The 63,199-nt window shown below is 39.8% G+C and overlaps 2 protein-coding genes across 2 annotated transcripts; both read right to left on the bottom strand.

The window, feature by feature from the left end:
• Nucleotides 1-2,646: 2,646 nt before the first annotated feature.
• LOC135324634 (molybdopterin synthase catalytic subunit) lies at nucleotides 2,647-6,863 on the bottom strand. Its single transcript, XM_064501279.1, has 5 exons — nucleotides 6,727-6,863; nucleotides 6,479-6,614; nucleotides 5,539-5,692; nucleotides 4,011-4,134; nucleotides 2,647-2,756 (listed from the first exon to the last, which is right to left on the bottom strand). The coding sequence occupies exons 2-5, from the start codon at nucleotides 6,597-6,599 to the stop codon at nucleotides 2,688-2,690; spliced, it is 468 nt and encodes a 155-aa protein (XP_064357349.1). The 5' UTR covers nucleotides 6,600-6,614; nucleotides 6,727-6,863; the 3' UTR covers nucleotides 2,647-2,687.
• LOC135324635 (molybdopterin synthase sulfur carrier subunit-like) lies at nucleotides 6,840-10,983 on the bottom strand. The gene is made up of 5 exons (XM_064501280.1): nucleotides 10,743-10,983; nucleotides 10,256-10,377; nucleotides 7,720-7,867; nucleotides 7,463-7,628; nucleotides 6,840-6,976 (listed from the first exon to the last, which is right to left on the bottom strand). The coding sequence occupies exons 1-3, from the start codon at nucleotides 10,752-10,754 to the stop codon at nucleotides 7,741-7,743; spliced, it is 261 nt and encodes an 86-aa protein (XP_064357350.1). The 5' UTR covers nucleotides 10,755-10,983; the 3' UTR covers nucleotides 6,840-6,976; nucleotides 7,463-7,628; nucleotides 7,720-7,740.
• Between the last annotated feature and the right edge of the window lie 52,216 nt (nucleotides 10,984-63,199).

Below are 63,199 nucleotides of genomic sequence, written 5' to 3'. Positions count from 1 at the left end.
AACACAAGATATTTTTTGACCAGCAGCCTGGTTTTGTGTGTGTGAAAACCAGGACATGTGCAACCACATCCTTCCCTGACACATAGTCAGAAGCAGCTGGGGTTCATCCCCCAGCCTGGAAATTTGGAAGCACTTCTGGGTCACTCCAGACGTAGCCTTAGGCAGCTATCATAGGACAGAGTAACTTGCCTTCTTAAGATAGTATCGGCCCAGCTGAGCAGGGAGCCCTATGGAAGGAGCCTCGACAACTAGCTCAGAGTATGTACTTACTTAAATTTCAGTGAGATACGTTTTACCTCTGATTATGCTCATCATCCCTCCTAGGGGGGCTTTTCTATTCCTCTTTTAGATGCCAGCTGAAGAACCCAAAGTTACACAATCCTGATACATCATTGTTCCAGAACAAAGCAGTACTTGCCTCATGCACAGCTAGGGACACAAAATGACATTTCATTGTTTTGACCATGGCAGCGTACACACATTGTAACACTCAGTTGTGACTCAGTACAACATCTCTTCCATTCATTGTTCCTGGGCACTGTGGGGAAGTACACTATTATTCTCCCTCTTCCTTTCTGCACCCTCCTTCCCAGCTGCATTGCTGCTGGGGAAGGTGCATTTAAGGTCACCCTGGATACATTGGCAAGACTGCAGCACTAGAGAAGCATTAGTGAAACACAGGAATTGCCCCTGAATCTGGAGTCCCAGGCATGATTTAGCTGTTCTAAACACCACTGTTTTTCTGTATTAAAGCACAGCACTAGTTTACAAGCACTGTACAGGTTTTACTTCATTCATAAACCATCCACCACAAGGCAAATTAGCCATATATTTGTTTGAAATTAACACACTGATTAGTTGCATGGTAACAGTAAACAAGTTCATGTGGAAAAATGAATGCCAAAAAACAGGGAACAGTCTGTATTAGTTACATTAGCAAAAAGAATTACTGGTCTGAGGAAGTGATTTGTAGTCAGGGTTCTGTACAATTCCCAGAAAAAATGACATTCAAATAGCAGAGGGCTTCTCTCCAACACCCAAAGCAAAGGAGAATTCAACCTTCAACTTGCTCAGCTCTGCCTAGATAATAAGGCCCACATGGTTTGGAGGCTGGGTATGTGCATGCACGCAAGGAGCAGCTGCTGTCCTGCAGAGGAGCTCTCTCACTTCCACTGAGGGAAAGTACACAACATAACAAGCACAGTTTAACCATGCCTGAAGTTTTATATTTCACTAGGGTTTCATTAATCCAGATAAAACAAGTATCGCTTAGTATTAAAACTGAGATATCACTGAGGAGGGCAGATACCATTGCCTATTTTTCAGGTTTTATTTTGTGCAGCAAACTGCTGTTCATAGATTTTCACTGCAGACACAATGAAATGGATTATACAGCTGAGGCCCAAGTGTTGTGCGATGCAACAATATATGAGCTTGAGCAAATCATTTTATTTCTCCTTACCTCTTTCATTTGCCATCCTTTATGCCTATCTTGTCTACATTGATAATAATAAAAAGATAGAAACTGCCTCTCAGCATTAGTAAAAATGCCACACACAACGAGACTGTGAGCATCCATACACTATCATGGCACAGAATAATAATATGAAGAAATGATCTTACTTTGGTGAGCAGCTGATTGTTTTCAGTGGAAGCCCATGCATACTGTGTCAGTCTTTTTCCTCTTTAGGTAGATTTCATAACAGTAACAAAACTGTACTAGAAATTTAAATGTGAATATAAATATAAATTGTAAGTAGTACACTAGATTTCACTGTCCTTTGAACATCCAATACATTTTGATGACTTTGAATCCTGACCCATCTAAAGTCAAACTACCAAAGCCAATTATTCTTAGAGTTACCTCTTTGTAAAAGAAGTTGGCTTTTTTTCTGCGGCACCATAAAATTACACAGTTACAAAAACTCCTTCAAAATTAATCATGTCTACACATCACTAAGATGTAGTTAAGGGTTTGCGTGTTAATGCTAATGCAAGTCTGTTGCTGGTAGAGTATCAGATCTAACTTTGAATCAAGTTTTGTCCATATTTTTTTAATGTTATGGACTTGTAATATCAGCTGCATGGTAAAAATATTTCTGTGAGACACAGCTACCAGAAAGTAACCACTACTAAAAAATTAATAACTCTGGGGTATAGTTTATATTTTTTCCTCTGTCTGTATTAAAATGTTTAATCTACTTCAAGTAGCTTTCATGTTACAACAATGTCAAAATAGTGTAAAGCTTGCAAACTGACTCTGCATTCATATAAAATTAAACTCAGGATTTTTTTAGGTAAAAAAAAAAAAAAGAAAAAAGAAAAAAAGGAAATTGTCCTGTTATGACCTCCCATGCAGACAATGAACACACATTACCAACATAAAGGCACTGAAGCAATATATAACACAGATGAACCAAACTCTTGCAACCAAGAATTTTAGGGAAGATTGTTTAAAAAAATGACTCCAGATGAAAAAGTATAAAGAGATGATTTCAAAGGAAAATCAAGACCACTTAAAAACCCTAATTATTAGTCATTCATTTAATTCAGTCCTAAGTAAATTGTTCAGATTGAAATATCTATTACAACTGCCTAAAAACATATAGATTCTCCATGAAAACAACTCAAAGCTAAATCAGCATGCTCATTAGGAACAGTAAGACTTTATTTTTAAAAGAGTACAGTTATTTTTCTGAATTTGCCCAAAAGCATTCCTTGTTTTCTTTCCAAGAATATTCGTCCTCATAAATCTCCTGCAAATATAAACAAAGAATGGGAAATATTGTGAGAGTCTGCTACATACATAGCCGCAAGCCAAGCAAACAACTCAACAGCCACCCGACTATTATTTACTGATCACATCAGGAATACACAGCAATTAGCTGGCAAACAGCAAGCAGAAAGGGCAGCATCCTCAGAACATACGGCCTTCCATGTGGGTAGCCACTGAACCTCAGCCTGAACGCAACCTGAACCCCAATAACTTCAGGAGGGCCCACCTATGTAGAAGGCACTTCAGGAAAGATCTAGAAGAAAGGATGCAAAAGCCACGGAGCATACAGCATTCATGTTTGAAACTAACATTTTACATGATGCCATGCTACTCCACCATCATTTGTAGGAATAAGAATATTCAAGTGTACATAAAATGTTGATGTTAAAAAAAAAAAATGACATCAATGCCCAAAATACAATACATACGACACATTTGGGACAGCTTAGTTACTGCCCAGCAACAGACAACTCCAAATCCAGCAGGGCTCTGAACCCCCGGATTATTCTTTCTGAGACCACAGAACCCCATTCTCCTGAAATACGTGTCAGAAAAGCAGAGATGTCTAAGAAAGCGTTTTGCACTGAGCAGTAACTCAGAGAACATCCCCGTTACCATACACCAAGTTTCTCTAGAGAAGGCAGAGGTAATGCTCATTACTTGCACGCAACACTGGGCTTATGCAATAAGGCAGTATTTCCAGTCCCAGGCTGGTCTCTCCACACAGTGCTGTGTGCCCATACTAGCTTTGGGACCTCTGCACATTCCTTCACTGTGTGCTGTCACTGTGCTTATGTGCACTGCTGCTTAATGCTCTGTGTTTACTCAAGGCCACAGGGATAAGGGGAAAAAGGAGAGACCAGAAATGCCACTTTTACTTGCAAACTGTAACACCATCCATAGCAAAGCTGACTCCAGGCTTTTTCAGAAGCCTATGCAGAGCTGAACTTTGCCACTCAAGGGAGGAGTGCTCAGGCTCCATGACTCCCATCACAGGAAAGAGTTAAGAGGAGCTGGGACATACACGCAAGGGAGGGCCTTCCTCATGTCCTCCTGCCACCAATGGGCCTGACAGCAGTAAGAGAAACAACCACTGGTACTAGAAAGAGGTGTCCCCTCAACAGCAACTGCTGCCCATCATGCTTCAGCAACTTCCCTAAGAGCAATAGCAGCCTCCAGCCCAGCTGTTTAAGACTCTGGCACAATCCTAGAACCAAACTTGGCTCAAATGTACCTTTTTCCATATTGGGACGGATGCTTTTAAGGTGTTGATGCAGTACCTCACAGCTTCAAGGGATTCCACTCTGTGTGGAGAGGAGACCGCAATAATTACACTTGCTTCAGTTATTGGAACCAAGCTAAGGAGAGAAAGAAACAACAGCACTTTTAGCTAATGCTTACCATCAAGAGCAACCAAAAGTTGTGGCCATGTCACGTCAGTATTCTGGCCACGCACTCTCCTGACTCATTCATACTGAGCAAGTGTCAGGCCATGTCCAAAAGATTATACACTTCCAAAAGGAAAGAAAATCACAACCAAAATTAGTACCAGATGGGAGAATTCCATGCTTTAGAATAAATAAACCCACCAGGCAGAGCCTTTTTTCTTTTCTTTCTCTCAATAAAGTTTATGGAATTAAAGGGGAAAATTGCTAACTTACAACAATGCATAGGATACTCACTGGAAGCTGGCTGATTAATAGTAACAAGTCAGGAATGACCAGTTCTTACTTGAAAGCCTGAGAAATCATCTCAGTTTGGAAACAAGTATGTGAAAAAAAAGAAAGAAAGCACCTCAGACTATTAGGATTTTGCACTAAAATTTAATTTTTGACAAATTCTGATTTCAAATTATGAAGTTTTTCATTTGGTGTGCTATATGTACCAAACTGAGTTAAGAGAGGTAGCAGAGGGTTTTGTCTCACTGCTCACAAGGGCAATATTCCCAAAAGCTGCTTCCCAAGTCTCCCTCTATAGTAAGACTCCTCTGGCAAACATCTCAGAGGGAAAATTTAAGTTTCAGTGCTTTGAGCTGCCCTTGAGAGAAATCATTCTCTGCTGACTACAGAGAAAGTCTAAAGAAACTACATTCCAGAGCTAATACTAGCCTTTGTGATCACCTCCTAAGTTACTCCTGCTGAGAAAAAGAAGCAGGCATTTGAGACACACTCCTCAAGCCCTGATAATTTCACTGAGAAATCTGATGAACAGGAAAAGCCCAGCAGCATGTCAGAGACTAGCATTCTGTGTTTTAAACCCAACAAAAGATGGATCTCCGAGATTCAGGGACTGGAGTTTTTCCTCCCAGCATGGCTGGCAATTCCCATTCCCACTCCCCTATTCTAAGCTTTTGGGCTTCCTCTGACATAATTTGACTTACATCTGACAAAAAGAAATTGACATTCTAAAGTACAAGAGAAAAGAGAAGAAATAAAGATGTGCCTTAAAAAAAAACAACCCTGCCCTTCCCTGCAAGAAAATCGCCAGCCCTTCTCCCCACTTTCAAACTAACAACACCAGTATCAAAGTTCATGCAAGCTAAATGCAGATTCCAGCAAACATTACCAGTATACACTTTTCGAAAAGCAAAAGACTAGATTTCTGAAACTTAGTTATGCAGCGAGAAGTTGATCCTGCAGCAAGCTCTGTTGCATTACAGAATATATAGACTCTTGCACATCCTGCAGGTACATAAGCACAGCCAAGCACCAGTCAAGGATTAATATTCAACTTTTGGAAGGATGGGGTCTGACCATACATACCCAAGTCTATGGTGCACTGCAACGTGTTTGACTGATGGCCATTTCTGTCTAACATCTCTGCAGATTTTCTTTATTTCAGTCTCTGCCATTGAAGTATATGCTTCATACTCTAGGTGAATCACCTTTTTCCCTTCGAAATTATTTCTTGTAGTACCTAAACACAATAAGTTATCAACTCGAAGCACCAATATATACCTAGTAAAATTTAACATCTCCCATCATGGTCAAGATCAGCACTGTGCAAACACACTGCCCTCCCCTCATTTTGGCTGCGTAAAGAGATTCTTCACACAAGAGAAATCTTTAACATTCCAGCCAAAATTTAGTCCACAGATTGTGCAAGTCTGCAGTCAGCAACGCCCAAGGTTCGGATATCTTTTGTGGTAACTGATAAGGTGCTATTACTGTATCTGCCCATGCAACATTTAAGTGCTCAGTATTTGGGAGCACAGTGGCACTCAGGTTTGAGCACAAAGGGGTGTGAAGATCTATACCATGTACATTAAGCAAGAGGATGGAGCCATTGGCTTTGACCTTCCCCAGAGCATTGGTTTACTTTCAACCAAGATCTGAACAGCAGCAGCTTCCATACAGGTGAGCACATGTGGTTTGCACAGCCACAGCTACCCACTTCCCACCTTGAATGAGGGTGGGAAGCAGAAGGGGGAGTAACTCCAAGCAGTTCTGTGTACCAGAGCTGCTGTTCTGCTGAGCCAGGACAGCAACAGCAGCAAGGAAGCTCCTCATCACTCCACCCCAGCCCAACTGTGCAAGAGTTGCCACAGTCTTGTTCTAAATAATTCAGAACGAATTTTCTAAATGTCCTCCGGAAATGCACTTATTTGAGAAGCACAAGTTTGGGGTGTGGAACCACAATTTGGGTTGCATTTATTAGACTATTAACACACCCAGGGATCCAGCTTAAAGACATTAAACTCACCAATGAACAGAGACACTGCCCCACAGTATGGCGAAATGACCAGCTCTGACACTTCCTCTACAGAGAGTTTTTCAGACTTGAGCTTGATAAAATCTTTTGGCACGTCTTCGCTTTCATCCATAGCTCACTAGAAGAGCTGAAACCAAACAGATTCTGATGTTTTTGGTGATACTAGCATTTGCCAGTTGCTTTTATCCAGTACTGATACCCCAATTTATTCAGAAAACATGCACCATCTACTCACTCACCACAAGAGACCATTCTCCATGTCAAATTCACTTCCCAGAAGACTTGCTGAGAGAGTACTAACTGTAAATCTCAAGGGATATCCTTTTATTTTTTAATGTATGTGCGTTCCTTTCCGGCAGGAAAGTCTGGTCCGGTAGGACTAAACTAGAACTAGAACTAATCCAACACCCAATTTAACAGTACAATCAACTAGTATGGACCATCTTGCTGGCAGATCTGTAAGACTGTCAACCCCTTCTGCATTTTATCCTGAAATCAAACACAGTTTACAACAGAGGTTTCTAATAAAGAGAACTCTTGGATTCTAATCCTAAGGTTTAATATGCTTTCCGGGACTTTCAAACGCCCATCCTATCAACCTGTTTTAGGGACGCAGGAGCCACTTCTAGTTTCTCTGTGCAGAAACCAGTTATCAATTCAACTAAGAATGAAAAGCAAACGAAGCATGCTGAGCAGCAGCAATGGAACAAACTGTAACAAATACATGGACTGGCACTTCAAAGCATGCAGACAAAAATATTCTAAAGACACCTCTCTTTGACAACAACAAACAAAAAATCTTTTTTTTTTTTTAAGTAGCAGACAGTTCTTTTTCTTTAATATCTTTTCTCTTAAAAAGTAGCAGCAGGTTTTTCACTATTATCTTACTTAGGCAAGCTGGATGTCTATAGACAGCCAGAAACAACTACTAAAGCATAACAAGACCTAAAAACCAAAATCAAAACAATGCCTGACCTCTCTGGCAATTTTCTGCTATTTACTGCATATGTGTTAATCATTTATTTGTGCAGCAGCTTATAGTTTCTGGTCAACACTATGGTTCTCTCCAGCAGGAAGCACAAGTTAAACTCTCTCAAAAGAGTGGGGGCGAGAGGGGGAAATGCACTTCACATCTCTGGACCTAAACAAAAAAGGAAGATTATACAGAATCCATGAGATATTTCAACACAGGATGATCCTCCATAGCAAAATAAGCAAGAAGTGATACCTACAAAAAAAGAATTTGGACTGATTCAGCCTCCGCTAATTGGTGGGATGATGGCAACCTCGTCTCCTGGGTGCAGGACCAGGAGCTGATCTCCAAGAAGCACGTACTCCTGCTGAACAGCAAAAACCACTTGATCCCGGATGACAGCAAGCCTGAGGGGGATTGGCAAGAGCACAAATAGGTTTCTAAATAGAGCATTTGCAGTTGACCATTACATTTCTTTAAACAACAAACTGGTGCACAGCCTAGGGCAGCTGAGGTCAATACTTCTAAGACTTACACAACTCTGCTCCCAATATACTTCTAAAACATCATACATAACAAACACGCACCTCCTACTCTTGGATTTTACTGTTGCAGGCAAGAAGGAACCAACTCGGCAAAACTTTTAAAAGTCAGGAATTGAGTTTGTCACAGGCATTTATAAGCAACAACAAAACCAACTGCGGTATACAAGATCCACTTCAGAAGCTTCTAACAAATCAGTAAGTAACTCAAGAGGATACCAACTATCTGATTTGAGATTAGAATGAAACGTGTCCCCTGATTCAGTCTGGCAGAACAGAACAGTCATTTTCTTCCACAGCAAGAAGTTATATGGCATGCTGTTCCTAAGATCTCATGGAGATTCAGTGGCCTAGGAGTTGCTCTTCTCGTGCAACCTCACAGTTCATGAGGCTTTTGGTCTTTTGTACTTACAGATCTGAAATCTGTTATTGATAAGGAGTGGTAAAACAGATCAGAGAGGAGATATATGGCATATGTAAAGGAGGCATATGGCATATGTAAAGCAGATCTTCTGTATATTTGCTTGGTCCTCACATCTTTGAGATCTTCATGTAACAGGCCACAGCTCTGGACACAGAGTGAGTCTCTTTCACAACTAAGTTCAGTCATACTGTGAGTATGAGGGCAACAACAGTAAGACATAAATGAATGCCAACACTTTACTTTAAAAGATGCAAGCATCCAATTACATTATTTGAGAGCACAGAGTGTAGCACAGACTGCAGAGAACTGTACTGCCTAGAAACGAGCACGCATGCCAGAAGGGCCTGAGTAAAAATCATCTTATTTCCTACCAGCCAGATAGACAAAGCAGGCATGGCACAGGCCAAGAGAAACACAGTAGCACTGATTCAGAGGACAGCCTGAATGGAGGGACTGTAAGAAAATAAAGTAAGTCACTGAAGAACTTAGCACAACTACATATGCAAAATGTACTGCTCCAAGTCCTCATTCATAAAAGGATGAATCTGGCAAACCACAGCAAGCTGAACAAAGGTGCTATGCCTTTTGATACCAACCGTAGTAGTAATGTAGGCTGTAAGGTAGGCTGCAAAGTAAAATACACTCATTCCTTACTGCCTCTTCTCCCCAAACACACCTGGTCTGATTGTGTGTGAAGAAAAGGCCCCTGGCCTAACATTTGTTTAGAACTCCACACTAGGAAACAGCTACCATTGCTAAACAGTTTTTTTTTTTCCATAGCCATTGAGAGTACATCCAATGAAGAAGGGTGGTGCCAAAAGGAGTAAGTACTTTGGCGCCTAAATCCAAAGTTAAAGAAACTCGGGTACATTCAACACTTAACCCTGAGGGCCTTAACCTCTGCTCTAACTTTTTTTCTTTTTTCTTTTTTTTTAACCAGGCTGTGCAGAGAGGTTGTGGAGTCTCTATCCTTGGAGATATTCAAAAGCTGAATGGACATGGTCCTGGGCAACCTGCTCTAGGTGCTCTGCTTTAGTGGGGGGGGGGGGGGGGGGTTGGACCAGATGATCTCCAAAGTTCCCTTCCAACCTCAACTGTTCTGTGATTCTGTACATCAAACTCACTACTGACAGGATTGAGTACATTACCTCAGCCTTAACCTGAGATGGAAATTCCTCAGTTGACATGCCCCAAAAGTACTGGTACAGAAAGCAATCTTACAGCACACCTAATACTCTTTTAGGACCTGACTCCCTGTGAAATGCAATGAAGACTTCTTTCTTTCGAGGCAGTGGAGGTTGAAAGTGGCTGTGCCTATTTCTTATGTAAGAGTTGAGCAGATGGAAGTCTGTGGCAGAGCTTGAGTTCCCTTCTTTACCTGCTTTCCAGAGACTGCCATAAGCTCAGACGAAGGGCTGAGTAGACAGAGAGAAAAGTGATCAAAAACACCTGCTCTTTATGAAAAATTTCTTCTTCATTGCACTGGCTGTGCTGGATCCCTTTTGGAGACATTTCACTTTCACCACAGGTATCAAGCACAGATTAGCTACTTTACTGTCACCTGCAGAATTGCTTCCAGAGTGGTCCTCCTGGATGATAGGTCACATATCTTACTTACTTATGCCCAGCTTTTGGGAACATTTATTGGATCTAGGCTTTTCTAGTGTAAAGCTATAGAATTTGCAATTTGTCAAAAAGCATGCAGGTTACAAGAACAAGGCAAATCTCTGTTTTTATGATACCAAAATACTGACGCAAGTTCCAGCTCTGTATTCCTTTACATAAACTGTTAAACTCTGCTGCACGCCGGCAGTGATCTTCCCAAATACCTTGGATGAATCTTAACAATTTCCTCCCAGAGCTGCAGCGAGGTTATCTGCCGTGGCACAGAAACGGTCTCGGAGCGCAGCCCCGCCAGCTCGGCACTCCTAGCAAAATACAGCACCACTACCTGTTCAAGAGAAACAAATGCCCTGCAGACTCCGCGCCTGCCGACACGGGGGAAGGAGGCGCTCTTGTGCGTTAACTTCTCCTAATACGTATACGCATAGACACACACACACAAAAGCACGAAGCTTTCTTATGTTTCTTCTGCTTTAGCTGTCAGGAGGAAACGAAAGGAGGAAAAAAAAAGACGGATTTTTCGAAAATAATCGCGACCCCGTGCCTGTGTCCGGCCCTCGCACGCTGCCGCCGTGCGGCTCCGCCCGGCGCTGCCGCCCGCCCGGGGCTGGGGGTCCCCGCCGCCGCCGCCGCACCCCGGGAGCCGGCCCCCCGCCCGCGGCCCTGCCACCGCGCCGGGGCAGCGGCACCTACCTGGCAGCGCATGGAGCCGCCGTCCCCGGGCGGGCGTGCCGGCAGCGGCGGCGCCTGCGCCTGGCCGAGCGGCGCAGGGCATGGCCCGCCCCTGTGGCCTGGGCCGGGGAGGGGCGCGGGCCCGCTGTAGGGCGCTAGGCCGCGACGGGCCGGGCCGGGGGGCGGCGGCGCGGGTCCGGGCCGGGGCACTAGGCCGCGCCGGGCCGAGCAGAAGGGCGGAGCGGGCCCGCCTGGGGCGTTAGGCCGCGCCGGGGGCGGTGCGGCGCGGCCCCGCTGTGGCAGAGAGGGCTTTCCTCCGCGGTGTTTAGCACGAGCGGGAGCCGAAGGCGGACACAGTGCTAGGGCGCCCCTGAAGAGGGGGGCAGCGGGGGAAGCATCGGGTAGGAGGCCGTGGTCTCGGCTTCACCCCGAAACATGGCCTGTAAATTTGGGGGACAGCACCCTAAGAGGCAGATTTTCAAATAGGATCCATCCAGTCTGTGTTGCCTACAGTATGCATCCATTGCACACGTTATAAATCTATAACACATAATGCATGTGTAACATATATGAACCAAAGATCCATTCAGATGTGTTGCTAAGAGATTTCTTGGGTAAGCCCCTTTTTGGTACGGGGACTGCCTTGGCAGGATGTCACCTGCCTCTCTATGGACAACTGTACGCCTTCAGCAATCGCTTGCATGGAAAAATAGCCCTGTGAAAGAATGCTAGTTAACTTCATGCAGTTTGGCACCAGGGAAAAGGGGAGAGCAGTATGGGGTATGTGACAGGTGCTGCAGAGAGACCCGCAGCAATTGTTCTACAGGCCACAACTGTGCCCCGAAACTCTGTCGTTGTGGGTGGCCAGAGTTATTTCTGTGCTGTTTACCAGGCAACACTTGTAACCTCACAACAGTCAAACAGTACCTCCTTCTATCACGCGAACCGGAGGGAAATCTGTAATTGTTATTAGTGACACGGAGTTTGTAATACATAAATGAGCATTTGGGATTCCAGCCAGGTAGTCAAGTGGAAAACATCCACCCTAGCTCAACTGCAGCAAAAAAGTGCCCTTAACGTAAGAGCTGCTATTCATGATTTTGAAAGATTATGTTGAGAGCAAAGCAGACTGTTCTGCACAATAGTTCTTGTGTCTGAAGTACAAAGGCAAGGAAAGCATCACAATTTTCTACTGTGGAATGAAAAAGTGCTAAAAAAGTTTTCCAGAGAACATGCAAAAGAAAATTACTTTCATAGAGTATTTCGTACCAGTTATCCAGTACACTGTGTCTTAATCCTCTGCTGCGAGGAACAAACAAGGTATTTTTTAAAACTCTATTCTTTTGTTTGTGAATGATTAACTACGGTTACAAATTGAGCTCTCCTCAAGACAGCATGTGTCAAGTGAATAAAATGTCTGCTTTCTTTTTTGTCAGGGCTGTGTAATTTTGGATCTATACATCTTAAATGAAATAGATCACTTTGACAAGATGCACATGACCCAGTCAGTAGCTAGCAAGTGGCTGGCACATTTTTCCAGTGCAAAAGATGTGCCACAGGTGTCTGTCCTTAGAGTCAAGAGGGTGAGTAGCTAGGCTCAGCTGGAGCAAATTAGTCTCTCAGTCCACAAAACAGTGAGCTTTGAAAGGTTTATCCCTGGATTTGGCATTGGATTTAGAATTAGGTCTGCTGTGGAGTAAGGAGAGAGTAGTTGCAGGCAGCAAGTTTGTGGATTTTCTTTGTTTGCTCTCCAGCTAATGACTCACCTACTCCTGTACCTGGCTGCATGTTTCAAAGGATGGGTCAGTCTTCATCCCTGTGTTGCATGACTTGTGTTAAAGGCAGAATTTGGCCTCAAAAGACCAAAAGGAATGGAATAGGATTGCTGACTCTTATCATGTATTAATTGTGTTCTAGAACCAATAAAGATAGGTTAAAAGATCCTAAGAAACAGAATGGGATTTAAACTGAGGTGTCGTGCATGTCCAAAACAAAACCTCTCTTTAATTACCTCCTAATTCTGGAGATTTTTTCTTCTTCCATCTTAAAGTTTCCTAGATATTTATGATTCTACTTTTGAAGATGCCCAGAACTGCCACAATCTAAGATGCGCTAGGACATACACACTAGCTCATACCAGAAACATCATCCACCTCAGAAAATAGAGCTGTGACCAATACATTTCTTAGTTTGCAAAAATGAGTTGTATTCAGATTGCTATTTTTTCATTTTGTTTGTTTTGTGTTTTTTGGGGGGAGGGCAGGTACCTATGCTTGGGAGTTATAAAGTGAAATGAGAGGAGAGACCTTTCTTCAGTTCTGATGGAGGTACGTTAGCTCCACAGAGACTGGGATTTCAAAAACATCTCTTTCCTAATTATTCCTATAGGTTATCTCCATATGCTTTCTCCCTTAACATACTATCTGTTTTGGATCCTTCTTTGAAGCACTTATTTGTCTTGCAGCTTTTGATTTGAAGTGTAATTGCAAGTAGCTGCAGCATGTAATGTTTAGTTCTAAGTGTTCTTTATTGGGTCTAAAATTTTTGGTTAGATCTTTTCCTAAACTGTTACCTTTGCTTTAACAAACAGATGTGTATGCATTCTCCCACACACATTTATATAGTAGCCTCAAAGATGATACTTCTTTTGGATGTCTTTGAATTTTATAGGTTGTAATTAAGCCTTCCAAAGCTGACGTTTCCTATTCTGCTTTGCAGCCTTTCTTCATTTTAATAATGTTTAGTATTGAAAAAGAGCAAATCTTACTGTAAAGGATTCCCCATCGCCATCAAAATAGAATGTGGCTTAAGAGGAATTCAACTCTAATAATGCCAAGGAGAGAGAATGGCAAGGGACTGTTATTAATTTATTTCTTTTTTGCCAGCAACATACCTTAAACTTGAATATCCAGTCTGAACATACCCAAGGACTAAGAAGTTTACAGTCTGAGGCACTGATTCTGCAGTGTGCTGTTCAAGAGATAGAATCACAGCAGAGTCAGTGAAAATTAGGTAGGTATACTAGTCTACTATTACTAAGCTATTTTTGTAATAGCATATTATAAAAATTGGCACAAAACATGACTAGACACCTTGGGAAAACCAAAGAGGAAAGAACTGGAGACATGTTAATAATCTCTTTCTTTTTACTGAATATTTGTCTATGGTCACTGCAGCAAAAGTGAGTCTGTAGGACTGCACACAATTCTCTCTCTTATAGTAGATTTTCTGTTTCTTTTCATTTCCATTTTGGATCTTTTCTCAGGACTGTTTGGTATAAATCTTTAATTACTGCTCTGAAATCCAGATTTATACTTAGGAATTCTGCAGAGAACATCTCTTACTCCTGTTTTACTGTTGTGATCAATTTTGCTATATTGGTGCTAGATCCGAATGCATCTGTAATACACATCAGAGACCTAGATATTGATGCATGACACTGTATTTAGAAGAACTGACACAAGGCCCTCACTTCATGGTTCCTAAAATTACTAGGAAAAATAAATAATCATTCTCTGGAATAACCTTTCATTACCCATTGCACCCTTCATTTTTCTTGGGTGATCAGCCAGATCTAAAGTCAGTTTAGCATTAACCCCCTGCTAGTTAGTTCATTTAAAACAAAACAAAGCTGTTTGTTTGGAATAGCCTAAAAATGGGGCAGATATAAGAGATATGTCATCATGAATTCCATTCATTCCACTGAATTCAGGTCTGAATTTGGCCTCATACACATTAGCACTGGTAATAATCTGGAAAACATTTCCTTCCTATTTGGGGAGGAGAAAGAGCTGTTCCTTGAGTTTCCGTGGTGGAAGAGTGGGGAAAAAAGTGAAAATATGAATCTGTCTGAGGCACTATGACCTCCAGAATTCCTGTGTGTGAGGTATATATGGCCATTTGACCAATGTCTTTAACATTCCCCTTGGCACTCTTTGAAATTGTCTATTACAAAACAGATGGTGCAGTAGTTACTTTTTGAAGGGCTAGAAGAGCATGACCACATCTGGAATTAATCTTTAGCTCCCTAAACCAATAGATCACCCAGTTTTAAGGGGGCCTTCCAATATAAATGCATTGCACAAGTACAGAGAGAGAGTACACAGCTTTAAAGCAGAGTATAAGCAGCCTGGAACTATAATTCATAAGCACACAACTCTTTCTGTTCAACTGTCTCATTTGTAGGCAAGTTCTTTTTACAAGCATTTCTTTTTATTTTCATTGAGCAACAGCAGTAAGTGAAATATGTAACATTTAAAATATGATTTTAAAAATCCATAAATTTTCAGGTTTTGTATAAAATATTTCCTTTTTTTGTTGATGGCTACAGTATTCCTAAAGAAATTCCTCTTCATTTTCATACTATCCTTTGCCTTAAAGCATAGCAGAACATTGTATAAAACAAGTGTGCACATAGCACCATGCAAATAGAACTGGCTCTGGCATTTTGGGTGACCATTAAGCAGTAAAACATGTGCTGTATAGAAGGATAGGAAAAGGGCATTAGGGCATTCAGCTGATGAGGCTATGGTAAAAACTGTTTCTACAATCTTTGATGCCTGTGCAAACCGCAAGTTTTATCCCAAAGAAGCTCACATTTTGAAGTGCATGATACTGAACTGCATGTACCTGGCTACCATTTGATCTGGAGAATCTACATATTTGAAAAATCTGATTTCTTATCCATCATTGTGGAAAAAAAGTAGTAACGTCACAAATGCATTACTTGCTGCAAGGCCCCAAACTCCTGTAACAAAGCTGTGGTTAAGAGCAAAGAACTTTGAATGCCACAAAATCTGCAAGTCATATCTCTAGTGTCATGTTTAAAAGGATAAAACTTCTCTCCTGCCTCTAGTCTTTCTGTTGGCTTGTGTGCTCTTTTGTCCTTCCTTTACATAGCATCTAGCACCTAGCTCAAAGAGAAAAGGAATATCAGATAGATAACTACATTGTTACTTTGTATTATCAAATTAATTTTTGGCCCTCTAATGATCATAGTGTGTAAGAATTTGGAACACTAACCAAGGTAAAACATGTTTCACAATGTGGATTTGCTGAAGCCAGTCAGTTTTCACAGAAGTTTTGCTGGTCTGTGCGTGGCTGATGAAAATAAAATCAAATTCTTTAGGCACCAGTTCAGAATTTGAGTTCAGAGGTAGACACTTGCCATATCAGATTGCAGGTTGCAGCTATTCGACCTATCAATTCTTTACAGTGACTGTAGCTGCTTTGCTCAGCTTGAAAAATGCAGTTTGGCTCAAATTTTTACAATATTCCATATCAGTATTTATCACCTTTACTTACCTCTGGAAGTTCATACAGCACAATCATGATAGATATTCTGCAAATGACAATCGAGCTTAATTTTAGATTCTGATTGTATCAAGTTATGAATCCTTTCAATACCAGTTAAATTATTCCAGTTGTTTTGCTTTCAATTTTTTCTTTACACCTGAAATGTAAGGGTTATTTAGCTGAAACTGTAAAATGCTGGGCTTGCATTGAAATCTGCTGATTAATTCTATATCTAAAGTTTAGCATTTTTGAGAAATAGGGCAAAAGTACATAAACCTTTGAATCATTTCACAATAAGCACTCCCAAGATGAAAGGGTAGAAGATGCTCTTCACAGACAACGCCTGTTGCAGACAAGTAGACACACTGTGGGTATAGCTGCACTGACCTTAGCATGGGGTGTTGGCAGCAGCTTGGAACAGGCCATGTTCCCTTAGCCACTCATCTACATAGGAGCCTTGCTGATAGTCTTCAGATATTGATCCTAGTACATACAATATATTCATAGTGGAAGTATCATATGCTTTTCACTCACCTGTTTTGCATATTTCCAGAGATAGGTGGCTAGATTCTGAGTGATAATGTCATTATTCTGCTGAGGCTGATCAAACTGGAATAATGTCCACCTGACAATATGCACTGTGCATACTCAGCTCTTCCCTGGGTTGGCTGACAGCTGGAATGCTTTCTTTGTAAATAAGAAATGTATTTTTCCAGGAAAGATTATATTCTGTTGAAATTTTTGCAAACCATGGAAAACAGTTGTGTGATTAGTTCTGAAAGCTAATTATTGATAAGTTCTACTTTTTAATATGAATCCGTAGTTTTTGTGAGGGAGAGAGGCTGTGGCTCTGTGGTTAAGAATGAGTTGAGTTTTGTACTTCAAATCTACCTTGGGAGCCATGCTATATTCTGGCATCCAACTAGGAGATTCTGCTTGTGACTAAGTAGTATGGAATTGCACACACTGCAAGTAAGTGATAAAAGGCCATCGTAAGTAAAGTATCAAAATTTGTGTGCAAAACCAAGACTTTAAAGTTCCTATAACTTTGCTCTGACTAAAAGGTTAATTTTCTGTATATAACAGAACTCGCATCCACATGAGGGCACCAGCAGACATCTTTTTCTCAGACCGATGCGTAATCTGCTGCTGAAATGAACATGTCAGTCAATGATCATATCAATCCATTTTTATACATTGCTAGAGAAAAGATCGATCTGTTAAATGTTAAAATTTGCAAAGTTTACTTTATTGTTTTTTGATTCTTTGAGCGAAAATATTTTAGCTTTTCCTATGGTCTGCTATTAGCAGGAATCTTAAATAAAAAGTATAAGCACATAGAGATTGGGGGGTTGCATTTTTTAAATATATAAAATTGAAGTACTTTTTAATCCAGCTGCATAAGGGCATGCATGTGAATTCTCATTAAAATTTGTAAAGTTTATTATGTCTTAGCTTTGAAAAGAGAATAAAAATCAGAATTTTAACCTCATTTTTATTAAATCCACAGAAATATGCAGACAACACCCACTCCATTTGTAGAAATTATACCTTGTTTAAAAAAAGCAAAGAGTTATTATTGTTGCTGTACTCAGGGTTAGACCAAGGATTCAGAACCAAGATTATCCACTCCCTTTTCCCACTGAACTTCAAGAACAAATTCACCAACGAGTACTGTACAAGAATGATCATGTTTCGTCTCTCCTCTCTCAAAGTGCTAGACAGTCAGAACTGAAAGAAGCATGACTTTCTTCAGTGCATGCTGCAGCAAGGATTTAACAATATATTAAATAGGGAATGTACACCAAGTAGGCTGCAGGGTTATTTGATAGACATGACTGCATACAACGTGAAGTAATGCAGAGGATGTTCTTCTAAATCAACTGGATAGCGTTCTAAAGGATAGAAAAACTTGACAGGAACTTCCAAACACTTAGGAGAGTATTCACAAAAGCTGGCTTAGCCTAGTGAGACTAATCTCTGTAGACTCTATACAGCGGAAACCCATAGGCTTTTCCAAAGAGTGGTTCAGAAGAACTAAATTAACTTCTTCTCTTGCTTGCCTCTGGCTAAAGCCTGTTTCTCCACTGACTATTGGGGTAGTCTGGAGAAATTAGCCTCTCTGGGCTGAACTTGATCTTAGTGAACACCATCTCCTGATGACAGAGCAATAAAACAGCATTATTTATAAAGATTATACATACTATGGTATAGTATAGTTCTCTGTAATGGGGGAAGAATCTTAGAAGATTTTTGCATCCTCAACAGGAACCTGAAGAGTTGGAGAAGTCAGCAAAGTTCTTGAGCAGAGGACTATCCTCACTCCTTACGGCAAGGCAGATATGTAGAAAGAAGCATATTTCTTGGCAGGAGAACACACCTGAACATTGGAGTGGGCATTAAAAGATTGTGAAGATGTGAAACTACTGGAAATCCTGATGGAAAATGGTGACTTTAAAGAATCTTTAGGATTAGTTTTGCTAAGACAGAAAAAAGGTAATCTGGGAGGACAGTATCCTCCCTTTAGCACAGGAATTTAGTCTTGCAAAATTTACAAATGTACGCTAGGTCCAAAATCCTCAAGTGACTATTCTGGGGAAAGAGGAAAAACTTAAGATCTCAGATACATAGTCATACATGGGTTAGAAAGGAACACAGGCCTTGACCACAGAACAAGGGACCTTGTACTGGGAAACGATGTGTTTGGAAAAAACGTAGACGTCATAACAAGAGAGGTGCTCCCCTATGCAACTCTCTCTTGCTACAGCTATTGAGTGAGAACAGGGATCTTCTTGGGTACATAGAGTTTCCCTTCCTTAGCACTGCAGCTCACAAATGCAGTAAATGTGGTCAAATGGACCATTTCACAAACTGACACAGAATGTTTTAGCATGAAGTTGGTGTGATACAAGCTATTAAGTCTCCTAAAAGGCTTCTGCTTTTCCAGTGCTATATTTGGAGTAATACTATTCAATAATTTAAATGAAAGTTAACAGAAAAAAAAGTGTTTATTAAGATAACACTCTTTCCATGTGCAGAGACACTAACATGTTTTCCATATGCTAACTCAGATAACTTACTAGCTAGCTCTCCGGTGGAGATCAAGTTATGGTGGTAAGCATATTGGATTGTTTGGTAAAGAAACTGTCGTTACGGCAATTTTTTCCAGCTGCCAGGAAAAGTCATACATTTATTGCTATAAATGATAATTGAGCAGAATTGTGGTATGAGTCTTTTTGTTTTTTTGTTTTTTTAATTCAGGGTACCTCCCAATTATTTTTTCCCCAGCACCTTCCAGGCTTAAGGCACTCTTCCCTTTCCTTAGTCTATACTTCTCCTGGCCTCCTCAGAAATCTTTCTCAGCTTCCACTATATCCCCACCACCTGGGGACTGCAGCCTCTCTTTCCAGGCAGGAGCAGGACCTGGACATACCTATCCCCACCTGTTGTTTGCTCTGAAGGACAGACACCCAAGGCACTTCTTCCTTGCCTTTTGAGGGATAAGACACACTAGGCACACTGCACAATGCTTCACGAGAGTGGTGAAGATACTGCCCTTAGCAGCTTGAGAGACACATAGTCTATACTGATACACAGCAACTTTGTAGGGCTCTGGGAATCACAAACTTGGCTCTCTTTAAGGGCTCTGATCTCAGTCATATTCTGCAAGACTGATATAAATGGAAAGTAAGTGTTGATTAAAATAAAGAAATGTGTCTGTGTCCATAAATTTGACACTCAGAGATACAGCCATTACTGAAACTCAAGTTTTCCTGGCTATGCAGATTTTATAGCTAATCCTAAAAGTGGAGTCCTGTCTTTTTCTCTCAAACCTATATCTAAACAGTGAGAAGTTAAAGTAGCTGGAAAGTTTGGAGCATGCAGTGTCTGCTTAATACATGAAGTGTGGTATCTGCGGCTTGAGTTTCACTCAGTTTTATGTGTTTTCTGCAATAAAGGCATTTGCATCTTTTATGAAGAATTTGCACTTACAAGTCTTGTCAAAATTCACAATACTCTTTGAAGTATTGCAGATAACCTGTTTTCTTATAACAAGCAAATACAGTTTCATCAACCAAATGCTAATGATTACTGACCTTGTATTAAAAGGCTAAGGAAAGCATTTTGTTACCATACTATGTTCACAGTTAGCATCTTAATTCAATAAGCGCTTTCAGTAGTGTAGCCAGCCTCACCATCAAATGTGGTAACTGCTGGAAACCCTCTAGCCGAGCCAAAAAAAGCTTTGCAAAGAAAGTGTTTTGGTTCACCATGCAGCTTCATGGACATCGATGCCAGTGCAAGAGAAGTGGTATGGGTGGGAACAAGCAGTGGGAAGATGGGATCATTTGTTGCAGCAGCAGTGTGGGATTTGTGCCCAAATAAACTGCCTGTGGAACTGCTAAGAGCTGTCAGGATAACAATGACATGGAAGTAGAAACTCACACTGATAGAGTCTTTAGTTATTCATTCAAAAATTTAAAAGCAGAAGCGTAAACCCAGGTGTCAGAAGAACTTCAGATGTCTAATACCAGAATGTAATTGTTCTCTTAATACCAAATTTAAACAAAAATTTTGGAAACCTCTGCACAAGGATGGGCATGCTGTAGTCAAGAAAATGAGGGTGTAAGTTAAGGAAATTGACTGCATTTCGTGTGTCATTTATAGACATCTTCAGCTCACCCGTGCGCCTGGGGTCAGGGTACAGTACACCCAGCCATAGGTCGTGATTGTGGGAAGACCTAGAGGTAGTAGCTCTGAAATAAAATTGTCCTACATTTTGACAATAAATGAGTTTAAACTCTAAGATTGGTTTATCAAATTAACAGCTCAAAAGTGATTAGTTGAGCTAAAGAAATGAGATTAGACATTATGAGCTGAAATGTCTAGAATATCAAATAACCTCCTGACATTAAGTGAGAGTCTATGGATTACTCAACTAATCTGGAATAAAGCTTTCACTGTAAAAGTAAACTCTCCAAAGTAGAAATTGATATGGAATTTCCTTTGGGCTCAGTACTGGGATCTCAGACCTGGGAAATGAATGTGATCTGTAACAAAGCTAATATGAGCTCAAATGCTACACTGCCTCCTCCAGTGACCCCAAGGTAATCATTCTTTTCTGCAGTGCTTCTGTTGCAACTCTTTCTTTGGTAAAAGAATCTTGGGAAGACTTCTCAGGGCTGAGGGAAAAATCCCTCATTTTTAGACCTATCCTGAACTGCTGTCTCAGTTTCATACAGCTCAGCATCAGTCAAATTTAAAACTAGTCATGCTCAGTTTTGACCTCTTTATTTTAAAGATTGAGTAATATATACACTCATCCACATATTTGATTAGCAGAAGCCTATAGCTCACAAACCTATAGTAGATCTGAGATTTAGATTTTGCTCTTTCCCTTGGACTTGAACAGAGGGGGAAACTTTCTGTCATTTCTTTTAAAAAAAATAGTTGCTCAATGTGGTCATGCTATTCCTCTCCAGCAAGGAGAAGAATGGGAGCTCACTTATTCATCCATCTTAGATACTGCAGCATAATTAATTTTACAATCCAACTTATGTGTGAGAAGGGATATGCTGTAAGTGAGGAACTGTGGCTTGGGAATCATTTCTACTCTCTTGTCTATTTTTGACTCATTTGTTGTGTGGCAATCCTATTTTGTAAACTCTCATGGGATCTCAGAGATCGTGATACTGAAGGTAACAGGGCCAGAATTAACTTCAAGCAGTTACCAACCAGACTCAGTATCACTTATACCTCCTTCAGACCTGTTTTAGATTCTTACAACTGTAAAATTCCCTCTTTGTGACCTAATGGTGTTGGAGAAAATGTTAAGCTTATATGTTTGATGCAAATTACAGTCCCACTTTAACTATACAGACAAACCATACAAGTCTTTTCACCGTCGCATTGCTTTTGTACATTGCTGAACAGGGTGTGGCAGACAGATGAATGAACTTTTGCCTTACACATTTCTTGGTGCATGGGGTGCAGGCAGGCCATAACCCCGAACAAGCCATCTGTCCCTGGCGGAAACAGGACTGGGCTGCTGCGACCCCCGAGATGGTCTCCCTGCGACCACCCGGGACACACCGAGCCTGCACTGAACGAGACCACAATCGGGCAGAGACTTTGGGATCTGGACTGTAAATTATTGTCTGTTTTTAGCACAACTTCTATAAAACTTGCTTGGCATGAGTGGCTAAATTTGCTGAAGCCTTAGGCCGCACTCCCTAGTTCAGTGAGAAAGGGCCCCAGAGCGGGTGCAGGCGGGAACGATAAGGGAGTTACCAGCAATTTGCATCTGAAACAGTGCTAATTGCTGGAGTTAAATGAAGACACACCTGTCCGCAGAAACTGCAACAGAAAACAGCCTGCCTAGGAACAACGATGAGATCCAATAAGGAGCAGGAGACCCCAGACCCAAAAAATTACTATTGGTCTGAACTACCACGCGGGGGTGGGAAACTTAATTTGAAAAAAGCTATAATTGCCTGGGGATCTCTTTGTTCAGGGTCCCTCTTTGGAGGCACCCAACTCGAGCTGTAACCACTGCACGCGTGCCATTACAGTTTGTTCTCCGAGCCTTTCCGTGGGAACCTAGGGTCGGACCCTGCTCGAGTTGTAATTACTGCACGCGCATCACCAAAACTTACACCCAGAGTGAAGAGGACCCACCTACCACCAGATGGGAACCCCCCCCCCCCCCCCCCCCCGCCGAGACTCCCAAAGGAAGAGGACCAACGGGACACCGCTGGATCCACGGGTGGTGATATCTTTTTCTCTCTCTCTCTCTCTCTCTCTCTCTCTCCCCCCCCCCCCCCTTTTTCTCTCTTTTTCCCTCTCTTTTGTTGAATGTTGGTAAGATTTATTTGAAACGTGTGGCACGGGACTTGTCCAGCTAGTTGCAGTATTCGCCATTGAATTATCCTATTTGACCACATGCCTTATCTTTGTGTTAATAAATCTTAAACTGGTTGGCTGGTGTCGTTTCACCTTAATTCAGTCCAAGGGCATCACGAACTTGGTCGTTGGTCCCAAGGGGAGGGAGGTCGTCCTGAACGACTCCTTTCGGGCTGCGACACAGGGGCTTGTCATTTTTGCCTCTTGCAGCTATGGATTCTTATCTTTCCTCTCCAAGGAGGCTAAGGCAAATTATAACACATTGCTTTTGGTAACTGATGAAAATTCATGTCCTCGCATTTGCAGACCAATATTTGAAATGAATGTGAGTAGATATGCCACATACTGCCAGCACATGAATGAGATACAGCAAGTTTCAAGAGATAGGACGTGAGATAGAGGAACAGAATATCTTTCTTTCGAAGACCTTCTTTTCCTTACCACTGTTTCTACATATTCATCTTGGAACTTCTTCACTCCTATTTTGATCACTGTCAAGTCTTTTATTGTTAAAGTCAGCCTATTGGTGCTTCAGAGCCATTGCTACACTTTTGTAAATGCAGAGGAAAGCGTCTCAGCTTTAATTATTATATATAGTTGTATATATATAAAAAGGGAAAAATTAATGAAAGTTATCAAGAACAGATTTTACTTCTCTCTATAGGGACTGAAGTACTTCAAAAAGAGTAACAATCTTTTAAGCTAAACAGTTTTAAGCCTATGAGAGTTTTCACAATATTCCTACCCTAAAAGGAAACTTTAAACATGACAGAAGTAATAAAAAGATGCTAGTAAGTATCCTTTTTAAGACCAGTTTGTATAATTACATTGCCACACAGACTAAAGCAGACTAGATCACCACAGTATTAACGAATAAAAACATAATCAAGCTGGAAAGAGGATATGACACTACAAAGGTCAGAATCAACAGAGCACAGTAATAGTATTCATGAAGGCTGTGATACTGAGAGGCACTGTAAGGAAAAACAAATCACCAAGAGGACTTTAGCCACAACGTTAAGTAAAGCATATGGGTTTCTCCAGAAGAAAAACAAGTATAACACCATTTTGTCTGCAGATGAGTAACATAGACTCTCTGATAGACACATCACGTACTTACTGGTATGTGCCAGTCACTGATATTTGCTGCAGAATTCTCCAAGAACTCACACACATAGGTAGTAAGTGTCTAGGAAATTCACTAGCCTTCGCCATAACTGAGGATGATGATGAAGCTGCCCTTCCTCACTTCACTGAGCAATCTCAGGTGAATAAAATTCCCCTGGTGGCATGGAGAAATTTGCCAAATATACAGAAGGAAAATAGTAGGTATTGATAATACAATATAATAACTTTTGCAATTATTTCAAGTTCAGTACTTGGTGAAGAATGCAACTGGGTAGTTCCCATACAACTTCCCTTTTAGCTGTTAGCATGCACCAACAGTACTGGCCATTACATCAGTATTACATTTAGACACAGGAAAAGAACAGGATAATTGCTTTAAACGTCTCAGGAAACATGGATCAATGGCAGAATCAATTTAAACTGACCTTGACAATGAAATGGTTTCATTGCGAGTCCCTGCAGCCGGGGCCTGTTAGAATAATCTTTTATTTTCCTTGCTGTTTTTGAGACACTGAGCATTTTCAACCTTGAAACTGAATGAACTGCCAGGGTTGTAGCTGTTTTGAGTAAATATTCCCAGAATTTCAACACACCATGGATGGTAATGACGTCTCTTTGAATGTTTGTTGTCCTAATTCCAATACACAATGCGGAGTGTAAAACAAAACTGCAGGTTACTCTGCAAAAGAATTATGCAAAGAAAACAAAAATCTTAATAGCTCTATTACCTTCCCCTTTTATTTTAATTTACCTCCAGCATCTCCAGAATTTCTAGCTATACCAGTTAAACAGGTTGCTCTTCCAAGAAGAACAATTTTTTTAAGGGGAAAATTAAAGAAGAATAATTCCTTGACATGCATCTTTAAAATTACCAGAAAAAAATCTTACTGTTTTCATCTTTTCCAGGAAAGGCTTAGGCTGGATTTGATTTTTACGTTTGGGGGAACAAGGACTGGACCTTTGAAGCAAAAAAGTTTGTCTTCTTCAAGTCAGCGCAAGGTAACTGGAGAGTTGGAGCAATATCCATTCCCATCCCTCCTCCCCAAGAACACCTGCTGTTACTCCAGGAATTACCCCTTGAAGTTGCTAATGAAAATATTTGTACAGTGAGATTGGTCAAGCACTGGAAGAGGTTGACCAGAGGGGCTGCGACATCTGCATCTTTGGAGAGATTCAGAAGTCAACTCATTTCACATAAACTACATTTATAACAGCCTAACATCCTTGCCTAAATAGGGTTAACACTCATCTGTGTATTGTTGAGGTCAGAACCAGGCCATTGTTTCTCAATAATTTGGATGCCAAGTTACTTCTGTGTGCTGGCCGTTCTGACTACCTTCACATGGTCAGTACTATTAAATGTTCACAGAGAAAACAGCAAGTGCATATTTTTCTTCAGCTGAGGCATGGTCTATATTTTTGCTTTCTGTCCAGGTATGGGGCTGGCAACTGTGCCCAAAGTTCAGAGATCTTACTACCCTTTTTTTTTCTCAGCTCCTTAGATAGTAAACTATTCTGAGGAAAAGGTTATTTTTATATCTTTATCAGAGAGTAGGAGACCTGTTTCCACTATTTGATCCCTTTTTGTGGGTTTCTTCAGACCTCTCAAAATTTATTTCTTGCTGGCTGTGTCTCTTGGGATATAAGAAACAAAGACTGGCACGTTCCTTGCCTGTAGCGCTGAGCAGTACTGTGGCTTCTCTGCTTACCATATGTCCCAACACACAAATGCATGGTGCCAACTCATGCAGCTACATGAGCTGCGCTACTGGCTGAATAAAAGTGTCACACAGGATTCAGTGGCATCGCTTTCTTGCCTGCTGGCCTACACTTTTTCCTCTCGTTCTTTCTCAGTTTTGTGTATTTAGAGTTAAGGTTTGTGGGGCTTGTACTGAGTGCAAAGGCCCTATTCACCCAGCTTAACTGAGAGGCCTATTTTTCCTAGGCCACCTTAACACTCCTTTAAGAGAGAGACATTTTCATGGGGTGTTTAGAGGGAAGAGAAAAAGAGGTGCTGATCTCAGGAGGTGACAAACAGAAAGACAGAGGGAGATAAGGGAATGATAAAAGATCTTGGGATAGGAGAATATGCATTTGGGTGTTTTAGAGGAATTTAGAACCTGTAAATCCTGCCTGAGTTGTGTAAGGTCTGCCTTGACACTAGCAGCTATACCACACACCACCTTGTCCTCCAGCCCCTTTGCTCTGTTACAGAATGGAGTCTAGCTTGAGTTCAAAAAGAAGGGTTATTTGTGAGATTCAGATCCTGATTTGGATTGGCATCTCCATCCCCAAGACTGGAGGATAGACTGACTCAGAAGTACAGAAAAGGCAAAACAAAAAATAAGAAATGCAAAACTGACTGAAAAAGAAATTATGGAAGGTGTGCTCTTCTGGATTCTGTAGGTATTTCTTTTTTCTCTCTTAGTTACATATTTCAAGATCATCTATTAGCTGACATTTTGTCAGTATTTAATAATTGTCCACCAGTCAATAGCAAGTGCCTCTTACAAGCTTCCCCAACTTGGGGTCAAAGAGGGCTTCCTGTAGCTTCTGTCCACTTTATCCGGCGTTGTTCATATTTTTTCTAAGACTTCCATCTTTTGCAAAGCAAGTTTTGCAATGGTTTGGGACTATGTCTGTCTCACTGAAGCTTTTGTGCATGAATAAGCTCTGTGGATCTGACGAGCTCCTTTTCCTGCTGAGCACAAGTTTGGGAGCATCACGTATCTTGTTAGAGACAGACAGTGTCTTTTAAAATTTTAAATTTCAGTGTTTTCTTGAAGACATTTTGCTTCATCCATAAAATTCATATGCAATTAATATTCTGAGTCTACAGGCCAGACTGGCTAGTAGAGGAGGTGGATCACCAGAGGATCTGGTGATAGTGCTTACATTTTGTCTTAGAGGTTTCCTAGTTTATTTATGACCATCTATTTTTGTCTATAGTTATTCCACTATTAACTTTGTTCTGATACCAGCTTAATTTTATAAATATGCAACTAGAGATGGGCCTGGTCCAGTATGAACATTTGTGTGTACGTTTGTGTGTTTGTCTCTGACTCTGTGTGTGAAGTTTATTGCTGAAGAATCCAAACCTGGATCCAAATTCCAAGTCCTCAGATGGTCCCTGTCACTGCAGTAGGCTAAACCAAAAAAGCCAAGCACAACTCTGAAGGCGTTTAGATTCTAAATCCTGATCCAAATGACTTGAATTCCTCTTGCTCTGCCATCCCTTTAATCTAGATTAAAGATAAGATCTTGGGAGCACAGGAAGAAGAAAAGAGAATATCAACAGTTGATACTAATTGCCCTCTTTCAATCCCAGAAGAGTTCTCAAAATATTTAGACAGTATGATGTGAATAACAACATTAATAAACTAAATGTGAGAAAGAAAAAAATCCAGTAATTACAGCTAAGTTTAAACATCACATCTGATATGTAACAAAGACCTCTAAATATAACAGATAAAAAAGATAAAACCAAAAGCATAGTAAAGAAAAAAAAACAAAATCAAAGCATTGTCCTTAATGCCATGGAGGTCACATGGATTAAATAACTCTAATGTCTTTCCAAAAAGAAAACATCATTAAAAGCCTGGAAGAACTTAGTTCTGAATTAATTCTTCATCAAAATTCAAAGCACTTCCCCCTCCCTTCCATCCCAACATTTTTCCTAAGGCCTCTTGCTTGACCCATAAAAACATGTAATTGTCATAAACAAAAAACAAACTTCTGACCATTAACAGAAGATTAAAACTTTGCAAGAAATAGCATGGAGTAATCAAACCTTAAGCCAAGAGTCCAATTCAAGGTCTGAAAGAAGCTCTGTAAATATAAATATATGGGATTTCTTGGATTTATTATTATTGCCATTACATACTGTGTTTGCTAGTTAATTGAATTTATTTAATTTCAGTTACTATCATAAAGCAAATTTGTTTGTTTTACAGGTAAAATAATTATTTATTCTTCATGGCAGTTCTGCAATGTAGTAGAGCCCAACTTTTTGCCAACCAAAATTGTTAGTTAGTGAACTAACTTGATTAATTCAACTTGGTTAGTTAACTCAACCTTTTGGAAAATAATGTGAGTCATACATAATTCTTCTTGTACTGGGCATGAATGGACGAATCTCTTAAAAACACCTTAATTCTTTGCATACAAGGCGTCTGGGCAGACTGTTGTTCAGCATTGTCTGCCTGGCACTCCTTCCTCCCTCCTGCTGGAACCTCCTCACGTGTTTCTTCACTGCTTTGCATCTTCTGATTTTCTTCCTCTCTTTCATCAGTCGGTTAAAACAAAGTGAAGCAGTGGAGTTTAATATACTTCATTCCAGGGGTAGCCAGTATACTTTTTGTGGTTTTTTGCTTGTGTTTTCTTATGAGAAGTTACATTTCAGTGCAGCCCTACAATATTTTCATTGAGATGAAGCACTGGGGGCATTTGCATTGAGATGAAGGATATGTCACAATTTTAAGACTGTTTCTCATGTGGTTCTTCAGTGACATATATATTTTTTTCCTGTAAAAGAAAAACACAACAAAGGGAACTGGCCTGGGGAAAATGCCACTGAGATACTGTTAAGAAGTCTGACTTAAAGGCAAGTAGCATATGCAGAGTGGATGCTGAGTCCACCCATTGTGCTTACAGCCACAGGGGGCTGAGAATAATACCCTAAGTGATTTTAACCAGTGTGGTAAAAATATTTTGGTATGGCTGCCTTAATTTCTGAAATTAGAGGCTTTAGCTTTTAATTTAATTTATATTATATTATTTTAATGTAGATTTTTTTCTATGTTAACACCATATTATTATGCATTTTAAAAAGAGCTGCAAAGAGTGTGCAACCTGCCGCTTTGCATAGGGCAGTGTTCACAACTTTAACCCAGGTACCACTCTTATCACAGGTGAGAGACTGCTGATAAGGAGGTGGGCACTTCTAGATGTTCTGGCCATGGCGCAGTACTAGTTAGTTCTTTGACCAAAGAACAGCCTATGAAGAGCTATTTTAGCCTAGTGCGATTTTGGGCTATCTTTTGGCTGTTTTAGATTCAAGTAGGAAAAAGATACATTTCAGGCATGGTCCAGAATCACAAAGGTGAAAAGAAGAATCACCTTTGCTCAGTTTTAACTCCCCTGTATTCAGAAAAGTGTGATTTACCAAAGAATCTGATCCATCTCTGACAGTTTTTCTTTTCCATTCTAAAATAAGGATAATAATTTAGGGCCATATGATAGCTTGGAAGTATAGAAGTGCAAAGTGAAAAGGGGACACTGCTCTGTGCTGGACAATCTTCCAGGGAACATATACTCTGAGAGATACAGAACTGGCATAATCACTGCCTCTGACCGATGCACAAAGTGATTCCTGAAATCACAACTGCAGTCCTGGTCTTTTCTGGTGGCAGTGCAGCAGCATGCTGTCTCTTGCTTGGGGCTTGGAACAAATCCATGATTCAGCCTTAAGGAAAGGAAAGTTTGTTAGCGAGCGTATTAACTACAACCTTCAAAACAAAACTTGTTATTATTTTGTCACAGAATGCCCGTAGATTTATGAGGCCTTGGGAATACAATAAATTAATCACAGTAGTACTTGCTTGTCTGTGTGAAGATTTGCAAAACAAGTAATAAAGTGTTGCTGTGATTTTTGTACTTGGAAATCCATTAGATCTTATTCTGGATCTAGTTTCCTACTTTAAAATGAGCTAGTCTGGAATAGAAGTAGAAAGCCAGCAGAGCTGATAGAAACTGGTTAGAATTCAAGAGTCACAGTCACAAGTCCTATCAAAAATCATTCAGATCCTAAATTCGGTCTTAACTGTATTTATTCTTTAGCTGAAACAGTCTTCCATAAATTTTACAAAGACTACATGGTACATTATATCGCATCGCAAAGAACTAGCTAGAGAAAAGAGGATTATTAAAACTAATAAGCATTGACTTTCCAATAAAATAAGTGGAAATAACAAATGGTTGTGTTTTATCTCTAAAATAATGAATAATTGAATAGAAACTTTCCATTTAAGAAGACTCAGATGTTTTTATTAAGACTGCTAAAAAGCCTAACAAACTCAGAATTTGCCAAATTACATCCATCTGCATAAACTAATGAAGTATAAATGATCATTTCCAGTAGTTCTGAAGAGATATTAATTCAAAAGTTGATATATTAAGCATACTTCACAATGTAATTCAGTTCTTACTCTTCATCTCACTGTATATTAGAAAATACATTGTTTCACATGATGCACGCTGAAGCTGTAGGTGCCCCTGCATTCTCTAGCAATGCCAGCCTGAACTCCTAGGGACTCTTATGCTATCTGCACGCTACATTGCTCCTTGAAGGAGTCGCTTTTCTCAATTGGTGATATTGCATTGCTTTTATTTTTGGCAAGGTTCTTTCAGCAGAGTGACATGATGTGAAATAGAATAATTTAATGAAATACAATAAGTTAATAATAGTGTTGTACACAGAGCACCCCTTTCATCATGACAGATCCCAAAGAGTTCTACAGACTGTACATATAAAATCATTCTTCACCCACCACTGAAATGCGGGGGAAGAATAGAGTAACCATACTATGCCAGAAATAACAGCTTTTTTGAGGAATAGAAGTTAAGAAAAATGTCTTCATGTGAAACAATAATGGGAATATTTGGGGAGGCAGGATCTAATTACTAGCATTTGCATTCGGTCAAAGTGTTTAAAGGCTTTCTTGTAAATACATGAATTAACAATGGGTATCCGTGAACATTTCATTTGCCACAAGTTCTCATGTCTCCATTTCTCCTTTTCTCAGAAGCAACACCTTAAATAGCAGAAAAGAAGTTTTCTATTTATGTTCAGGTAGAATCCTGTCACATCAGAATCTGTGTCAGGACATCACTCAGTGCAATAAAATTATGGCAAATAACACTGGCAGTGGCAAAAGTGATCTGTATTTGCTCTCAATGGTATGTGATACATATACATCCTTTGATGTCAAAGCCAATGGAACTGTGAGCTATAAGCATTTACAGTATAGATTTATCATCCTTAATTTTGAATATACAGTTAGGTTGCCATAAGTCATCTTAGCCATGATAATTGACTCTGTATGTTTCCCTAGCCTTTACTAGTCACAGAGTCTTTGAAAAGAATTTTTTCCTTTGCAGACTACGTCTCATTGGCCTCTATTTGCTTTGAGCTAACAGCACTCTCTAGACCATTAGAGTGGCTCATTTGATGTATTCGACACTTTGCAACCTGATCATGTGCTCTGCTGCAAAATATTATTGAAAAATAAAAATTGTAATTTGAAGACAATTAGGGAAAGATAGATGGATCATGATATCCCTCCTTTGATTGATACATTGATATTGGTACAGCATATTAATCAGCACCATCTGGTGCTATGATGAAATACAGAGAGTAAATATAGCCAAGTGTAAATAAGAAATTTGTTCATTGCTTCTTGAAAACTTGTAAAATTAATGTAAATTGGCTTGGAAGTGAATAGGCACATGATTAGAGCATTAGCTGAAGGGTCATAAAGAAAGAGTAACAGTTAATGGCAAGAGATCAAGCTGGTAGTGAATTATCCATAGAGTGTCATAGGAATTAGTCTCATTGCTTGTTAATATTTATTCAATGGAGGAAGATAGTAAAACTACAGTAATTAAATCTGCAGATGATAGAAAATAGCTAGGTGAAGTAAACATGAAGGAAGTTGGGAGAAATAGTAACAATGACATTGAGAGGTAAGGGATATGGGCTGGAAGTATTAAGTTGTGATTCAGCCTGAAAAAATGCTAACTAATATAACTACAGAATATAGAATTTCTGGAAATTACTAAATCTGACAGGTAGTAACAATGGACAGCAGTTTAGATAGGCATAATGTGATCTAGTGTCTAAAAAAATGTATGATTCAGGGCTACACAGTCAGAGCACAACAAAAGGCAGTAATGGGCATCAGGGCTGAACTGCAAGTCAAATTTGAAAACAGAATTCTATCTGCACCTTTGACAAGGAGAGCTGACTGTGTTGGATGATAACCATCCAGCATGTCTGAATTCAACGTGATCTGAAAAGTGAAAGAGATGACTTCTGTGGATTTTTTGACCACTTCTATAAGGAAATTCTCTTGTTCTTTCCCTCCTTGAGGCCTCTTTTGAATTTCTGTCTCGTCGATATCATGATAGTTACCTTCACATTCTGATTGTAAACCTATTCCCCGTATCTCAGATTTCACTCTCCAGCTTATTGCAATCTTCCATTCTGGGAAAAAGTCCTATAGACTATAAAAAGGGAAACAAATCTTTTTCATAGAATTTGTGCCAACTCTACAGAATTCCCTAGCCTGAACAAACTCCCAGTGAAGACTATCCTGGAGCGGGGGGCGGGGGGGGGGGGGGTGAGGAGGGGAATGCAGCAGTTAAGGGTTTAGTCTGTGATCAGGAAGGCTTCGATTCATACCCTACTCAAACCCAGATCACCTATTTGATCCCAGCGTGTTCTGGCTCTCATTCCTCACTTTAACATGGATCTAATACTCCCTCTCTACATCACAGAGGTCTTGTGAGAATAAATATGCTACAGATGGTAAAGTACTCAGACATTAGAGTCCTGAGGGCTGGAGGAAATCAAAAGTTTTATCCATGCATCTGTCACTGGAGTCATTTGAAATTGAATGGACAAGGCTTTCAGAGAACATGCTAGATACAACTGCTTAACTTACAGCATACATTTTATTCAATGAATTTAATTTCCCTCATGTGTATGAATTGTCCATGAGTAGTTTAGGAATACAAGCATTCACACCCCACCAGGAGGTCAGTTTAACAGAAGGCAGGCCTTGTGCCACTAGATGGGGGAGCAAAGCAGTGAGCAAAGTTTCTCCTACTCCACCAGCCTTCCCTACATGGAGTAGAGTAACTTGTACAGTTAGTGCTTTTGTACCAATATTTGGTTCAGTTGCCTGCCTGCAAAAGCTCTATTCAAGATGTCATTTCCTGGAATATTCTTCCTTTTTTTATTATTTTTAGATGTCTCCATGTACATCTTGGGACCTACTGGAGAGTTGAAGATTTCAGTGGGAAGAATGGGGTGTTTTTCTCAGAAGAGAAACCAAAATGAGCCCATTACCACAAAGCTGTGGCAAACACGGATGGAATATAAGGAATACGTCATTCCACAAAGGGAACAGTCTCCAGGTCAGCCAGCAAATGCATTTTAGCAGTGTGACGCCCTGTGTGTGGTAATGCTTATATGTATGTTAGCTAGTACGTTTATAAAGTTGACCTATTTTCTGAGTCTAGACTGGATCCGTGTTTGAGTAGATTTGAGGCTCTGTGCAAATATTTACAAATATTTATAAACACAATTTTGCTTTCTACCGGAGAATACTATGTCTGCATTTCTAAAGCTGGAGGTTCTTTTCTCACTAATAGACTTTCTATCTTTTCAACACTCTGGTTTGACCAAAAGGCATTTTTTTCTTGATTAAAGCTGTTTTCTTTAAACGAGCTTTTCATCAGGAAAAGACTCATTCATGCTCAAGATCACTTTCTTGTTACACAAAGCTGCTATTTGACCTTATCAACACACTTTCATAACAATTAACTAATTAATTCTTAGAACAAGCTTTGAAATCATTATCCTCTTACTGTGTGGCTAGGATGTGGAAGCAAAGAAGGACAGAGTATGTCCACAGAGTATTAATTGAAAGGAAATTATTAGCAGAGGGCAGATTACAATGCTAATTCCTGCACAGTATTTAGATGATGCCTTCCTTTGACAACTTATCATTCTGGTCCTCACTGTGCTAATACAACAAGGTGTTTCTTAAAGCACTTGAGTTTGGGTCCAGTGTTTTAGATGGACCTGAAGACTATAATAAAAGTAGCTGAACCCGCCTGTTTTTTGTGGAGAAGCCAAGAGAAGAACTGAAAGAGATATAAAACACAATCAGCACACGAGCAGGTTTTTGATGCTCGATAAGATGAAGTCGCCTAAGCACATCATTAGGCAGTAGCTAACTAATTGGAGCTTACTGGAAAATAAACCTTCACAGTTGTTGCAGAACCCTTATAAATCTGTGTTGTTTTGTAGAAATAATCCTAAATTCCTCTACTTTGCTTTTTTTTTTTTTTTTTTTTTTTTTTTCCTAGAAGGATGGTGACTTCTTTTGCAGGGAGATATCTGAAAGATTCTACAATGTGGTGTATAATCCTTTTTGTTCAGTCTTTATGAAAAAAAGAAACAGATATTGTGCATTAGCAAAAACTTTTAGGTCTTGGCTACTTTTTCCTATTAAATATGTCTTGGCAATTGCCTAGATTACTCTTGCACAATATCATCCTTTAAATAGGTCAGCCAAAACTCTATATCCAAATACACGCTAAGCATTGCTTAGATCTCACTTAGAATTTTACAGTTGGGTTCTGTCTCTCTAATAGTCTGAATCAAAACTGTGGATACATCCAAATACCCTGAAGCAGGGGTATTGCAAATGCAGATCCAGTTTGTCTGGCACAAGTCTTTCATTTTCAGCTAAGACTTCTACTTTTTTCTTCTTCTTCGTCTTCCTCTTCTGCTTCTTCTTCTTTTCCTTTTTCCTCGTTTAAAGCAAAATCACTTTGTTATTTCATGAGATCTAGAAATGACTATTTTCCAGGATGGGAGATGTTCATATGTAAAAAATGAGAAAGTGATTAACTTGCAATGCATCTTGAGTGAAACTGGCAGAGAAGAGTAAAAACATGGAAATTCAGCACATATGTTTTGTAAAGAAAACCTATTGTCCTCTCTGGGAGGCTTTATTTCCCCAACTTTTTAGGCAATGACCATAAATCAATATGGAGGAGGTCCTGATGCTCAGGCCTATGTTATTAGCTACAGTTGCAGAAGAGTTACATGTGTAGTGTGATGGACACCAAAGGTCTGGAAGAGACCTCTCAGGACATTACAGTAGTTGTGACTATTTCAGGTAATCAAATTATATACTATCATTATTGTTTTGGTGTGACTGATATTTGGCTTTGTATCTTAAAAGCATCCTGAACCATCACAGTGATAAATTTTGCAGAGGATGTGCAAACTGACATTAATTTTTCCATGATTTCATAAAGTCTCTCCTTTACTTGATTTTTTTAACTCTATGTTGTTGCCACAGACAAGTATAGGATAAGATCTCAGTATTAGTTATGTCTTGTCCTCCAGGATATAATTTTTCTTAACTATCTTTAATTGAAAGGAATTAACCATCTTTTATAAGTCTACAAAATATAAGGTGTGCTCAGATGCTTGAGTAAATGCATTAACATTTTTGTTAACCCAGTTCTAATTTTGTGACTGAACAGCTCGAACAGCATACCAGAGCTTCATTTTGGCATACTCGAACCTGTCTTCTGGCCACAGGTATTCATGTTTCAGCATTTCCTTTCATAAAAAATTAACTTCATATTTACAAATTACCCTGTGCATAATAAGGCCAAAAGGGATTTATAGATATTTTCTTCTTCTATTTTTGCCATTTAATCATGTTGAGCACCTGAATGTGCTCTTACTGCACTACTGTCTCACTCCATCCTTCCTGCACTGACATAGCTTCTACATCCCCATTCATTTCAGGAACACGGTTTTCCACATTGTCTCAAATCTCAGCTATGCCTTCTTCTCCACTGCACCTGGATCCTTCCTTACCTTCCACTGCATCCCCTAGGCTGACATACACAGACTCACTGTGACAGCTTTAGTTCTGTAAGAAGTTATGCCAGGAAATAAAAAATGCACTGTACCAAGCTGGTCACATTCCTTCTCTGTGTAATTACCAGCCATCTCAGTACTTTGCTTTGCCCTTCATCTTCTCTCCATTTACCACATCTCTGTTTTCCCTTTTTCTCATCCCAGCCCAACTTGGAGAATGAGGAGTTGATGCCAAAGGCAATCTTCTCAGTCTGTTCTGGATCTAGCGAGCCTTTAACTGTTGCTAAATAAATACTGTTCAGTACAGAAAGGAAGGCATGGTTCTGGTCAAAGGGCTACACCAGCTGAAGGTTTAACTACTTTGCTGACTGTGGCAGTGCTGCTTTTTCATAGGCTCAGCACCTACTTTAGTGTATAGTGTAGAAGAATATTTTGGGCAAGGCTTCACCTTTCCATCTTGTTGCACAGGTGTCAAAGCCAGTGGTAGAACTTTTATACTGCGGCAATGCCTGGAAGTCCCTCAGAGCTGCTTTGCCCTAAGTACTGCAAAAGAGTAGCCCTTACCCCAAATAAGTTGGTCTCTGTGACCATGTGTCTTTTAATTTAGCCCAAAAAACAAAATTAAGACAATCTGTGCATGAAACCATGAGAAAGGAGATGGGCTTCTTACATTCCCATGTTGCAAAAGCCAAAATCTGACCATAAGTTTTGTTGCTTTTTTTTAAGTCCTAGTTACTATTGGTATGATTCATTTTTTTGTTTTATAATAGTACCCAGATGTCCCAATCAGGGTCCTGCTGTGCTTAACACCACACAAGCTTATAAGAAGATACAGGCTTTGCTCTGTAGAACTTAAAATGTAATTTAGGAGACAGCATAACAAGTGAATGAGCAAACAAACACAAGGCAACATGGGCATCAGGGTCACTGGTTACTGCAGGCTGGCACCACTCACAGCATAAAGGCTCCGAATTGTACGCAGGGACCTTTATGATATAGGAAAACACATAGCAGCAGCCTGCTGTGGCTCTGTGATCAGCCATTAGCCCAATGGCAGTTTCTCGTAAGCTGCGCACTAGAAGCAAGTCTTGAAGAAGTACTTGAAATTCAGAAGTATTGACAGATATATAACAGTGTAACAGATATATTAACAGTATATAACAGATTTAACAGGCAAAGACACGTAACCTGGAAAGGAGGCATAGTTTGCTTATTTTTTTCTTTCTTTGCCCTAACAAAAGGGCAGTAAGTCCCTGGCAAGTTAATGCTAATAGGCGTGTTGGACAAAAGCTGTAGGAAAGTATTAAAAGAGAAAAAAAAGGATCCTTGGTGTAGCAAAGAAGTGGGAGTATCCCAGCTGAGACAGGATATGTTCAGCTGTCGTGGTAAGGACACTGCATAATGCAGATTAGAATCCAAAGAAAGAAGGAGAGGAAAGGGGTTTCAAAAGGTTAGTCATTTTTACTTAATCCAGTGATAATTCACAGTATATCCCCAGTGATAATTCAGATCTGAAGATCTGAAACACGTAATTTTCTATTTTCTGCTCATCAGATACTAAGTAAAATATCTACTGTATTATTTTATGAATTAAACACATATTCTTCTATCAGGCCACTTAAGTCATTTCTGGGAATACTGGTTCTTTGGCTTAGTGTATAGGTGAAACTCATGCTTTTCATTTAACTGACCATTTGGTGGCAGTACACGTTAGCAGCAATCCCTCACTTTTGTGATGATGTAAATGTTATTTATTGCATTTAAATCTAAACTCTGTTCTTCTCAAAAGTATCAAATGCAGGAGCCAAATCTTGATATAAACTCTTCAAGGCTAAGGGATGAATGCCTGCTCTTAAAACACTCTAAGGCAAACAAGTAAATGGGATCTTCATAGGAAAAAATGTGTGCGATGATCTATTCATTAACATTTCATTGTACTTCTTTCAGCTATAAAGAAAATAGTTCACTTCTGCTTTCTTCCATTGTTCCATCTAAGGGATTGTGACATAGTTTCATAAAAATTATGGTTATCATGAAGTATCAACAGTATGCTTTTATTGCTATTTTCTTACATGCAAAAATAAGATGAAGTCAAATTAAATTAAATTAACTTTAATAGCCTGCATGCAAAGAAGAAATTACACCTATATGGAAAAAACGTAGACAGGATTTCTCAAGGGATTCTCCGCTGTCCTTGGTAACAGGCATCTGTTACCACACTCTTACAAAGCAACGTACTCTATACACTGAGTGAACATTTTTATCTGGTGCAGTTTAGAGAGACGCACAATATCCTGTTTTTAATGCAGCACAGGTGTTGGCAGATCGAGTTACCAAGTCTCATTAAATCATATATATATAGTCATGAAATCAATTTTCTATTTTTTTATATTTGTGTACTAGATCAAATTGTTAAAACTAAGACAAGGGAAGGGAAAAGGGGCCAGTTACAGTGTTCATAGGGGTTGATACTTTCTAATCTCTGTTTTGATCCAAGCAATATTTCATTTGACTGTTTATTTCCATTAAGACGCTTTTTGAACTTATTTATTGAGCTATGGTACATGTTGGGAATTGTTTCTGGCTATGGACAAATACCATCTGCACTAAAGTAAACTTGTGTATAAAAAAGCTTGTTAGTACAAACTAAAACCAGAAAAGGATCTTAGAATGGGCCCAGGGAGGGAACCTGTAAGAGTATGGCAGAAGGGAACGGGGGAAGGATACTGAACTTCAGGACTCTTACAACAATCCAGCTTCAAGCTAGACATCATGTAGTCAGCTTGTGTTAATGTTACTGCATGCTCTGAAGCAGGCTTCAGCCACCTATAAATTATCCCTGAAAGCAAGAGAATGCCTAAAATGCAGACATAGAGGAGGAGAAAAGATAAATTATATATTACATAGCAGGAAAATGTAAGCTCTACATTTTCAACTCTCTTTGTCTGAATTTTAAAAGTGTAATTCGATATGTGAGCACCCAAGTTAACAGTCTCAACTTCAGTTTTCCACCAGAGCTGCAGGTGCACAAGAGTTTCCAGTAGCTTTTGGCATAGCTAAATGCTTGAATAGAGAGCAGGCTGTTTAGTTTGGTGTTCCCTGGTTTGACAGTCCGGCTTCCTATATTTTATAGTGTTTACATTTTCTCAGTGCAGAACATTCGTAAAACCTCACAACACCTCTCTGCAGTAGACAAGTGTTACTACTCCTAGTTACTGGATCATGGAAGAGAAAGAACAAAACCATTAAAAATATTGCAGTGCCATACAATGGCCAGAAATACAGAAACAGCCACACTCTTGAGGCAGGATTCTACATCTCTGAGTCACGTCAGCAGTATTCTTCTTGCTTTTGTATTCAGTTACTCTACTGTACTGATAACACCCATCTGATTCCATTCATAATTTGAAAATTAGTTTAAAACATAGCTTTTTTCAGTAGCAGTCTGATTCCAACAAAAAGATATGAGGTATTCTTGAAAGTGGCTCAGTATTTTCTTAGAGATTTACACATACTTACCTTTATTAGCAGTACTTGCAGTAACGGAATACTACCTGTATATACTTATTCCTACCACTGGGAATACCCAAGATCCTGTAAATCAGAGGAAGCTCTTAATTTTCGATGAAAATCTCAACAACAGAAGGGGAGGAGCTGGTGCCTTCTCTTCACCCTCCAGCAGTTGTAAAGGAGCTCTTCTTTATCTCCTAAAATAAGAGGATAACACTGCCTAAGGAGAGTTTCTTAATGATTACAATTTTGACACTTTAAAGGAAGCAATATAGCAGGCACTGTTTTAATGAGTAATTGCTTATAATAAATGGTGTCTGATTTCTTAATGCTTTTACTTCAGTCAAAAGATGATCAGTAGTGTAAGTGGAGAGATCACCTGGATGGTGTGGCAAATAGTCCAGTTGCATGTTTAAGCTGTTGTTTTGTCTTCATTGGGAAAAAGGCATGTTCTCCAAGCTCACCTACACTGGGACTTTGTCACATGAACTTGTTACCACAGAGCCTTGGGTTAGCTTAGCTGCTTTGTACTTGTTCTTTGCATGCCGTACTCTCCAGTAAGTGCAAGCTAACTTACTCCAGAGCACTCACTAGGATACTTACCTTGAGCAGCTAACTCACACAGTACCCACACTGTGCTTGCAGTGACTTGTTCGTGTGCCAAAAACTTGAGATTTAATAACAAACATAAAGTAAAACCTTGCTGAAGACGGCCCAGCTTCATTTTTAACATGAGGCAGATTACCATAGCCTTAGATTTTCCTGTTGTCTTTAACACAACCTACCAAAATGTATGAAAACAATAAACTGCCTTGTCTTCACCAAGATTTTATTCTGTGGTAGTCAGAATGTTTTGGTTAAGAACAAACCAATTTTCCTAATAAAGAAGCACCCTAGATCTCTTTTCCACCCTTGCAGTGATGGCAAGCAAAGAATTTCCGTACAGTTTCTGGTCCTTTTCATACTGCCAAAACATTCTAAATGGTCACAACCTTGATCTTACAAATTAGTGCGTCTATCCATGATAATAGTAATTCCATCATGTAATATTTGCTGAGTTGGGGCACAAGTATCTTTAAGTAACATAAATCTTGATCAAGTGGTAGAGAAACCACAAACTTATACCTTGGAGGAACCCAGCTAAACAAAAATATTTACATTTTCAGGAAACCCATGTCTTCTCACCTGCACCAGAGGCATTTGGGCTCACATTGCTTGTACTTTGCATTTGCTCATTGTTATAAAATTCTTTAGGATCAACACTGTAAAGACTAATTCCCAGCACTATCCAAACAGTGAAAATGTGCATGTTGGCTGCTGCTATTTCTGCTTTAAACCATTCCCACCACATTGCTTTGATACATGGCTACATAGCTGTGACGAAAGACATGTTCTGATCAAATGTCTGTGGTTTTTACCCCTACTCACCAGCTATTGCTTCCTGGCAGTAGGGTGTCAGCAGTATATTTCATGCAAATGAGTATCTTCCAATTCAGTAGGAAATGGTCTGCCTATGTGTAATTTTAGACAGCATCCAAAGAGATCCAAATGCAAAATCCAGAACTCAGGGACACTGCATGGTTTTGTGACTTTTTGCCCCAAAATCAACAAATGGATTATATTCATTCCTCTGTAGTTTTTTCAGTTATGAAAGGTACAGCATGGCTTTTATTGTGTTATGGTAAGGTAATAAATAACTCGAGAATAATTTGATTCCAAACCCATCTCTGAAAATGAAAAGTTCAGCTATGTAAAACTTAGCTCGCAGCCACTACCTTGAGCTTTGCTCTGTGCAGAATTTGACCAGTCAGGACTAGGGTGAGAAGCTTTCACAAAAAAAGGCCAGGGTGCAATACAAGACTTAGCTGTGATACTTTTTCTCGCAATAAACAGTGGGTCAAATCTCCTTTCTGATACTGCAGGAGCTATGCTGTAGATAAGACCACCAATTCAGGGAGAAACTCAAGGGCTGTGATGATGGGCAACCTCACCTTATATGTGTAAGATCATTTTATAAGGAAAAATGAACTGTTGGACCTCGTACTGTACTCCTTTTGACTACAGAGATCTCTCTGTTTTATTAGTTTCTAAGGACAACATCAGTGACTGCAATTAATGATCAGGGACAGAATCAAGGCAGGTCAGGTCTCCATAGATAGCAGCTTGGTCCTATGAGCTGTTCATAAAGGCACCTGCCACAGTGGTATTAGAGCAGGAAGTATATCCAATAACTCCACTCATGATACTACATTTTGGTTTTTGTTGTTTTTTCAGGAAAATGAAAGCTGTGAAGAAAACTTATCCTCCTAAATATTAAAGACCCAGTTACAAGTTGCTGATTCACAGAAGAGCCTAAAATAATAACTGCACTGGACAAGTTCAGGGATGATACCATGGAGCAGAGCCAGAAGGTGCCCTGTATGGCCTCCACTTTTTAATTAAGTAATTAGTTAATCATGGTGCTCTTACTGGACCTGTGCTTGGGTAGTATTGACTTCACACCACATAGAAAGGGGGGTAGCAGTCTGATCTCTCCATGTGTACACATTTAACTAGTTTCACTTCCATATAGAGCACTCAGACCATCTGTCTATTTACCTCTCTACTTTGTAAATATGAATATAAATATTGATTTTCTCAAACTGCCCCATACTTAGTCACTCATACATTAGATGATTTCTGATCCTGTAACAGCACATGCAAGTCTCAAGAGGGGATCTGAAGGAAGAGAGACTTGTTTCTATTAATCTCTGCCTTCAGCAAAGAGCCATGCACGTCTGTGATGGGTTATAAATAACAGTTTTATTCGTTCTTTAGAATTTGAAACCTCTTCTGAAAAAGGAATAACAGTCCTTGCTTGCTTCCAGCCAGGCCCCCTGCCCTCGTGATGCACTGCAGGCAGCCCATACCTGGGGGTGACCCTGCAAGCTCCCGCACGCACAGTTCCCATTGGCCCAGCCGGGAACAAAGATCTTTTTTTCAGTAAATCTTCTCAGACTAAACATGGACAAGAGCTTCCTTGCTGCTCTATGATCTCCGGAGTGATGGCGATCGCAGTAAATTCATCTTTTTATTCACTTTTAATGTAACAATCGTTTTATACTGGAGCAGCCAATGTGATGTCTGCACACGCCTTCCCTTGGTGACATCACTGTGGAACCATTGCAGTTGAACCAATGGGAAGGGTATATGCAAATGAGGGCGGGGAGGCCGGGGGATTTGCCTCTGATAACACCATCCCCTCTGCCCTCACCGGGAGTGAAGCGTATGAAAACGAAGGGAAAAAAACGGGAGAGAGCAAGGGGCTACTGCTGGGGCCATGTCCTCACCTACAGTCTTGCTTGCACACAGTGGGAGAAGGGCAGGAAAAGCTGAAGTGACTGACAGAAAAGAGGGACATTTCAGCACTCCCGTACTGTAGGCTTGATCCATTTTAAATACCCAACCTGGGTTTTTTAAAGCTAGATGCTAGGAAAGTGCCTTTCAAACATCTGTTACCCAGCATGAAAACTAGAACCCAGAATTAGTTGTCTGTAAATTGTCCATGCAAAATTAGGCATCTTAGAATGATATCGAAAACCAAAGAGCAAGCTAAGCCAGGAGCTACCTTCCGTCACTCAGCATACAGTCGCCAGAAGCTAGCCAGAAAAGAAACTCAAAGGATATCGAGTGTCTTCAATCTTGCCCTTCACTCAGGGCTACGAGAAATTTCTTTTATCCACTTGGTATGCACAGCCAGCACCCTCACTGGAAGCTATATGTCTCTAAAGAACTAGGCAGGACTCATATGTTTCTTTTAAAATGTAGCCAGAATTTATGCTGTGCCCTTCAAAAGCGGTGAGAGTGCTCAGGGGAAATAGACTCAGTTCTTTCCTCATCTCAAAATACTTTAATCCCTCTTTTCTCACTCTCCAGAAGATGGAGATCTCCAAGAGGTTACCTAATCTGGTAATAGGCTAGCGTGGGAGGTGCAAAAGGACCCCTTTCATCCCTTTTGGGAAAATTGTACTGCTGTGCAGGAAATACTAAAGGTTCACTGAGAGAGGTAGAGTGGCTGAGCTTACAGCTAGCAAGAAACACAGTTCTCATTCCTGTTTCCATGATTGTTCCTGTATTTTATCTATTTTATCTGAAATGCAGACACTGTCTTGGGAGCAAAATCCAGAACTCAGATCTTTTCATACTGACCTGAGACACTTAACCACTAAACTACTGAATCATGCTTGGCCCCATAAACCTTGAAGTCTCCTCTACAGTGGCATAGTGGTAGAGAGTATTTCCACCCAGAACCGTTTATTGCCTGGTGTTAGGACACTTCCCTTTAAGGGAGGAGATATAATTCTGAACCATCCCAGAAGAAGAGGGAACTAAACTAGATTTTCCACATCTGAGCAACTTTGGATGAAAAATTAAAGTGACAAAAGTCAAATGTCTATTAACCCTAGTGCCTCCAGGGTTAGGCAGGTATTTTCAGTATCATGCTTTGCATTTAAGTTTCTGAATTCCTATATTCCCAAATAAAGTGCTTAAGTCCTCTTTTGGAGTTCACCCAAAGTCATGGTTAGATCTGAACACAATATTTACATTAAACCTCAGCGCTCTCTGACCTGAGTTTTGGGTGCAAAGTTCACTGAGTTCATGAACATAAGCCAATGATCTTGAAAGTCTGGCAAACACAAACTAAGGTGGTTCAGAGAGCTGGCAGACCTACAACCCTAGATTTTTACAGTTCATACATCCTCAGAGCAAGATAGAATATATTTACCACCCCAAATACGAGCCTGAGACGAGCTCAGTGCAAGCAGCTAGAAGTAAGGAAAGGCCAACTAGGGAGCAGGGAGCCCTTGGAAGTCTGAACTGATAACAGTGTGCCCATAAATGCTGTGACATTCAGAGCTCTCAGTGCTAGCCCTGCCTAAACTGGTATGTGCAGAGGGAGCTGCACTTCAACAGATCTGTGAATCGTCTGTGAGCACAGTATGTAATATCCTGGCTTTTAGGCTGATTAATTACAGGTGGTAAAGGAGAACATAAAATCCACATCCAAAGCACCTTTGCTGAGTCTTGCACAATACTAGCCACTGGGGCACACAGTGCAGACAGGTGACAAAATGCACCTGCAGCTCTTACTAACATGTCTCTGTATATTTACAAGGAAGCTGCAACAGGGAATGATAGAAATACTAGTTGAAAGGGCTCTCTAGAGATCATCTAGTCCAAACTCCTACCTGAAACTTGAAATTGTGGGGTTCTTTTCTATGCCTCACTCTTAATGCCTTACCAGGCCCCTGGTATGCTAACAGTCTCCCGGATGTAGAGAACCATTTGGATTCTATTGTGTGAAAGCCGAATAAATAACTAAAAGAAAAAATAAGAGAGAGAGAGAAGTTAGGAAAGAGCCTCTAGTTTTAAAATGCATACAGAGGTATGTGTAGCTTTTTTGCTATTAGCCTCAAGATGAATGACTTGTTTTAAAACCAGTAAAAATGCCATGTTGCGCAGGTGCCTGTATGTGTGGGTAGATTTCTCATGAGGACTTAAGGGACACCGTTAGCACTCCCTGGTGTTCTGCGTGGACTGTGGCATGTGAGGGGGAAGCAGCTGCAATCCTGCTCAGCAATTTCCCTGGTCCTCCTCCCATCTCCATCCTGTTTGCCTACAGACTGGTGTACATGAAATTGCAGACTGGAAGTTATCAAACAAAATGCCAACTGAATAAAGCAGAAACAAGTAAATGAGCAATATATGTATTTGAACACCAGAGGGCAATTAGAAAGGAGCTGAAATGGGGATAATTAGATAATACAATTCTAAATGAATGGTGAATAATCCTATTGCCTGTTTATGATAAATATAACAAATGGCTTTTCAAAGCACTGTTAGTTTTTCTATGGTTTGATAGATCAAGGTTAGTTACTGTCAGAACCAGAACATTATGCTTTGTTTCCAGCTGATGAAGGAATAAGATTGATTTGAAACATATGGCGAAAAATACTGCAGCTCTTTGTTTGCATCTGTTATACTTCTACTTGTTAGTAATTGGTTCACAAGTTGCTTTTCTATTTTTGCTGTATTTTTTTAATATATTAAGTGAAAACAGAGACATTTTAGCAGATGCATAAATGAGAGGATAAACATCTCAGAAAGCTTTGAAGCTGTGTTATGTTTTTTCTCCAGTTTGTTTTGTATCTCTTGGACTACACACAGGATTTTCTGCTGGTGAATATGGGCCTAAAGCCTTTTTTTGGGTCACCTGGACCTGGTGAGAAGAGGGTCCATATCTGACATCCTGCAATAGCATTTTTCAGAGATATTTGGAGAAACTATAGCAAAAACTTTTCATGTAGCATATTCATATTTTTAAACAGGCTCTTATTTTATAAGAAGGTCTCTAAAAGAAGTCCCGGAGTGTTTAGTTATCTAAAGCCAAGACACTTTTACATGACTAGCTCTTTCAAATGCCTTCAAACTGCGAGCAACCCAATACTTAGAGTGAATTGTAAGTATTCACATTATTTTCACATCTTTATTCTCTTGTTAGACCATGAAGAACAGATAATCATAACCCAATGATCTGTGAGTATTTATCAGAACAAGCCTAAGAGCCAGTGGAAATTACAATGTGTGTGCTTCAGTACAATCAATTTTGTTTGTTATTTTAGTGGCATGATTCCTGTTTACAACAATCAAGCCATCATGTTACACAGAGTAAATCAATAGGGTGATAATGTAGCTGTTTACTGTACTTACAGACTTGCCTGTGACCATGTCTAGGACACACCATATCCTAGAATGCAGTGCTCTTCTTTTTTATTTCCCTTTGGATCAAGGCTGACATAACTCACAGGTACTAGCAAATCCCACCACACTACAAAATGTAACATTTATGAGAGATACATCTGGTGCATATTTATAGTGAGCAGAATAAGGACTTGTTTCAATTATGCATGTGGATTAGCTCTTTGAAGAAAAAAAGTAGGTGTTACCTCATGCCCATATAAATCCAGTGGTAAAATGCGCCTACACCAAAACCTCCTTTACTTGCCATTACTTGTACATGCACATTAACATATTTTTGAACAAGACAGACAGACGCATGTTGCTATGTATTTTGGAGAATGTACTGTGCTTACATTTTTCAAGCTATGCAACAATTCCTGCTACAGATTGATGTTGTGCCAGATGGGGACAATACACGAATACCTGTGGGCATGGAACAGCATATTTTCAACATACATCAAACACTTATAGGTAGATGAGCAAGTTACTATTGGGTAAATTAGAAAGTGAACCTGCAGCATTTCAGCTGTTCTTGATAGCATCCCATGCAGACGCTCTTACCTACTCTATCTCGTGGTGTATCCAGGGTTTATCCAGGATCTATCTTTCACTGAGATGTCAACGACATCATCCCTGGTAGGGAACACTGCAGAGTAATAATGTGTCTTAGTCCATTGTAACAGAGTAGGCGTTTTTCTGCAAATTCACTCTAGCTTACTCTGTAGCAACTAGCTCATTAGAGAAAAATTAACAACAGTAAATTTGGGTCAGCTAATTGTTAAGTGTTTGTGCACATCCATTCTACAGAATGGAAGTTGCAGACTGGGGACCCATATCCCTTTTATGTGAGGCACAGGAAGATCAGAGAGAAGCAGAAGCAGAAGCAGGAGGACATGCTGCAGAAGAAGCTCCTTGCAGAATGGTCCTTCCTTATTCAACAGGTAACCTAGCAGATAATGACACTGCTACAGACTCAGATTTCTGTGATTTTGGGGAGACTTATGTGCAGCCACTTTATAAAGCATGTTTTGTCTGAAAGCAAAAATAATAATAATAACAATGAAGTTACAAGCAGGATTACTCTCCGTTTACATGTGGGCAAAATGGAGATTAATGATGCCAAACCTTCTGATTACAGAAGACCGTTGTCTGTAATTACATTATGTTTTGCATTATGCATTCTCTTGAAATGAATTCATAAGAGGTAAGATCTTGAAGACTCCTTAGTGTTATTTGCAGTATGAGTTTTTCTGGAAGCTAGCGACACTGGATCTCTCTTCCTGAATCTCTCGTATTTAAATTATTTCTGGAGCGCAGAATCGCTGCCTGCATCGTATGCCCGTGGAAAGAATCTGCAACATGTCATGGTGTCAAAACCTTACGTTCCCCAGAGCTTGCTAGGTTCAGCAGTTCTCCCACTTTCTTCTACAGACTTCCAAATTTTCCCTTGAGGGCATCATTCTTTGGCAGCTCCCTGAGTAAACCTTGCTTTGTCTCCCAGGGTTTCTGTCTCTCTTCCTTAGGTTTTGCTGTAAGTGAATAAATTATAATCCTTCAGACCTTGGCAGATGATGGTCCATTCCTGCAGACTCCTGTAGGGTCTCTTTCAGGGTCTAGAAGATCATACCAGGTAGCATCATTTTCTTTTGGTTTTATGATAGCATTTCTATAATAATGTTGTATAATAAGTGTTTGTAAAACCAGATTTATGTGTTCAATAAAACGAATACTTTTTTTTCAGAAGATTTGACATTTTATGGAATTCCATTTATTTGTATTTCAATTAGCTTTGTAAACGATGGCAAAGTTAGTAATGATGTTTGGCAATCAAAACACGTTATGAAGTATTTGAACAATACAAGGTTAGTTAAGTTGAAGGAGATGTTGTGCAGAGCATTTCAAATTGAATTTGGATAGTGGCAAGCATCTGTGTGTTTGGAAATCTCTAAGTTTCTGCCTGAAGGGTAATTTGAAGCTTATATAAACAAGAACTTGTGATCTAATGTTTGGGCTTTTACTGACACAGACACACAGACACACAGATGCACACACATAAACCTCTATGGGAGGTTACAAAAGATATAAAAAAAGAGAGAAGAGGTGGAGGAAGAGATGAGACATGTTAGCTGTCTATTTAATGTTTTTCACTCATGTAATACAGTCTGGCAAGCCTTTTCCACAGTTCCACCAAGCCAGACCTGTAAAAGCAATTATCTGTCATCATAACGTGAATCAAGTTTGCAACTGCTGTGGTTCTGCAAAGCGTGACAAAGTTAATTGAAATTTAGGCAGTGAATAGTTTTCACTTCCTGAGATAAGGTGTGTTTTCAGGGGAAGTTTGTTGCTATGTTGGCTTTAGTTAACTATTCTTAAGTCTCTTGTTAAAGGATTTGTGTTATTTCTGTGGGTGGATCATAGTCTCATCCAATTATGACTTCAGTAGAGCCAAACTTTGTGTCATATGCTTTACTAGCCCATACTGGTTTGCACATTCCTCTCACTTCACAAGAAGATGAAAAAAAAGGCAAGAAATCTCTCTCAAGTGTTTAAAAAAAGTACTTTGGAAGTATCAAATTTTACTGAAAGTTCATTTCACTCCAACAATATCATTTTGGTGGCTTAGTGGTATATTGTTTTAGTAGCTACAATAAAATTGTTTGAAGTCTGGCAAAAAAATGTTAATTCTCATCTCAGAAACTGAATGTGAAATATTTTTAGGTTTTCTTGGTGAGTTATTATCTAATCCCCTGATTGTAGAGCAGTATGCATTTGCCTTCACCTAGTTTTACACTCGTTTTTAAGTGATCTCTGTCTTAAAATGGCTTACTTTTAACAACTGAAATCCTGAAGGCAGTCATGGTATTGGTACTAATGTGAGTAATGTAAGAATATGGAAAGGAAAATGGAAATTTCTGAGTCCCCAGGGTATATTACAAGCCTGATTCTCTTTTTAATCCAGTTTTGCTCTAATATAATTCAGTCGACTTTCAGTGGAGGTGTTCCAGACCATGATCTTGTAAGATGCTCGTCATCCTCAAACCCCACTGAACAAGTACACAAGAAAAATTAATTCCTTCCTCCATTAAAAAAAAGTTAGTTTTGGAACTATTTGTTCCCAAACCAGGAAAAATGTCAAAATAACCATTTGATTTTCTGGGGGAGTTTTTTTAGATCTGGTTGTTATGATACATTTGAAAATTTTGTTCTGATGTTGATCCATAGTTTTTGCTTTCAGGAGCTTTTTATTTCTCACATAAAACATTTTTTTAATTAGTTTGAAGGGAAAGAAAAAAGAAAACTTTTCAAGAACTGATACAGTGTTCCTAAAAAAAAAATCTATTTTGTGAAGGTAGAATTATTATTTCAGTGAATGCTTCCAGGCAAGATATACCAATAATTTATATGGGACCTGAGGCTGCTAAGGCATTTGCCAGGTTAAGTCCTAAATAAGAGGAACCAGAAGCCCTAGTCTTCCTCTCAAACCCCATATAACAGAAAAGGCCAAAATAGCATTAAATAATAATGGATGTAGAAAGATTTCCTCTCAAAAAGACTAAGCCTCTTTATAGCAACCACCTGCAGCTTGCATTTCATCTTCCCTCTGACCTCCAACATTCCCCAAATATCCCTGATGCAAGAGACAAACCAAGAGTGAGGTTGCAAGTGAGGGTCACACTGGACACTAATGTAGAAATTCTGGGCAATTACGAGGCTCCCAGGACTACTGCAAGACCCTGGCACCACTGCTTGAGGCTTACATAGAATCTCACTGAAGTCCAGACTGATCCAATGGAAGTCAGTCCAGCTTTTAGGGCTAGCAGGAGGGTTTAGACTATAGTACAGGCTTCCATGACCTAATATTTAAACCAGAATCTGTCACCATTTTTTTTTCTGAATGAGTCTGTAGAAGACCTGCATGTTCAAGGTCTACTCAGACCTGTTGGGTATTAAGGGTTCAGCATCCCAAAATTCAGACTGAGTCTGGGAAAACTGGAATTCCACCGGAGGAAAAGTGAAGACCAATATCTGAGCAGGTACAGTCAGAGAAGATCAGAAAAGGACAGGCATGCAGCTAACTCCGCAACTGCAGCATTCTCTTTTCCAAGTGTTCTGTCAAATACAGTTATTCGATTCTAATAATTCTAATTAAACCCGTCATAATGTAATGGAAATTTCCCAGGACAGACTTCATTGCTAGAAATAGGCTAAATGAACATTACTGGAAGCGTTCTTTCCCTGTCAGTGAGTTATATTGGCCTTGTTCTTGCTTCTAGTGTAAGCTCTAATTTTGGACATAAAAATAGCTTTCCAATTTTTCCCCATCATCTTTACACTCTCCAAACTGTTGCATTTTTGAACACTGAAGTACACACATAATTTAAGTATTACACTTCTTCCTATCTGGCCTGCAGCCATGCCCCCTTAGGCAATGAGCTCACTGGATCTCATAAACTCCGGCGGGGTTAGGCTGGGTCAGCATGTACATGAAAAGATCTCCAAGGAAAAACCAGGTGCTGCCGAGCTCGCGGCTGGCAGTTCGGTAGGTGGCACCCTTTCCTTTGGAGTTAACCCAGACCACCGCTGCCTGGTGCTAGACAGATCTCACGCGTGAATGAGGCTTAGACCCAAGTTGAACCCGCCCCCCCAGGGCCACTGAGCAACGGGAGTCGTGAGCAGAGTAGCGAGTTTAACATCCCAGCAGGTGTCCTGTCTCTTTCCCAGTGTCTGCGTCATCACCATCGAATTGTGCGCAGACACCACTGGCAGTGTGTCCATCAGCAGGATGAGCCATTGTGCATCCTACTGCGGGACGTGAGCTGCACTTGGCACTTGGGGGGTGGGTGGGCCTAGAGAAGCCAAGACACACGCTCCATCCAAGCAGTGGCCTTGCCTTGCCTTGCCTTGCCTTCCCTTCCTTTCCCTTCCCTTCAAACAAAACTTCTCAAGGAGCAGAGAAGAAACACAGCCTGTTCTCACCCTGGGGAAGTTTTCCCTTTGGGATGATGGGACCTCACAGGAGCTGGGAAGTGCAAAGCCAAGTTTAGATCTGGCCTAGGTAGTTGAATTCAACTACCTGAAATCTCTCTGAAGTTTCAAAAGGATAAAACTTCCATGGTTTCTGCTCCTGTTTTGCAACTCTTTGGTTGTGCTGCTCTGCATCATATAAATTCTATTTTGGCTTCCATTGCAAAGGCATAAGGTTTTCTGACTGCTATAGACACTGAGAATGTAAATCAGTGTCCAAAAATCAACTGTTAGTATTTTTTTTCCACAAAAATAAAAGAGAAAGGGCTCCCCAAACCAATGGCTTCCTAGCTTTTTTGCTCTGGAGACCATTCACGCAAAAAGAAAAAATAGCCTTCTCAAACACTCAGTTCGCTTCCCCAAGATCTGTCAAATATGGCGTAGCTCCCAAAACATTTAATTCTCCAGACCACCTGGGAGAGCCCCACAAACCACTGGTGGTCCATAGACCGCAGTCTGAGCACTGCTGTGTTAGGCTACTGGTTAAAGGAAAGGAAATTAAACACAGAAAGCTGTTAAAATGACATTGCATGTGAGTCATGGTTCTACATTAAGTAATGTTCTTACAGAGCACTTGTCTTGTCCCCCTGGATGAAAGCTCCCCACCTTCTGTCTCTAGTCTCTACCTTTTAATAATAAATATCATGTTTTATTATTATAGAAAGGAAAGAAATGCTAATGCATTGTCTGAGAAACAATGAAGTGTTAGAAATAGAAATATAATGAGAGGTGTATGACTGAATACAGCACTCATTTTTTCTGCTACTGACATGCAATGAATTCTTTAACTTTCCATTGAAGTCCCTTTAAATTAAGTATGCCAGAGTACTTCTTTTTCACATTCTCCCTTTCCAAAGTGCACCCTAGTGCAACCAGACTCTGTCTCTTTGTTCATTTAATATTGGGCTGTAACAAGCTTGCTTCAAAGTACCTGCCCTGCCTGCTGACTGGTGGAGTCGGGCAGAGAAAGGGTCTAGAAGCCACAGTTTTGTGCAGCTCCACATCTGATTTTTAAGCCATTTATTTAATGAGCTAATTTTTATGATTGCAGACTCACTTGAGCTTTAAAAAATGGATTTAGACCTGGTGAAAGGCTGCCACATAATAATGGTTTTTTACTATTACAGTCTATTATCATTCATCTTTCATCATAAGTTTACAAATATTTTTCTCTCAAAACTTTAAATTCCAGATCTGAAGATGCACAACACAGATTACAACTCTACAAATGACAGTGGAAGGAGGCTCTTATCCTTTGCATCTACCTGCTTGCAGGTGGTGGACACAACACGCCTGCCAGACGGTAACGTCTGTGTCCCAGTCCCTCTGTTAAGTCCTTGCATGCAACCTGTCTGAAGTGAGCAGAGCTCCAGGTTTGGTTTATTCCTTCTAAAAAGCAGTGTGACCAAGATCTGGATCTGTCACACTTGGGACCTATTTCCCGTTCTGCGTGGGATGATCTTGTGCAACTGTTAGTAAAGGGGAAGGGTCAGGATGATAACTGCCTGCCAGCAGGGATATAAAAAAATCTAAGTGTCAAGTAAGGTTGGTGATGTACACAAGAATATTGTCAGTACTTTGAAGTGGTAAAGCCCAAAGCATATATTTTCAGCTGAGTACCTGATCCCTAAGGCTATTGGTTATCCTCTCTCAATATCCTTACTGGAGGTGCAGATAGACAAGAGAGGGCTGCCAAATCCCTCAGAGCTGTATGAGGTACATGGGACTCAGCAAGCTGGCAAGCAGCTGGCATTGCTATCACCGCAGTGGGGCAATGATCCCTGCCCTTCGTGCCCCAGGGCTGGGATCTTGGAGGCTGCCTGCCAACAGAAAGGCAAGATTTCTAACTTTCGTGCTTCCAGTTGTCTGAATTTCACATGAGCTGCTGCTTCTGTGTTTTTATTTTGTGAATGCATGACTTGGTTCACTTTTATTTTTTAGAAGGGAATATGCGTATTTAAAGTAATTCCCAGCAAATAAACTATAACAACATTTGAGCAAACCCAACAGCATAAATCTGGAAAGAAAGGAAGAAATGATATAGGCAGGACTCCCCCAGAGAACTGCTTACAGCAATGACTGACATCTGAATGGTCCAGTTGGTATTTGTTGCCTGTCTCTCCAGCAAAGGTTGCATAGCACCCAATCAGTCTCAGGCTGGAGACCACCAACACTCTTCTGTGATCGGCATACAGAGGACTAAGTCTGGGAATTTGAAGGAATTTCCAGGTATATGTTAGCCACTTCTGAATTTATTGATATTCAAATCTTGGATGGTAGCCCCATGGTATCAGCAGTCAGTAACACCTTGCATTAATGGTAATAATAGTAACAGTAATAATTAACAGTAATAATAAGAAGAAACAGTATTTTTCAACAGAGTTCTCAGGATCACTGTCAATGTGCAGATATAGAAAATTTCACTGTGCCTTCAGCAAAGAAAACGGGGTATAGCCCAACCCAACCCAGCACCAACACAAGAACATTTATGACAGTAACAAGCACACATTTTCTGTGGTTACTTTTAGCAGATTTATGTATTAGTGAAATGCAAATGAAATGTCGAACTGCTGTTCGTGGTCAGACTTACTGTTTACACATGGAGAAAAGGTTTAGAAAGTAATTAATCTTGCATTTCTAAATTTTATTTTGATTAGGCATTTGAGAAAAAAATACTTGGCAATCTTGGTAATGCTAGAGATAGCAAACAGAAAGATTAACAGAGCACTGGAAACCCGCTTGCAGAGCTTCCGGAATAGAGAGTGTAATTCGCAACCTTATCAGGACACAGCACAGAGTTTGGTGGAACAGCATGTTCTCATGAGCTTGGCTTCTGTATTTGCTTGGGCTCCACTCAGCACATCAATATTAGAGCAAGGGAGGTACTGGCAGGAGGGCGCCTGTGGAAGGACAGAGATCTGACCAGAGCTGAAGAGACTCCACAGAGCAGCCGCTTGCTGCAGCCATCACCCAAGGCTGTGTCCTGGGCTGAACCTACAGATGTTGAAAGCACAGGACGACCTGGGAACCCTGGGCATGTAACTGCGACATAGCAATGTGCACAAAGCAAGAGCAGGAGATGCTCCTGTTTGGAATTCGAGGTCTGGCAACTTTTTATGTCCATATGGGATTTCATGGAATGCTAGAACTCAGACAATAGCTAGAATCTGGGTAAAAACAAATATTCCCAGAACACAGGGGTCAAGCTCTAGAACAAAAATGTTATACTAATTGCAGTATAACAAGAAATACTATTAAATAATTTTTGAGAATGGGTTACAAAGTGCATATGGGTATAGCCTGCAACAAATTTTTTCTATAGATATTTAGCACTTACTAAGTTAGTTCCATCATCTCCCCCATCTTCATAGTACATGAAACTCTTTGGCAATAGGGATGGTCTGGATTGCTGTGGGAGCTAATGAAGCCTTAACCATAATAAATATGGAATGGTGCAGTATTCCCTTGTTTATTTCATGGAAAACAGGGCATGATAGCACTTACGACTTTCTTGCTTTTTTATATGGCTCTGTTCACTCTATGCACCTGGTGCCTTTTGATGATTCATTTTAATGTGTTCAACACATGCTCATACACAGACTGAAATCACGATAGAGAAGTCCTGCAGTGTGAGTAGCCAGGGATCTATGCCCAATCAGTTGCTGACGGTGACAGAGTGACAAATGTTGTCAATATTGTATAATGTGAAAAAACCTACTGGAAAATTCAGTCCTGGAAAACTCTGAAAAACATAGTTTTTCCAAAGGTTCAGTGATATAAGCAAAAAGTCCCCCAAGCACACATTTCCCTTGAAGAATGTAGGTGGTTTCAGTACTTAAAGTCAAGCACACACATATGTTCTGTGGTGATCCAAAGCTGTTACTGCTGAATGTGTATGGCTTTATCTCAATTCCCCTTCTACTATGATAATTTATGGCAGATTTATGACTTACTGTAGATTTATGACATACTCCAGACTGTCATTCTTCATAACTAGAGAGCTGAACTAAGCTCCAAAATATTTAGCATCATCCCTAGAACAGGCATTGATGGTACTCAGTAAGTTTTGCTGAAATGTATGTAATTCCCTATAAGGATATGTAGTATCCAGTGTTGATGAAGGATCCAGTGACAGAAAATAATATGTCTCCTGTTATTCCGAAGTAGTGAAAACTTAGTTTGGAGTACATTTTCAGTCTTGGTTCTTCACCTTTAGGAGCACACATTACTTTTATTACGTAGGCAGACAGACAGACAGACAGACAGATAGATAGTTATGGCTAAAAGTACCACAACATAAAAACAATGTTTTTCATTTAAATTGTTTTGCTTTTCAGTCAGCTTGTCTTACTCAAAAGCAACAGAAGACCCTTGACTTCATTTCTATTTCAAAGCATAGTCACTCTTTGACATCTGTTTTGGTGGAAGTTTAAACTACTTTGCTGACTTTGTTACTTTATATAAATGTTTAAAGACAATTCAATAAAGTGCAATTTCTTTGAGACAGGTACTATCATGTCAGTTTGAGGTAATCATGGCCATGCCTGCTTACATGTTTCTAATGCCATTTGATAGGTGTCATTGACTTTTATGAAAATCTTTGAAGCACTTCCTTATAGACTGTGTTTGGAATTACTGTACATATCTCTTTCCTGGCCTCTGGCTGAATCTTACAATGTAAATAGGTTCATATGGCTGGCACAGAGAGGGATAAGGTGTGTGTTACTAGAGCCAGTACTTCAAAGGGGTATGCATGGTTTCAACCAAAATTAAGAACAGGAGAGCCCTATGTAGACACTTCTCTTTTTTCTCTTTTTTTTTCTTTCCCTTTTTTTCCTAGTTCCTTCTTCACATGAAGAATGTCTGGGGTGAAGCTTTCCAAGGAATTATCTTAAATAATTTAAATGGAGTTAAGTGTTATTCTACTTGGATTTTGGTGGGGTGCAGGAAGCCATTTTTAGTACTGGGGCATAATAGCTTAGCAAACAAATTAGGGATGTTAGAACCACTCAAATACATCCATTACCGAATTACCAGAATGTTGAGCCAAGAAAAAATACAAATGCCAGTATTTGCTATTAACAATGAAAAAATATGCTTTAAAAATGCCAGACTACCAGAAAATATATCAACTATACAAATACTTTTAAAAACACTGAAAAACTCTATGCAGTAAAACACCCAATCTGTCCTATGTAAATATGCTATTGGAGAAACCTATATTCATTAATATCATATTCCCATTTAGAGATAAGAACTGTAACTGAATTCATGACACGCAAAAGTTCGTATAACGTATAATATGAGTTTACACGCTCTTAAAGTTGCTAGCAAAGTGAAACAAAGCATTCTGTTATTTCATTTCGGGCTGATATTTAAAACTTTGAAACAGCACATAATTTTTAAAATAATCTCACTGAAGCTAAGGAAACATAAATGTTTAAAATGAATTGCACTTTATCTCATTAACACTGAATTTGGTTTATGAGCATCAGTATAATGGATGTGCCTTTACAGTTATTTTGTATTGCAATAATAAATAACATTTTTTGCTTGGGCAAGGCCCAGAAAAAAGTAATCTCAATTTTGAGTGGATGAAACTCAAGGCCAAGGTGGTAGAAAGTATCATACCGTGACACAGAAATGATAGGAATTACAGAATTTTCAAAACTTTATTCTATATTCCATGATAAATTATTTGATGTCAAATATATATGCATCTGGGTTTTGGCCAGCACTGTCAATTTAGTAGCTTTTTCATTCTTTTTCATTCCTTCTGCATATATTTTGGGTACTGCTTTTGGGGTCATGTGATTACTGTCACAACCTCAGCTTTCATTTCAAAGGAGAAAAGGAGGTTTGTAGTTATGAAGCCCTAATGTTATGGGGAAAAAGCCCAGATGTAAACAGATGGAAGAGTATCTGTTCATATAGAGAAGAGCAGCCCTGCAACAGCTTGTTTTGTCCTGTATTCAGTCTGGGGATGCAGGTAATCCTAATCCTCTGCACGAATGAATGAGGTGTTTTACAAGCGAGTTTCACAGGGCCACTCAATTTCAGCAATGACACAGCAGACGAAGAATATGCAATATCTTCCAGACAGTAACACCTGCTGCCTAGGTAATATAGGTAATTCACTGGGCACAAATATTACACCACTATTTTTGTCACATGGATTGTACGAATTGCGCAGATTTTGTGCCTATTACACGTAAACAAAAAGAAAAGGTGAAGCAAAGTGCATTTTGCTTGGTAGAATATTAGAAATGAAACCAAGTGAGTAATAATTATGAAGTGACAAGAGAAATAATGATGTTAAGCTTCTATTTATAGAAGATGAAAATGCTAAAATACCATCTATAAATTGTGCATCATACAGAATCTGATTATTTGGGTATGTTTTTTTTCTCCAAGTATTAAGAAAATATGGTTACAGCAGCTGGAAGCAAGTGCTGCTTTAATCTTCTGTATGATGTGTAAAAGAAATCATCTTCAATTGAATGTTGTAGGTATGATCCCCAGCCTATTGAAGTCTATAGAAATCTCTATACTATTTCAGTGAAGATCTGAATCAGGCCCAATAGTAGGGACTTCAGAAAAGCGATAAAGATGGGATTTGATGGTACATTTAAGTCAGAAAGTCATGGAGACCTGATTTATAGGATTGTAAGGAAACATGATTCTTCCAAATGGTAAAAAACAAATAATGTGGGGAACACCTATCAAAAACTAAGTAGAAAGATGCTAATGAGGCAAACATTAGGCAACATAATATGCTCGGAGAAATGGTGTGGGAACCACTCTCTCTAAAAGTGGATGCTGAATTTTAAGTCTAGATATCTTTGAATAGTTAGAAATTGCTTTAAAAAGCTAAGAATCAGATTATTTGAAAAAGTAAAATCTAGCCATACTTTTCTCTATCTGAGAAACTAAATCATATTGTAAATCACTGTGCTGCCATCTAAGAAAAAGCTACTGACTCTCACAGTTTACTACATTATTTTCTCTTCCAGAAAGCTATATGAAAATTTTACTTGCAATACAGAAAACCCTTAAATGAAGAAAGCCCTGAATGATGACTTCTTTTCTATCTCTTCAAGTTCTAATTAGGCCATGGATATGTTTAATTAAATTTTGACCTTTTAACTGTGTGTATCAGAGTGTTCCCTTTAGCTCTCAGCACTCTTGACTATATTCCTTTGTTAGCCAGTAATAAAGCAGTTTACTGCTATTTTCAGTCAGCTTGAAATGTATTTTGTTTTCCTTGCGTTACCTTTTGCTCTTTACAATGCAGTATACCTTTCTTCTCCACCATAAACCTCTTCTTATATTGATTTTGTGCTGGGATGCTAATGACTTTCCACCTTCCAACAGCCTAATTAATTTTTTCAGAACTGTGTGTCCAGCTACCTACACACATACAGGATTGCCTCCTAGGTGGCTAAAGTCTGAAGGTCCTGAATGACTGCAGTTACTTCGTGGTAGGACTGGGGTATTAGACTTTTCACTTGCATACTCCAGAACTGTATCTTCGGTGAGCATTTGCATCCCCTTTGAAAAGATCTCTTTCCAAACAAGTATACCACCTGCTTAATTTAATACACCATACAAGATCAGAAAGACCTGCCTGCTGTTTAATGGCTTCCACTACTTACTTAAGTTACCATTAATAAGAACAATACTAGCGACATGTTATCAAACCACCAGCAAAACCTTGACATGAATGAATTGTCCTCATCCAAATCCAGCTTTCTCCTCTAGACAGCCAGGAGTGAGCTGGAGACAGACCCAGCTCGGGATCCTCCTCATTCCCAGGGTCTTGCCGGTGCCAGGTCACTGCCATCCACCCTGAGGTTCTATGAAGTCATCCCGGCTGCAGGACAATTTCTATCACTTTTCCATAGGATAAGGAGCTCTCTTAAACACTACCACCACCATCACAGCCTTCCTGGACTCTCTAGTTGTTTGTATGCACTTCCTCTTATCTCGTGTGAATGCTGTAAGTTAATTGATAAATCTCAGGAATCACCTTCAAGGGATTTCTTAATGTTTATCATCCTTACTTTCATAAGAACACTAGACAGTTTTAGACAGATAGAAAGGATAGAGAGAGATGCTTCACATTATTTATTTGAAAATAACAGCTTATGAGTGGAAAAGACTCAGTGAAGACCTTAGAGAATGTCTTACCCACTGAGAAGATTCACAACCTCTTCAGTATTCATGTATACTTCAGTATAACAGAGCAAGCAAACTTATGTAATGCAAGAGGCAGATATTCAGCATTCATTTCTGATTGTTGGCTCACAAGGCCATGTAACTGATTTTTCTATCACATAGTTCTCTTTTCCAGCAAATAGAAGCCAAGAAAAATGACCTGCTAAGTGACTATGTGGCTTAAATACCCATTTTCACATTCATTAATTGGCTTGATAGTGCAGTTCTCTGACCAGCTCTATTTATAAGGTTTCTACAAATGTGCAGAACAATACTGTATTAGATTGGATTAACTTCTTTTCTCATCATATTTGAAGATGTAATAAGAACTATATATAGGAATACTTTATTATATGTAACTAGCTAAAAGTAGCAGGATTCCCACCCTAGTCAGAGTAAGCCAATAATTGCAGCATTAGCTTTGGCACAATAAAGACATGCAAGAGCTTCTTCTAGAAAATCATTCTTTGACCAGCATTTCTCATGCTGTCTTTAAAAGTTCTTTCCATCATGCTTCTGAATAACAGATAGCATGGCTGTTGATTTGTATCCTGGACTTGTTCAAAGACCCAGGCCTTTTAACCTTTGCATTTAGGAATGCGGAGATTTTTCTTATTTTTCAAGTCACTGGGTATCTTATGTCACAATTACAGAGGTGCAGGTTGACATATGTATTTCAGCTCACTGCCCATAGGGTATTGTAGATGTCGTGAGGAAAATGCAGGTTTTTTGCACTCTTTCACCAAAACTACTCTCAGTGGGTTGGTCCAGTTACAAATGTTCTTCAACGTCTATTTTGTTGATACTGAGGATTCAGTACCTAGTATAATTAGAAGGTTTGTGCTGTCTGCACACACGAGAGAAAGCCCAGGCAACATAATTTCAGCTTCAGTTTTTCTCTCATAAGTTTCTTGGCTATGCTTCTTTACAAAAATAATTAAAACAAACATTAGTTTTCCTAGCAGTCCTTTCTTGGTATCTGTTTTGCATGTGTGTTCATCTTCCTAATTTCTACCTCAGGGTACAATTTGCATTCTCACTGTCGGGGGCAGGAAAATATGTGTATGTAGAAATTCCCATCCCCAACCTATGTGAGTGCAATGAAACACAAGATGTCTGTATCATACAGATCTGTTTGTATTTGATTTGAGAAGTTATGGCAGTGATTCAGTGCTGAACTGATGTCTTGTAGCATTCATACAATTGCTTGCTGGAGGCATCATATCTCATCTGGACAAGACGCAACACAGAGGTCTGGTCTACTCTGAGGTCATTAAAGACCAGTCTTTGAAAGAGAATCAAATATTGGGCATTTAGCCCGATATCTTGGTTAACTAGTAACTCTGATACTTCCAGAGGTGCACACACATGCGAGTACACTAACGCATATACACATGCACACATTTAGAGTTCACATTTAAAAGCTTCTTTAAAAGCATACATGACACCGTAAGTGCTAAATATGATGCTTACTATGATTAATACAAAAATTTGGGATTCTTCCAGATAAAAACTTTATATAGGAATGTAAAATTTTCCACTTTTTTCTTTCATAGTGCTTGGGGGCCAAAAGGGACCATTAGATCATCCAGATTCATCTCCTGTATGTCACAGGCCATTAAATTTCACTCAGTTACCCTTGTATTGAGCCCAATAACTTGTGTCTGAGTAAATCACAACTTTTATATGGCTCTAGCCAGGCAATTCCATCTGGTTGCTGTGACAAACCCCTTCCTCAGTCCCCTGTGATCCCACATTTCCTACAGAAGTCTTCTTGCTGCCTGCAAGTTTCTCTCCACAATTACTACTCTGTAAAACAAGAAACAACAGGTCTTGGGTCAAATGCAGAGCTGGTACTTGTTGCCCAGTCCACTGTTTTTATTTGAGACTCTCTTTTTACACTTTCTGGTACTATATCTGAATCTTTAACCTCTACTCATGACAAACATATTAGTGTGCCACAAGCCTTGAATCACAGTATACTTCAAGGTGATTTTTACACTGGCCTCTTTTTCCTCTGACCTCTTTCCTGGCTTATTCATTGAACATTTGCCTTTGTGGCCTTGAGCTATGTAGGACAGCATTGGCAGTAGACACCCTTATGCCTATATGTCTGTTTAAAACAAACCCTTGGTAATTAGTGGTTTGGTATTGAGCTGGTAATTCAGTGAAATCCATACTGCAGGCATGTGTTAGGACTCTGTGATAGTGTTTGCATTACTGGACAAATGGACTTGCTGTCCACTACATGACCTAGAGAGAGGATGGCTCTTGCGTGACATCATGCACATTTCCTCTCCATTTCCTGTTGTACGATTTCCTCCTTGCAATGCATGTCCTTTACTTTACTGTTTTAGAAGGGATAGCATAATTAAAATCTTCCTCTGGAATGATTGAAAGATAACCCCCACTAGCAACCCAAAGACTGATGCCCTGACTGGATCTGCTGTCCTTTTTGATGGCTGCAGTGGCTTGTGTATGTATCTGTCAAAGAGCCACCACTAAAACTGAGTGACTTCCCTCTTTTTCTGTATCAGTCAAATAGTTAATGAGATCTACATGTGTAAAGAACCCTGAAGCCACACCATAAAATCAATTTAAAAAAACCACAATTTAAAAAGCTAAACAAAATACTCAGTCTCATTTTAGCATTTAAGAGAATGATAGATCAAATTCAATTATCTGCTTTCCAGATAATAATTTCCATTTTACCAAATATGTCTCTATTAAGGCTGGCAAAAGCTTCTCTATTAATGGGTGAGGGAGGGAAGAGAGGAAAGAAAGACTAGCAGGGAGGTATGACCTTATTTTACCTTTTCTGACAAAAGCAGATAATGTTGCTAGATTGGAGAGATGATCCCGCAGGCCACCAAAGGCTCTTTTCAGAGCTGAGATGCAGCTTTTGTCTTTCAGAACAACTCTCACATCTAACTTTATTATCTTGACAAAGCCCTCAGCGCTCATAGTTACTTCAGAGACTGAGAAACTTCACATGCACCATGATAAAAAGAGTTAGCATGAGGTCACCTGCTTCTTATGAATACGAGGCTATGCTGAAGAGCAGCTGCAAGAAAAGAGACTGTGAAGAGCTGCTCCATATCGCTGGTACTGCATCTGTATGTAAGTCAGGGAGGTAATCACGCCAGAACAGCATAGTCTAGCAAAGTCAGATTTGGGGCACGTGAAGCAGTAGTCCATGCTAGAATCATGTAGGGTCACCCTAAAGTCTTCTTTACTTCCTACTTTAGGTTAAATTGCTGTCCCTTCCACCTGTGCATTTCACAAGCACATCACCAGCTCATGTATTGCCCACAAAATAACAGCTTCAGATTGTGGATTCAAGTCATTAACCTGTAGATGCTGTCGCGGCCCGAAAGGAGTCGTTCAGGACGACCTCCCTCCCCTTGGGGCCAAACGACCAAGTTCGTGATGCCCTTGGACTGAATTAAGGTGAAACGACACCAGCCAACCGGTTTTAAGATTTATTAACACAAAGATAAGGCATGTGGTCAAATAGGATAATTCAATGGCGAATACTGCAACTAGCTAGACAAAACAGATCTTACCAACATTCAACAAAAGAGAGGGAGAAAGAGAGAGAGAGAGAGAGAGAGAAAGATATTCACCACCCGTGGATCCAGCGGCGTCCTGTTGGTCCTCTTCCTTTGGGAGTCTCGGCAGTGGGGGGGCTCCCGTCTGGTGGTAGGTGGGTCCTCTTCACCCTGGGTGTAAGTTTTGGTGGTGCGCGTGCAGTAATTACAACTCGAGTTGGGTCCGACCCTAGGTTAGCTCGGAATGACACGCGTGCAGTGGTTACAGCTCGAGTTGGGTACCTCCAAAGAGGAACCCTGAACAAAGAGATCCCTGGGCAATTATAGCTTTTTCAAATTAAGTTTCCCACCCCCCCACGTGGTAGTTCAGACCAATA

This window comes from Dromaius novaehollandiae, chromosome Z (genome assembly GCF_036370855.1).
Source record: "Dromaius novaehollandiae isolate bDroNov1 chromosome Z, bDroNov1.hap1, whole genome shotgun sequence".
In the NCBI taxonomy this organism is placed as follows: Eukaryota; Metazoa; Chordata; class Aves; order Casuariiformes; family Dromaiidae; genus Dromaius; species Dromaius novaehollandiae.
This window is presented reverse-complemented; position numbering and strand designations above follow the sequence as displayed.

What these genes read in the sequence shown, in the direction of transcription:
- LOC135324635 (XM_064501280.1), bottom strand. An exon ending in ATTGTTAAGATTCATCCAAG is followed by an intron (nt 7,868 to 10,255) that starts GTATTTGGGAAG and finishes AATCCCCCTCAG; the next exon opens with GCTTGCTGTCATCCGGGATC.
- LOC135324634 (XM_064501279.1), bottom strand. Translation starts at nt 6,599, where the DNA reads ATGGATGAAAGCGAAGACGTGCCAAAAGATTTTATCAAGCTCAAGTCT. An exon ending in GGCAGTGTCTCTGTTCATTG is followed by an intron (nt 5,693 to 6,478) that starts GTGAGTTTAATG and finishes TATTGTGTTTAG; the next exon opens with GTACTACAAGAAATAATTTC. An exon ending in CCGTCCCAATATGGAAAAAG is followed by an intron (nt 2,757 to 4,010) that starts GTACATTTGAGC and finishes TTATATTTGCAG; the next exon opens with GAGATTTATGAGGACGAATA.